This window comes from Notamacropus eugenii, chromosome 4 (genome assembly GCF_028372415.1).
Source record: "Notamacropus eugenii isolate mMacEug1 chromosome 4, mMacEug1.pri_v2, whole genome shotgun sequence".
Taxonomy (NCBI): Eukaryota; Metazoa; Chordata; class Mammalia; order Diprotodontia; family Macropodidae; genus Notamacropus; species Notamacropus eugenii.
The window spans coordinates 271,028,939-271,101,027 of record NC_092875.1 but is presented as its reverse complement, the minus strand read 5'-3'; the positions used below and the strand labels follow the sequence as shown (position 1 = coordinate 271,101,027).

Genomic DNA, 72,089 nt, shown 5'->3' with positions numbered 1-72,089 from the left:
ACCAAGATGGTGGAGTAAAAGCAGGGACTTATTAAAACTTTTCCTCCAAATCCAGCTAAATTCCTATAAAAATGACTCTAAACAAATTCTGGAGTTGCAGAACTCACAGAATGATGGAGTGAAACAAATCTCCCACCCAAGACAGACTGGAAGGCCAACCAGAAGCATCTATTATCTATTGCTCTGGGATGGGAGCAGAGCGCAGTCTAGTGTGGTTCATGCTGGCACAGATGGAACCTAAGCAGGCCTCAGAGGGACTGGCACCTGTGGTGGGTTCCAGAGTTCACCACCCCAAAATGACAAAGACAAATTGGAAGGTCAGTGGAAAAAAAAACATGTAGGACCTGTGTGAGAGAGTAGAGTGGTCTGGTCCCAGCAGAAGAGCCCTTGGCAGCCATAGCAGCCACAGCAGCAGTAGCAGCAGCAGGGGCAGGGGCAGTGGCAGCAGCTATTTCTGGAGCTCTTGGTCCACAGATTGTGGGGTGATCTAGCAACTGATAGTATACCCCCTTAAGCCCCAGTGGAAGAAGAGAACTACCTTGACAAGGAGCTCAAAAGTCAAGAAAATGGCAGGGGAAATGAGCAAAAACCAGAAAAAGTATCAGACTACAGAATCTTACTTCAATGACAAGGAAGACCAAAACATACAACCAGGAGAAAATAACAAAGTCAAAAGTCCTACATTGAAAGCCCCCCCAAAAGTATTAATTAATCTCAGGTCATGGAAGAGCTCAAAAAGGATTTTGAAAATAAAGTAAGAGAGGTAGAAGAAAAATTGGGAAGATAAATGAAAATGATGCAAGAAAATCATGAAAAACAAGTGAACTCCTTGCTAAAGGGGACCCAAAATGAGAAAATAACATCTTAAAAAATAGACTAACCCAAATGGCAAAAGAGATCCAAACAGCCAATGAGGAGAAGAATGCTTTAAAAAGGAAAATTGGACAAATGGAAAAGTTCCAAAAGCTCACTGAAGAAAATAATTCCTTAAAGATTAAAATATAGTAGAAGTTATTCCCCAATTGATAAATGGTCAAAGGATATGAACTGGCAGTTTTCAGAGAAGAAATTAAAGATATCTATAGCTATATGAAAAAATGCTCCAAATCACTATTGATTAGAGAAATGTAAATCAAAACAAATCTGAGGTACTACATCACACCTATCAGATTGGCTAACATGACAGAACAGGAAGGTCATAAATGTTGGAGAAGATGTGGGAGAGTTGGAACACTAATTCATTGTTGGTGGAGCTGTGAGCTGATCCAAGCATTCTGGAGAGAAATTTGGAACTATGTCCACAGGGCTACAAAAATATGCATACCTTTTGACCCAGCAGTATTGTTTCTAGGACTGTATCCCCAAGAGATCATAAAAATGGGAAAGGGTCCCACATGTACAAAAGTGTTTATAGAAGCACTGAAGGCCAAAAACTGGAAATCAAGGGGATGCCCATCAGTTGGGGAATGACTGAATAAATTATGGTATATGAATGAAATGGAACGCTATTGTGCTATAGGAAATGATGAACAGGAAGACTTCAGAGAGGCCCGGAAAGACTTATATGAACTGATGCTGAGTGAAAGGAGCAGAACCAGGAGAACTTCATCCACAACAACAACCACAGTGTGTGAGAGTTTTTTCTGGTAGACTTGGAACGTCATTGCAATGCAAGGACTTAAAAAATTCCCAGTGGTCTTTTAAGGCAAAATGCCTTCCACATTCAGAGAAAGAACTATGGAATTCAATCACAGAATGTAGCAGATCATTTTCTTTTGTATTACATTTTGGTTTGTTATATTATTTCTCCCATTCATTTCAATTCTTCTGCACAGCATGACTATAGTGCAAATGTATTTAATAGGAATGTATGTGTAGAACCTATATAAAATTGTATGCCATTTCAGCAAGGGAGGGGGAAGTAGGGAGAAAGGAAAGGAAAAAAATCTAAGTTTTATGGTAGTGATTGTAGAACACTGAAAATAAATAAAATTAATTTTAAAAAGATTAGAATGTAGCAAATGGAAACTGACTTTATGAAAAATCAAGAAATTATAAAGCAAAATTTAAAAATGAAAAAGATAGAATATGACAATATGAAATATCACATTGGAAAAACAACTGGCCTGGAAAATACATCCAGGAGAAACAATTTTAAAATTATTGAACTACCTGAAAGCCATTATCTAAAGAAAGAGCCTAGACATCATCTTTCAAGAAATTATCAAGGAAAACTGCCCTGCTATTCTAGAACCAGAGGGTAGAATAGATATTGAAAGAATTCACCAATCACCTCCTCAGACACTAAAAGGAAAACTAGCAATATTGTAGCCAAATTCCAGAGCTCCAAGGTCAGGAAGAAAATATTGCAAGCATCCAGAAAGAAAGAATTTGAGTATTGTGGAAACACAATCAGGATAAAACAAGATCTAACAGCTTCTATGTTAAGGCATCACAGACCTTGGAATATGATATTCCAGATGTCAAAGGACCTAGGGTTAAAAGCAAGAATCACCTATCCAGTAAAACAATATAATACTTCAGGGGAAAAAATGGTCATTCAATGAAATAGAGTGCTTTCAAGCATTCTTGATGAAAAGACCAGAACTGATTAGAAAATATGACTTTCAAACACAAGAATCAAGGGAAGCATGAAAAGGTAAACAGGAAAGAGAAATCATAAGGGACTTACTAAAGTTGAACTGTTTACATTCCAACATAACAAAATAACATATGTAATTCTTGAGACTTTTCTCAAAGTAATTGGAGGGAGTTTATATATGTACATACATATATACATGCATGTATACATATATGTAGCCAGAGGGCATAAAGTGAGTTGAATAGGAAGGCATGATATGTAAAAAAATAAAATTATGGGGTGAGAGAGGGATATATTAGGAGGAGAAAGACAAAATAGAATGGAGCAAATTATCTCACATGAAAGAGGCAACAAAAAGCTTTTTCAATGGAGGGGAAGGGGAGAAGTATGAGGGAAACAGTGAACCTTACTCTCATCATATTTGGTTTAAGGAGGAAATAGCACGCACATTCAATTTGGTATGAAAATCTGTCTTACACTACAGGAAAGTAGGGGGAAAGAGGATAAGTGAGGGGTGGGGGATGATAGAGGGGAGTTCAGATGGGAGGAGGGGATAATTAGAAGTAAACATTTTTGAGGAGGGATGAGGTCAAATGAGAGAATAGAATAAATGGGGGGCAGAATAGGATGGAGGTAAATATAGCTAGCCTTTCACAATATAACTTTTATGGAAGTGTTTTGCATGACTACACAAGTATAACCTATATCAAATTGCTTGCCTTTTCAATTGCGGTGTCTGGGGAGGGAGGAAGGAAGAGAAGTTGGAACTCGAAATTTTAAAAATGAATGTTAAAATTGTTTTTACATACAACTAGGAAATAAGACATACCTGTAATGGGGATAGAATTGTATCTGGCCCTACAAGAAAATAGAGGGGAAGGTATAAGAGAAGGGAGGGGTGTGAGAGAAGGGAGGGCAAATTGGGGTTCGCTGTCTTGGGGTGGGCAGAGTGGAGAGATGGAGAGGAAATTTGGAACTTGGAAATCTTGTGGACGTGAATGTTGAAAAGTAAAAACAAATTAATTAATTTTTAAAAAGTGCATTAGGTTTTTCTCCTTGTAGAGATTCTTTGAACCACATATATCCTTAAGAAAGAATAAGATCAACTATAAAGATGATATTAATAAGTGAGTACTACATTCAAGCTATCTACATGGTAAGAATACAAAAACACTAATCCATCTGAACTCAAGTAGCTCATCTTTTATTCTAAGGTGTGGAAACACTCTCTTACTGATGCAGATTTCTTAATATCTCCTAACTTAGAGAGTCACCTAGCACTTAGAAGTTAAATGACATGCTCATGGTCACAAGGTATATGTCAGAGGCGCCATTTAAACCCAGGTCTTCCTGGCTTTGAGTTAAATTCTTTATTTATTGTTTCAAGGCTGCCTTTGCAATTAAATATAAATAAAGTTAAAGACAAAATAAATATGAAGTAATTACAGCATGGCAGGAGTGACTGTCATGTAAGTGAAAAGAATGAGAAGATAGAAGAGATTTTATGAAAGTAGACATCCCAATTGATCTGATGTGTAGGATGAGTGAGAATGAAAAGTTGTAGATAGTTTTTTAGGTAGTAAACCTGGGTGTCTGAATGAAAGACAATGTCCTTGGTAACAATAGAGAAGTTAGTAGGAATGGTGAATTTAAGCAGAATAACTCATCTGTACAACCCTAATATCATAAGGGAAATAGGAAGAATAGGGGGATGATAGGAAAAAAATTAAAGGAAGACCTGTAGCCATTTCCTAGAGGCAGTAAAGGAACAGCAGAAGTAGAAAGGTAACAAGACAGGTACCCAAGAAAGGGGAAGTAATGAGAGGAAAAGAGAAAAGGACAATGGCGGATTTAATAGTTACTTATGCTGGTTTTATATTTTGTCAAATGAATTAGCCTAAAAACTGGCAAGTTGCAATAGTTAAGTAGTGAACTATTAGTCACTTATTTTTAAGTAAACATCTTGAAATTATTTAGTTCAATAAAAACATTAATAAAATAGTGGTGACCTTTTTCAGTCACTCATCTTTCATGACTTCACTAAGTTAAAGAGCCACAAGAGTAAACATATGCTTTGGTTGAGAAAATTATGGTATACTTTAGCTACAAGGGCCTTAGAAATCATGTGTTTCAACAAAATCATTTAGAGATGGAGAAACTGAGGATCTGAAGGTCAAGGTGTTTATGAAGATCACCTGTTGCTGGCCAAACTTTAAAAAATGTGAGTCATAATTCCATTCTAAAGCCTTTCTTTGACTTAGCTTTTCCTTCATGTCTTTTGTTCTATGGATTTTTTTTTGACAAATGGTGAACCACCAAAAGTTAATAGAATGGGAAATGTTTGTATTTAAGACAACTGATGGGTTTATTCTAAGACTTGATAAAAGGTTTAAGGGGAAGTAGGAAGTGTTCAGATGAAGTTCAAATAATTTTATATTTATGGTGAAACTTGAAACTGGTAAAATTTACATAAAACCCAGTTCAATGAATTACTATTACTGGTTGGCTCGCATTTACATAGACATAGGTCATTTAAATATATATAAACACATACATACATACATATATGTAAATATATATACACACATACACACACACACATATATACACACACATATATCACACACACATTTCATATATATGTGTGTGTGTGTGTGTGTGTGTGTGTGTGTGTGTGTGTGTGTGTAGGTGTAGGTTGTGTTTAGGAAGACTAGTACCTCTGGTGGGAAGGCTGCTGAGCCCTTTCAGGGCTGCTTTCCAACTTTCCATCTTTGATTTCCACCTGATCCACCTCACTCTACCTGTGGCTCTAAGATGCTATAGTATGCACAACTGTTTTAGCAGATGAGCTAACCCAGGTTAAGGAATCTTAAACCCCAGGGAGGAGCCAAGATGGTGGAGTAGAAAGATACACATATACTAGCTCCCAACCCACAGCCCATAAAATACCTATAAAGAAGAACTCCCAACAAATTCGGGAGCAGCAGAAGCCACAGAACAACAGAGCAGAGTAGATTTCTGTTCCAGAGAGACCTGAAAAACTGACCTGAAAGGTCTGTGGCGCACTGGACCAGAGTGGAGCCCAGCCCTGCCTTGGCCCCATGGCACCAAGAGGAGCAGATCTGAGCAGACTTCAGGGACAGAATCTCCAGCTGCCGTGCAGGTCCCTCCACCCATAGGTGCCAAAGGTCAGTGAGAGGGGCTTTTCAGTTCGCTGAGAGGGGAGTGGGGTGCCCCTATAACTCAGGCCCCCTCGGGAGGCAGCAGTGGAGGCAGCAGTGGACAGGGGCTCCCAGAGCAGGCAGGAGCTCGGAACCATTGTTGAAGGTCTCTGCATAAACCCCCTGAGGGAACTGAGCCCCGTGTGGTAACCTGCCCCCACCCAAGCAGCTGAACTTAATCTCACATGAATAGCAGCCCCGCCCCCACCAAAGCCCTAAGTCTGGGAAGCAGCATTTGAATCTCAGATCCCAAGCGCTGGCTGGGCGGATCTGGAGGTGAGGTGGGGGTGGAAAGGAAACTAAGAAGTCAAGTAACTGGCTGGGAAAATGCCCAGAAAAGGGAAAAAAAATAAGACCATAGAAGGTTACTTTCTTGGTGAACATATATCTCCTCCCTTCCTTTCTGATGAGGAAGAACAAAGCTTACCATCAGGGAAAGAACTTAGAAATCAAGGCTTCTATATCCCAAACATCCAAAATAAATATTCATTGGGCTCAGACCATGAAAGAGCTCAAAAAGGATTTTGAAAATCAAGTTAGAGAGGTGGAGGAAAAACTGGGAAGAGAAATGAGAGTGAAGCAAGAAAATCATGAAAAGCAGGTCAACACCTTGCTAAAGGAGACCCCCAAAAATGCTGAAGAAAATAACACTTTGAAAAATAGGCTAACTCAATTGTCAAAAGAGGTTCAAAAAACCAATGAGGAGAAGAATGCTTTAAAAAGCAGAATTAGCCAAAGGAATCTTAAACCCACTGGTGAGTTATGGGGGTGTCTACCTCAGGCATGTGAAGACTTCCCCTGGAGGAATGGACAGATGAGAATAATTTGTTCCAAAGGCCAGTAAGGTGGTTGAAGCAGGCACTGTGGAGCACTGAGAGCTTGATCAGATAGTGAAGACACCAAGGTCATCCACTGCATCTTGAGTCATCACTAGTTGTCTTGATTCTGTCTTGCCACTGGACTCTGTGACCCTGGAAGAGAGAGTGAGGCTGCAGACTTCATACAACTTTACCTCACTTAAATCTAATTTATGCATGAATCAAAAGCCATCACCCATATCACTTTGCTATTTTTACCTATTTTGAAGTCCTATAGTGACAGGCAAGTGTTGAAGCAGCAGGTGTAGCTACAGTGGGAGCTGTAGTCACAGCCCTGAACGTAGGCAGCGCATCATAGGGTCATCATCTCATCAGAAGTAGAAGTAGGATTTGACTGTCCCCTGGGTGTCTAAGCAACCTTTTAAAGATCATACAGTTTATGCCTGGTGTGAGGAAGGGGCTGGAAAATGTGCCCTAAAAATTGTCTGCCTATCCAACTTTGGCATGAATCCCACCCTGTGGTCAAAACACAAAAAATGTACAAAAACTTTTGCAAAGCTAATTCCACTCCCCATCAGTACATAAAATGTGTGCACACTCACAGACAACACAAAATCCAGTAGATCTGAAAGACTCTCTTGTTGCAAGAGAACTCAGCATCCAAATAGCAGCTCTGAGTGAAACAAAGCTGGCAAATGAAGACCAGATTCCTGAAGTTGAATATCTGGTTGCATGAAATGGGAGACACTGGCACAGGACTGCCCCACATGGTGTCCCCTCATCAAAGAAGGTGCTGTGTGCTATGAGCAGAGCAGAATTGAAGTGGCTCAAAAGTTATGTAAGTTGCACAAATGTAGTGCCATTGTGATATTCACAGTGCCTACAGCAGCTATGAATATACTAGTTCTGAATTGCAAAATGTAACAGGCTTTCCACATGGAAGACAGAACCAAAACATTTATTCAAACACCAGAAAGCCAAATCCATCATAGTAACAAAGAAATCTATCATATTAACCAAGAAGTCTGTGCATATGGCCTTCCCACAAACAGGCTCCCCTAAGCACAATTCCCTTCTCTTGTTCACAGCCACTTGGCTGCTTTCTCTGGCCTTCCCAGCTCTGATTACTCTGAGCAACTTCCTCTCAGCTCTGCTCCAGCACCACCTCTTCCCATTCCATCTGATCAGCAAGCTCCTCCCACCACAGGCTTCATGTGACTTAGGCTTCTATGTGACTTAAGCAGGTCACATAGGCCTATTTATGGATGGGAAAGGTCTTTCCATTCCATTGTATTGTTAATACAATGCAAATACAAATTTAGAGAACCCACCCCAAATGTTCACATGGACTATTTGTGTCCAACCTGTGATAGAGCATTCTGAGCTCATACTGGTCAGATCAGCAACAGTCAGACACATTGCAACTTAACTCTAACATAGCAATGCCATTTTGGTCCTTTTCAAGAATGAGGGACAACAACCAACCAACAACCCTGTATATACATTTATGTATGTATATACAGCTATTGCATCAGGGGCTAGGGTAATGAAATGTTACAAAAAGAAGACTTTTCCTTAGAAATTGGTTGATTCATCCTTTTTCAGGACCATGGAGGTCTATTATATATCCAGGGAAGGCCCAAACAACATGAGTAGAATACTGAAAAAGTCTCCTCTGAATGTTCCTACGTTAATCACACTTGGGGTTCAAACATTAAAGTCTTCTTTCAATAGAAATAAGTTTGAAAAATAATTGACTGAGTCATTATTTCTCATTAACAGCTTATTGTAAAGGAGATGATCAAATTAGATATATTGTAACTTAATAAAACCTAGAAACTTGATTTTGGTGCCTCTCCAATACCTTTTCCTCCAAGTTCTCATGACACTACTCCATCCTTGTTCTCTCACCTTTCTGACTGCTACTTCTTAGTCTCCATTGCTGGATCTTAATCTGGGTCATACCTCATAACTTGGGCAGCTAGGTGGTATAGTAGATAGAGCACCAGTGCAGGAGTCAGGAGGACCTGAGTTCAAATCTCAACTCAAGGTACTTGACACTCACTAGCTGTGTGACCTTGGGCAAGTCACTTAACCCCAATTGCCTCATCCTGGGTCATCTCCAGTCATCTTGATGAACATCTGGTCACTGGATTCAGATGACTCTGGAGGAGAAGTGAGGCTGGTGACCTGCACAGCTCTCCCTCACTCAAAACAAAATCAAGTGCAAGTCATGTTATCATTTCTCTGATGGTATGGTCTTCTTTGGCAATGAAGGATGAACACACCTGATAACCTTAAGTATCCCACAAGTCTCTGTCTTGCATCCTCAACTGCCTACTAAACATCTCATATTAGAAATCTTGTATGTTGTGTCATAGAAACCGTAAACTCAACATGTCCAAAACTTAACTCACCTTTCTCTCTGTCATAATTTCCCTTCTTCTGAACTTCCTTATTACTGTCAAAGTCACAACTATTCTCCCAGATGATTTGTTTCATCTTTGAGTCTTCAGTCTCTCAACTCTCTGCCCCATCCAATCTGTTGCTAAGGCCTATCAATCTTATCTTTATAATTTCTCTCTCATAAGTCCTCTTCTCTCTTCTGATACTGCCACCCTGGCAGAAGCTCATTATCTAACACCTGCATTATTGCAACAACCACTTAGTTGGTCTCTCTGACAAAAATCTCTCTCTACTCCAGTCCATCTTCCATTCAGTTGTCAAAGGGATCCTCCTAAAGTTCAGGACTGATCATTTCACTCCCCTCTTCTTCCTTACCTTAGTAAACCCCAGTGGCTTCCTATCACATCCAGGATCAAATACAAAATCCTCTTTGATGTTCAAAGTTCTACATAACTTGCTCACCTACCTTTTCAGTTTTCTTAGACCTTACACTACCACCCCCATAATTGGTGATTCTTGGTCTCTTTGTTTTACCTCACTGGGTCTGCCCTATACTTGGAATGCTTCTCATTTCTGCCTGCTGGCTTTCTTCAAGTCCTAGCTAAAAAATCTCACCTTCCATAGGAAACCTTTCCTAATCTCCCTTAATTCTAGAGCTTCCTTTTGTTTTTCATCTCCAGATTATTTTGCGTGTAACATTTTTTACATGGTTATTTGCATATTGTCTTCCCCATTATACTGTGATCTCTTTGAGAGTAAGGTCTGTTTTTCCTTTCTTTGTATCCCCAACCATTAGCATTGTGCCTGACACATCATAGATGCTTAATAATTGTTTGTTGATAGGGTGATTTCCCATTTTCACCTCCCCCTCTCTTGCTAGGACCTACCCTAGAGCCATTACCCTGAGATTTCTCCTCTTTCTCTCCCAAACTAATCCTTTCTAAGATGTTAACAAGTAAAGATTTAAGGAGTTACTACTCCTATAGGTATCTGCAAGTCAATAAGGGACCAAGGAGAACTAACAAAACAAAAACAAATCAAAATCCAAATCTATCTCACCCAAAGGAAAGTTGAATGAATGGTATTTTTCCATCACCATGGTCATCCAGTGAAGAAGGGCATTCAGACCTTTCTGGTATCCTTCAAATCACTCCTCAAAAGCCTGTCTACTTTCTCTGCACTTAAGATCATTTATGCTAGAAAGAAGGATCAAAGAACAGGTAATTTCTGAGAAGAGGAAGAGAAAAAGAGGCCCAAGGAGGCTACTCTTCTGGTATCTTTGGGCCACACCAAAGCATGAAGTCATTAAAAGGGCATTCAAAGAGAGAAAGGACGTAAAGAAAGGTGGAGAATTGGCTAGGGAAGGTGGATATGAAAAACAAACTTTAAAATTTGTTAGACCCCCTATAGTATATATATTTTTATTCTGTAAAAATGATAATAGAGGAGGATAGGGAGAACAAAGAAAGGTGATGTGTTCCCAAAAAAGTTTCATACATAGTTTTTTCTAAGTGTGTCTTACACACCCATAGCAGACACTCAGTAGTAGTTTCAGGCATCAAACTCAGCTACTCTATTTGAAAAGCATTCATTCCTATTCTTTGAAATATGTCAAATATACTTTGCATGGAATATAAAAATTCCACAGAAATAACATAGACATTGTCATGAGTCATATTATATGGTATTGTCCATGTGTTTGTATATAAAGTGAAATGGAAGGTGATATTAGTAACATGATTATTTGAGATGTCTCCAGTTGAGAAAACATGTGTTTTGTTGATTGTCTATGCTGGTCAAAATTCTGTTTAGTTCATGTTTAGCTCTCTGCTGCATCTTTGTGGGGCACACATAAATCTAGTGACCTTGCCATTTCCCTTAGGATTGTTACATTGAATTCATCTCATTAAAAAAAGGAATTTACAGTCAATGATATAAAAGCAATTAACTCCTTACATAGGCAAAGGATGATAAATTTCCCAAATGAAAGAATATTTCAGGGATCAGCACTAACCCTGGTTTTATGAACGTCTCTTTCAATCATTAGTCATCTTGAAGAAGTGGTATGGTGACTGCTAATTGGTATAAAATGATACCAAATTGGCAAATGAAATAATAGTAATGAGAACAGGTCCAAGAGATAGTAGAAATATGGAGAGGGAATAAAAGTACTTCATCTGAGACAAGTACAAGCTAATAAATCCAGTAGGCAAATTGGGAATAATAGTTGTGTTTTTAAGTAACAGACCTGTCAAATAAAAAGCAATGAATATGACACTGGAGTTTGGAATATGAAAGCATATCAAGAGGCATAAATTCTATAAAATGGAAAATCAGAAATCTGTCATACCCCAAACTAAATACGTCAATGGCCCAGTGATCTCTTCAGTGTATATACTCTCCATTATAGACCACATATTCATATTTCTGTCCTTTGTGGTTCTCATCCATGTCCTTCTGTAAAGTCTCAGGAAAAACTCCACTCAACACGTTGAGGGTTTTCTTTTCGCTCAGCTCAAGCAACATTTATGAAGCACCTACTTTTTCTAAGATACTATTCAGAGATTGGCTTAGAATATTTGGAAATTAAATGTTGAACTGTCAAGAATCCTGCCAAACAAATGAAGAGATGAGGAGAATATCGTGATCATTCCTTGTGCTGGCTATATCCTCTTGATGAAACTGAATTCCAGTGATTATTTCATGTTTTTTTTAGAGTTTTTGCCTGGAACTGATTCTATGCAGGGAAAACTATTTTCAGGTGAAATTAATAAAACTAAAAAAATCTGAATTGCTGAGAAACAGACACTGAAATGACTTAAATGTCAGTGATTGTGGCCCATGGGTTTCAAGTAAAAGTCAGTGGTGTTAGGACAGTGTCAATAATATTGACCTATAGAAATTAAAGCTTATTTTTGAGAAGAGGAAATTGAAGACTGTGAAAGGAAAGTGACTTTCTCAAGGTAAAACAACAGGTAAATGATGGAGACTGCACTAAAACTCAGGTCTTCTGACTCCCAGATGTTTTTCTTCCCATTGTGTCAGCTATTATACTGTCAAAGCACACAAAGTGACTCTGGGCCCATGGCCTCCAGGTAACATCTCTTCTCAGGGGAAGTTTGCAATTATACAACAATGGACGCATCAGAGACTTCATTCAGTGGAAAGCTCTGAAGGTAATAATTAGAGGGAAAATATAACTTGAAACATAATGTAATTTCTGAAGTTGAACACTGGTGTGAGTAATCAAATTTTAGACTTCTCTTGGAGAAAGAACCACAGTTAAATGCCAAATCAAAGTCCTGCATAAAATGGGTTGTCATTATTATAGAAATGAAAAATGAATAGTGGTTGACCTGGTTTCCATCATGGCATTTTTGCAACTGATCTTTCTGAGTACAAATTCCTATGAGAAAATACTCCAGATTTTATGAGTTAGGCATTTTAACAAATATCACCTATCCCAGGCTGAACAGAGCTTGGAGTGTGGTACGGTGGCAACATAATTAGATTCAGAGCTAGAGGACTTGGATTCAAATCTTGACCTGGTTATATATTTCCTGGGTGTTCTGAGATAAGTCACTTAAGCTCCTGGGGCTCCTGTTTCTCCATTTATAAAATGAAGGGGGAGGAGAGGTTGGTGCTAGCAAAGAGGTAGAAGACTGCTTGTTTGACATTGTAAAACAAGGTCTATTCAGCTGAATGTTAATGTAAAGTATTCTTTATTGTGCTTAGTTCACATGAATATCAATTAAAACTCCAAATTTGTAAATACCATGGTCATTAAGGTAGCTTCCAAAGCTAAAAGTGTTCTTTGAGGACTTATAGTTCTATCAATTTCCTCTTTTTACAGATGAAATTGAGGACAAGAAATGTGAAATAACTTCCTTATATGTGTAAACTAGGATTCAAACCCAGGTTTCCAAACTCCAGAGACAAAGTCTTGTCCTCTACATCATAACCCTACTTACCAAATTTTGCTATTGATTTTATTCAAGACTGGGGACTTCATTGACACAGGGAAACGCAGATGAAGAAACTCTTTCCACCTTTGTAGATTAGCCATTGTTCTGTCGTGTAGCCTCTGAGAATCTCCTGGAGGCATTGAAGGGCTAAGTGATTTAAATTTAGGTCATCCTGACTCCACCATCTACCTTGAGTTATCTCCATTTTGTTCAGCTAGGTTGTACAATAGCTAACATATTAGACTTAGGGTCAGGAAGTGCTGATTTCAATTGCTGCCTAAAATGTTTATTAGCTCTAACCTTGGTGAGTCACTTAACTTTTGCCAGCTTTAATTTCTTCATCTGTAAAATAGGGATGATAATAGCACCTACCTCACAGGATTATGGTGAGGATTAAATGAGATAATGAATATAAAACACCTTAAAACAACATCTAAATTCTAACTATTATTGTCTACTAACATTTTACGTAAGACTGAGCTTCATTGTGAGGTTTTGGAAACATTTGTTCATTCAACTACAAACAAATCATGTGAATCAAAAGTTTAATTCCCATCCAATTTGTCTGGGATATTAAAAAAGCTTGACTAAGAAGGGCAACAGTGCACAAAAGATTAGGTAATGGAGATTTTGTATCCTGGGAAGAACAACTGAGGAGGCTTATAGTATAAGAGAAGAGAATTGGGTATTGAATGAATAAAATTTCATTAAAATGTAGGATCCAGAGCTGGAAGACACCTCTGAGATACCTCTATTCTGATCATTTCTTAAATGATGAGGAGAAAACTAAAGCCCTGAAAGGTATAATGAGGCACAGACTTCATGTTAGAGTGGAAAGCTCTTTGGCTCTCAAGGCAGAGGACCTAGTTCAGACTTCACCTCTGATACTTCCTATCTATAGGACCATAGATAAGTAACTTACTCCTTCTGGGCCTCAGTTTCCTTCTTTGTAAAATGAGAGGGTGCCACTAGATGAACTCTAGTATTCCTTATATTTTTCATTCTATGATCTTATAATCTATGATTTGTCCAGGGCCTCGTGAAAACAGAGCAGTGATTATAATCTAGTATTTTTGGCTCCAGAATAATTGTTTTGCCTATTATTCTATATTGCCTCTGGATAGTTTCTTGGTGCCTGCTTCAAGTCATTGCCTCAATTATTTCCAGCTGTACTTGGGTAGTGGCTATCATAACTATGCTTTATCAATTATCTTAACAACCTTAATGCCTGTGTCCATAATTTTCTAACTTGTTAGGTAGGAAGAATGACAATCAAAAATTATATCCTTGTTTTCCATGAAAACTGCTGATTAAGCATTCAGATACAGTATCACAAGACCACTAAAATGACCATTTTAGCAATTTTGACTAAATCACTACTTAAGTTTTTAGTCAAATGACTAGTTTAATTGATTTTTAAAAACAGAATTGTCTAGTTGTTTGGCAGACACTTAGGGGTTGAAGGAATATGATTGTTGTGTTTAAGTATTTGAAGGACTGTAGCTACTAGGACAAAGGATTTGATATGCTCTATTTGGTACTAGAAGGCAAAACTAGTAGCAACAGGTGGAGTTGAAAAAAAAGACAAATTTTGGCTTGATGTCAGGAGAAACTATGTAACAGTGATGATCAAGAGTGGAATGGGCACCTTCCGGGTGCAATGGATTCCTTCTCGCTGGAGGTCTTCAAGGTTGAATGACCACTCATTGTATATGTTGTAGAGGGAATTATTCTTTTGGATATGGGTTGGACTAGTTGGTTATTGAAGTCCCTTTGAACTTTTGATATTTTGGGCTTTCAATTTTGTAAAATGACTCATTTTCGTGTTGGGTAGACATAGCTTCAGAACTTAATTATTGTCATTTAACTTTTGATTGTCTAGCAACAAGGAATAGCTTGAATTACAGTTAATTAACATTCAGCATAGTTCCCAGTACAGTGCAGTGACATGACATTGTGTCATTAAGCCTCAACACTAAATGAATAATGAATGCCTCACTGCTTTCTAGTTGTCTCTACCTTTTCCCAATTAATTTTGTTTCCATATTTGATATTAATCCTAATAACATGGAGTTTGTAGTTTTATTTTATTTCCATATCCATTAACACTAGAGTCAATAGCTTCATGTTTACTATTTCTTTTTCTTCATATTTATAAACCAGAACTGGCATTGAGACCAAAGTGATGATGAAGGTAACTAGGACGTCTCCTTTTAGTATATATTGTTGCCATCTGTGATTTGTATGCTATACAACTAAACCACTAGAGTTTGAACAACTGAGCGAGTTTGTCTCTATCCCTAGAAATGCTAGATTAGACTGTTGCAAGTACATGTGTGTACATATGTGTGTGTGGGTATAGAATCCATATATTTGTATATACACACATGCACACTCACATATATGGTATGCATGTGCCCACACTCACACAGTACATGCTCTCTATGTGCAAATATATGTTTATACATATACATACATATATAGCAAGAGAATGTGAGTGTGTGTACGTATGCACATATATTTTTCTCCTATATTTTATGAAACTAATGATGACCTCCCATCTACAATCTATTTTTCAGGAAAGAGAATTCTGCTAGTTTCACATTTATCATCTGGATTGGGATTTCTACAGTTATAATACACAACACCCATTGTCCTGACCCATTGCTTAAGTGTTTTCTGTGACTTTATTTACATAGCTAATTTCTGCTTAATATGCACACTGGAAGCATTCAGAAATTCAACATACCATCTTCTTTGAAGTGATTTGGAAAACTGATTGCTTTCTTATTTTCTTCTCACTTCATTGATCTAGATAAATGTCTGTCATAGGTCAAATTTACATTTGTGCAAAATATTCCTGTAGTTTTTCATTATCATCTCCGTAATTATTATTAATCTCAATATCAATCTATTAATTTGTTCTTACATAGCAAGATGGTGCCAGTGCATATTTAATAAAATCAAAGATTTATAAGTAGAAAGAACCCTTGTGGCCACCTAGCTTGATCTCTCATTTTACAGATAGAAAAACTGAGGTCTAGAATTTTAAGAAACTAATCCAAAGTCAAACAGAGAGTGAGAGAAGAACTTGTATTAGAATCCAGGTCCTCTGAAGATAAATGCTTTTTTCTTTCTACTGTTGTATTTATGCAGTGAACTTGCTGCACTTCTGTTTGTCTTATGATTCACATTTGTCTTACTTCCCTATAATTTACCTGTACAATGTGGTAAATAAAAGGATCATTGAATTGAGAATCAAATTGCCTGGGTTCTAGTCTTAGCTAAGCCACTTAGTAGATTTTCCTTCCTGAGTCAGTCACTTTGAATCTCAGTTTACTCACTTGTAAAATCAGGATAACACTGTCAAGTGTCCATCTCAAAGAATTGTGAGGGCCTAGTGAAATAAAAACAATATGGAAAGTGCTTACATAAGCTTTAAAGCCTTGTATAAAATATTGGCTAATGTTATTAACTTTTCTGAGTCCCATGTTCTTCTTCCATGAAATGGAGATAAGAATATATGTTCTAGCTCTCTCATAGGACTGTTATGAAGTTTAAATGAGATACTCTTGCATGGGAAAGCATCTTTATAATTATAAATTTAATACCCTATTAATGGAAGATATTGCCCTTATCTCCAAAACATTGTTGGTCAATAGTATAGAACAGATCTTGTGCTTACCAAAACAAGCCAAATTCAAAATTATCTGCACCATTATGTAACATGCATACGCCAGTCCTGTCCTTGTTTATTTTTTATCATCTCTCCAAAAGCAATATTTTATCACACTTACTCCCTCTACTGTTCATATCCCCTGATTCTCATATTTTATTGAATTTGTGAACATTAAAGAAAAGGGAAACCAAAATCTATCTCTGTAACACTCAATCCTAAAAATACGCTTGCAACTCTCTCAATTTGGCTTAATATCTCTTTCCTGAGAGCGTACTATGTGGAAAGTACTCTGAATGTTGCAAAATGCTCTTATTGGTCTAGCTCCTGCTTAAGGTAGATCATTTAAGCATTTCATCCTCTTTTCTGTATTTTCCAGAAGTAAATTTTAATCTTGTTCTAGGACCACCAAAGCCTGGCTGTAGCCACTGGCTACAAGCTAAGTGTAACTGGAGTTTGAAGCAGATCGTTGTCATAAGAAAGGGGAATCAGGCAGAGCTTATATGATTATCTACTGTCAGCTATTGTGGCTGCCTTGCTTTGTGAGGAACTTGGTTTTTAGATTCTGAGAGCTATCTAAATAACTGTTTGCTTTCTAGCACCAGGAGCATGTTCAACAAACAGTGTCATCAGGGGAAGGCTTGCAAAGCTTTAAACTGTTTACTGTTATTTTTACAGTTTTATGTCACCTTCTGTTTGCCTTCGTCTCTGATGCATAGAATGTTATTAGCATACCGTTATGGCAAAACAAGTCTCCCAACTGGTAGATTTTGTTTGTGTTTTTAGTTTATTCTCAAGTATATTCTTTGCTCTTCTTTTTATTTTTCAAGTCTCTTCAACAAACATACTTATATACAAGGGAATGGAAAGGGAGTACAGTTAGTAAGTTGACCTGTTATTACTGACCCAAATTTTCATACTGTGCAAAACATTTCATCAGTTTTCCCTTCCATGCCCCCATACTGGTCTTTGAGTGGTATCAGAGAAACAAAACAAAACAAAAAACCAGAAAATAGACATCATTCTTTACTCCCTTCAGATCCACAAAAGGCAGTATAACGCAGTCGATAAAGAGTCAGTCTTGGCATGGGTTCAAGGGCTAACTCTGAAAAATACTGATTATAACTCTGAGTTGTTACTTAACCCCTCAGTGCCTTCAACATCTGTTTTAGGAAAAAGTACTAACCTTCATTGGTCAAGGAGGTTTTAAAATGAAGAATGTTCCTATACCAGTGAAATAACAGTTGCAATCTTTATCCTTACCACTATGTCTACTTTGAGTGAGTGGATCAATAAATAGCTTTTTAGAATATGAGCTACATTTCTTTTAAGCTTGTGTTATATAGGTAAAGGTGAAGGCGAAGGTGAAGGTAGAGTCATTCTACCTGGCACCTAGCTGCCAAGTTATTGGCTAACTTGTTAGCAAATGGAACCACTTAGAAAGTCTATTTGCTTTCTATGATAATAGCAAATTAGATATGAAGGTTGCACCTATTCAAGACTAGTAAATTGACTGTTTTAGTTATTTTGAGCAGGTCAACAGTTAGTCAAATAACTGGTTTGACTAATTTCTTTCCCTCTTCATTGATTTGTCTACTTGTTTGGTATACACTTGGGGTGGGGAAGGACATGATGGCTCTCTTCAACTATGTAAAGAGCTATTACAGGATATAGGTACAAATATGGGGAGGAATTTCTCCCTGGTTGGTTGGCTGTTGTCCTTCATTCTTGAAGTGGACCAAAATGGCATCACTCTGCTAACATCAAGTTTCAGTGTGTCTGACTGTGGCTGATCAGACCAAGACGAGCTCAGAATGCTCTACCACAGGTCAGGCACAAATAGTTCATGTGAACGTATGGGGTAGATACTCTAAATTTGCACAACCTACTTTTCCTTTGAGCTGTTTCAATTCTGCTTTGCTCACAGAGCACAGCACCTTCTCTGATGTGGGCGTGCTGTGCTGAGTGGTCCTCTGCTAGTGTCTCCCATGTCACAATCAAATCCAAAGTTCTTAAGAGAGATCTTGAGAGTGTCCTTGTATCGCTTCTTCTGATCACCATATGAGCACTTGCCCTGTGTGAGTTCTCCATAAAAAAGTCTTTTTGGCAAGCACACATTTTGCATCGAACAACATGGCCTGTCCATTGGAGTTGCACTCTCTGTAACAGAGTTTGCATAATTTGAAGTTTAGTTTGAGTAAGGACCTCAGTATCTGGTACCTTAAACTGCCAGGTGATCTTCAGAATCTTCCTAAGGCATTTCAAATGGAAGTGATTCAGTTTCCTGGCATGGTACTGGTAGACTGTCCATGTTTCACAGGCATACGACAATGAGGCCAGCATAACGGCTCTGTAGACCTTCAGTTTGGTAGTCAGTCTAATACCTGTTCTCTCCCATATGTTCCTTCAGAGCCTCCAAACACTGAGATAGCTCTGGCAATGAATGTGTCAACCTCATTCTCAGTCTGCACATCCCTGGAAAGTACATTACCAAGATAAGTGAACTTATCTACAGCATTCAAAACTTTTCCATTTGCTGTAACTGATTACAGGATATAGGAACCAATATACGAAAGAATTTCTTCCTACTCAATAAAGGAATGGAGGAATCCCAGACAAGCCTGCTTTATGAGATTTGACTGTGTGGGTTTAGGGTTGGGCTGGTAGTGTTTCCATCTGGCTTTTTTCTGGACACATTGAACTATTACACCACTCCCAGTGATGGTGCCACTTTTCAAGTGAAGTTGGAAAAGGCTTTATGGGTGGCCTGAGAAGTTCACTGGCCACAGAGGAGCACTTTATAAGTACAAATTCTCATTTTACTTTGATTTTGTAGACACGATCTAGAAGTCCTGTCTTGTTGCACTATATTCTCAGATACTATGGTTATCTGTAAAACAAAAAACATTCAGATGTTGGCTTTCTTCCTTAAAACTAATAGCTACCACAAAACAAAATGGAAAATTAGAACACTATAATACAGTGACCTAAGTGGTCTGGTGGTTTGAGATGGCTTTTTAAAACACTTTTAAAATTTCAGTCTTGATGAATTCAGAATTGGATTGCCTACATCTAGGACACCTTCCCACTTGTGACCCTTTCCAGTTAAATTTCATGTTTCCCCCTTCATGTTCTTGATATTTCCAGTAATTACTAGTTGCTTCTCAAAGTTGGTATGACATTTCTAGCCTCTAAATATTTGTACAAGGTCTCCCTCATGCCTAGAACATTTCTTCCTCCCTGAATTTTCCTGTTACTTCAAGTTTCTTCTCAGGTGTATCCTTTTCCATGAAACCTGAGGATCATAGCTGAAAGGGTTCTATTCCTCCTCAAGTTTTAGTACCTTGCTTGGATCCCTTCTTTGCATCCATTTTACCCCTCCTTGTATGATATTTGTCTGCGTTCATATGATAAACCCCCTAATAGAATCTCAGCTCATTAGGGAAATGAACTATGCCATTGCTTTTACCTTTGTTTTCTCTGTGCCTAAGACAGTGCCTTGCATGTTGTCTGAATTTAATGTTTGCTACATTTAATTTAACCTCAAGGAATCTTATTTGTATTGCTGATGAGTAGTCACAGAAAGAGAGCCCAGCTTTGTGCACCAGTGAAGGACAACCATATAAAACTATTTCTCATGCTACCAGAATTTCACATCCACCATCTCATGATAACCATGGAAGAAACAGCTGCTGCATTGGCTTGTGATTTTTGACTGCTAAGCATCACAACATCATGAATTTCCTGTTATTGGGGACTGCATTCAGTGATAAAAGAAATACATTAGTACTGTTGTGAAGAAAATTAGTTTGAGTCAACTCTGAAAGATGAAGAGCACAAGGCATGGATCCCAGCAGTTCTTTAGGTGAGCAGTGAAAGATGATACTGATTGGGACAATCACTAGATTGGGAAAATGATCCCACTTGTCAACATCTGTCCTCTCTCCCCTCAACCAAACATGGGCCAATCTGATGGCAAAGAGAATTATAGGGCTTAGATCTACAAGGGACTTTAGAGATACAGTGGCATTTCATCAGTTCATAGGCGAGGAAATCTGAGTTGGAGGATCATGAATGGCCAAGCACTTTGGAGATCACAAGGAGCATTAATTTGATGTTTTGACTTAGGAAATCAATATCAAGTGACCTAATGCACAAAACAGTGTCAGTTGCAAAGGGTTTGCGTAAAGCTTTTATTTCTGAAATATATATCCTAGCCAGAAGGGGATATATTTGCTCAAGCACAATGTGTCTGGCAAAAGACAACCTTGGTCCATGGGCTTTTCAAGGAAATTAGAAAAGGAACAAGGAGAGTTAAGGACATCAAAGCAACCCCCTCTTCCCCCATCTTATTTGCCTTTGAAGGGACTCTGAAAGCAAGAAACAGCTAACTCCCTGGGGAAAAACCTAATAGACTTTGTTCTAGGAGTAAAGAAATAAAAGTAATGGGAGGTCAACATAAAAAGAGGGAATTGGGACCTGAAACAACCGGTGTCTTGCTTGCTTAATAGCTGTAAAAAGGTGAAGCATTTCAGATTTCCTTCCAATTTCTAAGGCATCTGTGAGTTCAACACATGCATCCAGCTTGAATTCTGCTAAGTGCCAGGGTAATTATGCAGATATTGGTCTCTGTTTTACTACAACCCACGGCTTGGCCCAGGGAACAGCATAGCTGGCACTCACTGGGGTATTATACAATCATAGATATAGATCCAGAAGAGACTTTGAGGCCTTAGAGTCCAACTCTCTCATTTTACGAATAAGGAAACCAAAACACATAAATGTTAAGGCAGCCTAAGGCAGCAAAGTGACTGGAGTACTGGACTGGGAATCAGGAAGTCTCAAATTTAAATCCAGCCTAAGATGCATACTTAGCTGTTTGATGCTGCTTGAAAAGTTATTTAACTTCTGCCTACCTCAGTTTCTTCATATGTGAAATGAAGATAATATCACCTTCCTCTCAAGATTATTGTGAGGATAAAATTTGTGAGATAATATTTGTAAAGCACTTTATAAACATTAAGCTCTATATAAATCCTAGCTATTATTATCATTAATAATGTGACTTAATTGAGCTCACATAGATAATCTGATGTGGATTTTGAACTGAGTTCTTTCTAATTCTAAGTCTGGTACCCTCTCTCATCACAATGCCTGTCAGCATGACATGGACTTCAACTTGACTTTTGGAGGGATTAGATCCAGGGAACAATTGGGGTTTATAATCCATGTCTATGTTACATGTGAAAAATACTTCTGCTTTTATTACATTTGGTCTACTCTTAATAAATGCTTAACAATTAACTAAATAAATGAGAAACACAACCAGGGACATAATAGTGGGAGTTGCTAAGCAGGTGGAAAGAGGGGCAACTAACTGAATAAAATGATTAGAAGGAAATATATGCAACCCTGGATGGATGAAAGATGACAGATACCTAGGAAGTACCCAAACAGGGGCAGAGCAAAGACTGATTACCAGCTTCTTCTCTGAGATCTTGATGGGAGGTAGTCAAGCTGTCTATACTGGTTACAAATATTATATATATATATATATATATATATATATATATATATATATATATATATATACATACATATATATACACATATATATATACATATATATATGTGTATATATATGTATGTATATATATATGTATGTATGTATACACACACACACATATATATACATATATAACTTTTGAAGTTATGCTATTTTTAGAAATTATATATAGTATTCTTTTTCCTTAATTTTAAAAATTTCACATACTATAGGCATAGCCCATCTATCATAATACATTCAGTTGTGATTTCATTTTTTTTCTCAATGAAAAAAATTTGAATTTAGAATCAGAATAGAGTTTGAGCTAGTGTTTTTCATTGCTACGAAATAACCATGCTGATTTGCACTAACAGCTGTGGTGTCAAAGCGATATTCAAACAGTGCCTACAATGGCCATGACTATCCCAGCACAAAATACAACACTTTCTCCACATGGAAGACAGAACCAAACCATTAATCCAGACACCAGAAAGCCAAATCCATCATTCTCTAAAGAAACAAGCCCTTTCACTCAGGCTAGACAGTCCCCTGCATCCTTCCTAGCTCTGACTGCTCTCATGACTAACTTCCTCTCAGCTCTGGTCTAGCTCTACCTCTTCCTGTTCCACCCTTCCTGCTCCATCTGTTCAGCAAACTCCTCCCACTATAGGCTCCATGTGACTTAGACTTCCATGTGACCCAGGCAGGTCACATGGGCCTGTTAATGAATGGAAAGATCTCATTTAAATTTCCCTTGCAATGACCTATTTCTAAAAGGCAACTGAACTTCATTAATTTCCAAGACAATGTGCCCTACTACTTTAGATAAAGGCAATGCATTGAAATACATTTTTAAAAAAATCAAATTAGCACAAATGTTCAGAGAAAGAGAACAGGTTGAATCCAAAGTCTCAGTGTTGGAGATGAGTTTAATGATCATATACAAATAACCTTCTATCATTCATTATTAGATTATATGTGCCTGTCTTTGCAAAGAAAACCCTCAACTGGGATCATGAAGAGTCAGACAAGACTGAAATGACTAAACAACCACACAAAGAGAGTCACTCCCACTCTAGTGTTGCTCAGAAGCTCACTCTTTGAAGCAGGAACATTTGTTAAGGGGCAGGGATAACACATAGGAGCTTAAGGAAATAGTCCTGGAGATGCTCCTAATTCCTTGGGAAAGATGTGTTTTCAACCTAGATGTCATAGTTCTTCAGGGAATGTAACTGTGGCTTTGACACAGGGCAATAAAGCTTACCCTGTAGTTCTCCATTGGTAAGGTTCCTTTCTACCCAAATCAAGTGGGTATATTACACTTCCTTCCTTCACATATTTGTGGTGCCTGATGAGGAAATGACTTTGTCCAAGCTGGGTAATGAAGTTATCTTCTTCCAGCTTCCTTATTGTCAACATTCCTTTTCCCTCTGTTGTTTAGTTATTTCAGTCATCTTTGACTCTTCATGATCCCAATTGAGATTTTCTTGGTAGAGATACTGGAGTTGTTTGCCATTTCCTTCTGCAGCTTATTTTACAGATGAGGAAATGAGGCAAACAGGGGTAAGTGACTTGCCCATGGTCATAGAGCTGGGATATGTGTCTATGGTCAGGTTTGAACCCAGGTCTTCCTGACTTCAGACCTTATGCTGTATACACTTTGATACCTTACTGCCCTTCCTTGTCCCTTAGCATAAAACATAGCCATGTCCAAAGTTCTGTGGCAAGTTTACTTCCATGTGGAAGAGGTCAATGACCTAAAACCAGCTTTGTGAATTGGACACAAATTGTAATTATCTGTTTCAATTCTATTGATTAATAAACGTTAATGTGATAGTAGTTTATTACAAGTGTCCTGAGGACGCAGAATGTGACATATATCTGTATATGTCTCCCAATAAATCTTTATTAAATAATTAAGTGAAGGCTATCTTATATTTGTATCATGCTTTTGGCTTTTTCAAAATCCCCTTTCGTTGACTTAGAGCTGGAAGAAAACTTAAACATCATCTAGTCCTATTCCTTTAACTTAAAAATGAAGAAAGTGAAGGACCAAAGGGCAAAATTACTTTCCCAAGGTCAGACGGTAGTAGCAGAATCAGTATTTGAACTCAGCTGGATTTCTCATCTAGTGTTCTTTTCTCTACTGTACCATTTAAGGAAGACAGTCTGGAATTAATTTTATGTTAGTATGTCACCCAGGGTGAAAAAATATATTTGTGTGTATGTATACACACACATACACACAGACAGGCATGTGATTGTGTGAGTGCATATAGATGTGTGTATTTATATATACATACATAACTGTATTTCTATATACATATATACACATGTACACACATGTAACACGTGTATATACCTGCCCTAAATACTTATGCAGTACATAACATTTTAAAGGATTATTTGTCTCCATAAGCTTATCCAGTCCTGTGATTAAATCTTACATGCTTGAGAGCCAGACTCCACAGAAGCATCCGATCTGAGTGTGTACAGAGAGACACTCTAGTTTCCCTTAGCAACAAGATCCACCTGAAGGCTTGTAATGCTCTTCCCATTTAAGGTTTCATTTTATTCTAATCACTCATTTGGCAGAGTATAGACAGACAGATAGATAAATGTTTACATATGTGTATCTATACATTCACATGTATATGCATGCACATATTTATATGTATATATGCGCGTGCATATATGTGCATATAGACATATATAATATTTATATACAGGTTGTTCCAAAACTGTTCATGAACTTTGAGACACTCTATATCTCTCTTTGCATAAATTTATACTCATCAACAATATATAGATGTATAGACACTCTATGTCTGTATATATACATATATAGTAGAAATATGTGTGCATACATAACTAAAGCAAACAGTTTATCTTAACTATTATTTGCACATCTAGAAAACTAAGCCAAGTGTCACAAAACTAGTGATGGAGAGGGTGAGTGTATGTGGAGTGAACAAAGCTATTGTTACAGTCAGGATAAGGGAATGGAAAGGAATTGAATAAGCAGAAGAATTCTATTTAAATCTTAAATCAGATTTTGTGATCTGTTCTCATTACAACTGAATCTTTTTCACCTACCTCTTCCTCAGCTACCTTAGGAAAGGTAAACCAGCTCTAACTTTTCTTCTGACCCAAAGAAATTATTTCCTACAAGTTGTCCCTACACAGATACAATATCACAGATTTAGAACTGGCAGGGACCTCAAAGGTCTTTCAGTCTCAAGCCTTCATTTTACAGATGAACATAATGAGGTCAAGATAGGCTAAGTGCCTTGTGCAGTGTCACTAGGTAGTAAACACCAAAACAAGAATTTGAACCCAGAACATCTCAGTCCACATTCATGGCTCTTTCCTTATGCATTTCAAGATATGCCATGCAAAGTATCTCCCAACACTTTTCTCCCAGTAGCAACCTCCTTACTTGTATAAACACAGAAAGAATCTATCTACTAGTGATTTCCAAATTAAGGGAGATAGACACAGCCATCCCTAGATTCTGAGTTATGAGAACAAAACAGGAAAGCCATGTTGAAGCACATTCACCTTTCAAAAAAGTGTGTACTTTGGGGTGATTTTTATGAATTCAAGGGGGCATGCCTAGATAGGGCCAGTAAGGTGGGTGTTTCGCAGGCAGAGAACATTGACTGAATGTTGCTGTACCAACATCCTCAGCAGGGACTCTAACTAGCTTTGCCTTGAAGACCTGGCGATGGGGGCAGGAACTTTGCCAAGTGTGTAAAAATGTGTACAGTTTGCAGCAGGGTCGCCTTTTCTCCCTTGTCTACCTTACTTTTCAGTGTCTCTCTGCCTTGGAGTTGAGTTAGAAGTCATGTGAGCCTGACAGCCAGCGAGCTGCAGCGGAGACCGAGCTAAAGGAGAGTGTGTGCCCATTAGTCCAGAGCGCTGTTGGCTGGAGAGGCTGACAGAAAACTGGCGGAATCTACAGGAGTCAGAGCCAGGAGAACTACAGGGGGGAAAGGGAGAGTCGGCAGGTTGCTGCAGCTGGAGCTGCAGCGGCTAACACAGGAACAGCCAAACCCCGTTGCTTTGCTCCACTCGCGGTTCACCTCGTGGCGCAGATGCGCAAGCATATGCAGCGCTAAGACTGTCCAGCACAGAGTACCTGGGGACCTAAAGGAGCTTGGCCGGACTTTGGAGAAGCACTGAACAGGGGCGGTCCTGCAAGGCGACAGAGGTGAGCTTCGTGGGGCTACGGGGTGCTTTTGCACTTCGTTGTCCTTGGGGATGCTGAGTCCATCCTTCCCCGGCCCTCTTCCAGGGCTACACCGTTGTGGGAAGAATTCAGGGTCGGGGGAAGCTTGTAACTTAACACGGGAGAAAGGGTCCACTCCCCTGTGGCTTAATAGCATGCCACCCAATTCATCCACAGTCCGCCAGGGATAAAGAGAAAGCAACTCGTGTGTGTGTGTGTGTGTGTGTGTGTGTGTGTGTGTGTGTGTGTGTGTGTGTGCAAAGGTTTGGGTACTAGAGCTGTACTCTCACCTTCCTCATTTGGATCCTAAAGCTCTGTCTAGACACTTGGGGGAGAGGGGGTTGGGGTGGTGAGTTGATATTTCACCCTGGCTGTGGGGTGGAGCGTGTGGACCAGGATCAGTGTAAGAAGACTCCCTTTAAGGTAGCCCTGTGGTGCTCATAAGAGAGTTGTGGATTTGGGGTCAGAGTTTTCTTCCTGGTACTGCGACTTACAACACTTGGGTGCCCTTGAGCAATCATTTGCCCTCTCCGGGCTTCAATGAACTCGACTGTGCATCTGAGAAATAAAAGGTATGGATTAGATCTCTAAGGTCACTCCCAGCTCCAGATCTATAGTGCTGTGTTCCGTTATGCTTCATGAAACTTGAGATTTGCTCAAGAAAAAAGTTTGCCTCGCATTTTGCTCAACACCCATAAACACTCTTTCTCTTCTCCCTCCTTTAGGCTTCGTAGCATCTCCTGGCTTTCGTCCTCCTTGTCCCCTTCATTCTGCTCCAGCCTGCCTGTCAATGGAGTCCCCCGTGCAGATCTTCCGCGGGGATCTGGGCCCGACCTGCCCCCCAGGCTCCTGCCTGCTGCCCAATAGCAGCAACTGGTTTCCAGGATGGGCCGAACAGGATAATAACGAAAGTGACAGCTATGAGGACCAGCAGCTGAACCATACGCGCATCTCCCCTGCCATCCCCATTATCATCACAGCTGTCTACTCCGTGGTGTTTGTGGTCGGCCTGGTGGGCAACTCATTGGTCATGTTTGTGATCATCAGGTAAGGAGAATGAGAGAAGACAGGTGGAAAGGAAGGGAAATGGACGCCCTGTCTACTTTTTAGAGAAATCAGAAAACTGGGAAAGGGATGGAGGGTCCACTCAGGCTAAGTGATCTGGAGCGCCACCCGGAGACATAAAACTCTTAATATAATAGTCAGAGAAAGAACAGATCCTGCCTCTTGGGGAGAGGGGGAGGGGAGTCAATCCCGGTTAGGTAGGTGTCGCAGGAGTGGGGCTTTTGATTTTTCTCTTATGGAAAACGCAGAAATAAATTTTCAAAATTCTCTGGCAAACATGCACACGCAATTCAGAGTTTTCTATGCGTCCTCAAATTAGTGGTGTCCATTGTAGAGTTAAAATCCAGCATTCTATTAAAGTCTTACGATATCCACATAAACCTTCCTAATAACTTAAATTCCACTTCATAAATTACAGGAGAGAGGGGACAAAATTGTTCTGTTGCAATATTAATAGCTTCAGTTAGTAAGACTTTCTTAATTATATATTTTGAGGGAGGGAATTATGGATTTGTGAGATTTTATAATATTACTTTGAGGTCTTCAGCCATAAAAAAAATCATCATTCTTTTGCTGTATTTTGATGAGCATTATTCTAGGTTTAGAAATGCCCCTGGGTGGCATATGAGTATGCTGGCATTCTAACTGCTGAGATCATTAAGCAAAGCTTTGCGTACATTTAAAAAAGCTGCACTTGTGTCCTGATACTGAATCTTGATAACTTAGACATACATTTCTAAGACCAAATGAATGGCAAAATAAGTGATAAAGATGTGGCTTATCCAATTTAGGGAAAAGGAGGAAATGGCAAACACTGATTTCTCTTTTAATCACTAATTGAATTTAAACACAGGGTATTTATTTATCCTGTTCCTTAAGAAGAACAGTAATCACAATAAGAAAGATACTTGATCAGTGAATTTTATTTTTGCTTCCAGGTATTAGGTTGAATTTTTCAAATACATATATGATCAAGTTTTTAAAAAGCACAATCTGTCAGTTAATCTTCCAAGGGCATCTCTTAAAACTTATTTTACTCACTACTGGGATTCGTTAAATGACCTCAGTAAATATGTTTCTTGTAGTTTATTTCATGTTACAGGAATTCAATCAGTGTTACGAAAGGGGATAAAACAACAGGGAACCTAGTATAAGAATAATATGTATCTGTCTTTTAAAATTTTACTGTTATTTTTCATGAAAAACATTATGTGACAAAGAGAGATAAGAATGAAATTTTTGATTTTAAATGAAATTACTTCTACAATTTTGGTAAAAGATGTTTTAAAAGTTTTGAAATGCACCAAAGTTATTAATAGTAAATCAATATATATTTCTACTTCATAAGATATGAATGTGTTTGTTGAGAAATAGACAACACTATTATAGTTTTACTAAGTGATTTAATGAAATCTTTAGTTTGGAACAAGCTTCCCTATCCTTTGTGTAGTGGTTATAGGGTGAGTGTCATCTTCAATCTTGGCTGATAGGTATGAAAGAATCCTAGGAGATATGAAAAAATAACTTCAGTGGTGGTATTCCAGAATACATGTCACTTGAGAATTCTAAATGTCAGAAGCAAGCAAAAAATACTATGCAAAAATTGTTCCTGAGTCACTTAAAGTTTGAACGGTAAATATGCATTTAAAATCCAAGGCAGTCAAAAAATAAAATATACTAGTTACAGATATCTTTAGCTTCAAGATTGGCTAAGTGAGATTCTTGGCAAAAGAAGAATTTTTCTTAAGATCCTTGGGGATTAAATTCAATAATAAATAGAGAGAGGGAGTTTGTTCTTTGAATATATTCTGAACTTTATAGCTTAAAAGTATGTGGGAATGCTAAAAATGGATCTGAGTGATCAACAATCAAAGGGTTAGAAAATATAACCTTTGTGCAAAGGTTAAAGAACCAGGAATATTTAGCTTAGAAAAAAATATACTGAAGAGTTGGAAGGAAACTAAAATAATAGATCTTATAAGGTCAGTTGTTTTCCATCTTCTTGGACAAAGGAACTAGAGTACTTTCTATTATATTTATACATACATATATATTACACATATGTGCATTATTTCATGTTTGTGTATATGTATATGCAAATATATATATGCAGAAATAGATGTGTGTGTATATATGTATACGTTATTGCTGTGTACATGTATGTATGAATGTGTGTATTTATATCTATATACACCAACAATTACTCAGTTTGCTATATGGGAGTAGTGACATTAAATTTGGTAAATAGTAGAATGTTTTCCTAGAGAAAAGTAATCTTTTTCTGTGAAAAGTTCAGATTCTCCCTACCCCCTACAAAAAGCCCCAAATCTCAAAACCAAACAAACAAGTAAAAAAATCCAACCCTAAATCTACATATAAAATTCCGTGGAAACTTGACCATCTAACATATCTTACTTCAGTCTAGTATATAATAAGTCATCCCAAATATGCCACCCAAAGCCACCTGACTTGAGAATCAGAAAAATCTGGGTTTAAATTCTGCTTCTTGGCAAGTCATTTAATCCCTCAGTGCCCCAGGGAATTCTCTAAGACGATTAGCTGCCAATCTTTTCTTTAGAAGAAGTTTCCTACATCAATGAACTCACACTCCTGGACATGTGTGTGTGCATAAATCTATACCCAGCAACAATTACTCAGTTTGATATACGGGAGTAGTGACATTAAATCTGGCAAATAGTAGAATGTTTTCCTAGAGAAAAAAACCTGTGAAAGGTTCAGATTCTCCCTACCCCACAAAAACTCACACATAAAAGTTTATATTACTTAGTTATTTATGTATTTTTATATAAGAATTTATAAAATGGTGTGTGTATATGTATATATGAGCAGCTAGGTGGCACAGTGGATACAGTAGTAGCCCTGGAGTCTGGAAGTCCTGAATTTAGATCTAACTGAAGATACTTGCTAGTTATGTGACTCCAGGCAAGTCACTAAACCCTATTTGCCTCAGTTTCCTCATCTGTAAAATGAACTGAAGAAGGGGAAATGGCAAACCACTTCAATATCTCTGTCAAGAAAACCCCAAATAGGGTCGTGACAAGTTGGACATGACTGAAATAACTGAACAACTGTATGTGTATCATACATATCAATTGACGTATCAATCGATAAACATATTTTTAATACCCACTATGTGTCAGGCACTGTGCCAAAACCTGGAGCTACCTAAGATATGTGATAAATATAGATCATATATCTGTGCATATATCTATCTCTGTGTGTGTGTATATATATATATGTATATATATATACACATACTATATATATATATATATATATATATACATATATACCTATGCACATGCATGTCCCCCCAAATTATATATGTATACATACATTTCCAATGCATACATATATTTGTGTCTATATACATATACTTTTCAAATTTCTTCCATCTTGAATATCTACACATATTTATGAGTTAAAAAATTGCTTTGCCTGCAATCCAGCTGATGAATTATAAAATTTAAGGGACAGAGGCAGGCTAGGGCCTCCATGGGTGACTGTTAATTTTTGGACTGTCTAAGAACTGCACCATGTCTACTTTGCTGAGACTCTTAAGTGCAAGGCACTAGAGGAACACACTAGTAAAAGAGAATATTTGAGCATCCCCAAATTACTACAAGGCTATCTAAAATTAGAACTATCTACAAACATACCCAAAGCAACCAAGTTCATTTGCTAAGGAAATCAAATGTTTAACTTGGGGTACAGTTTAGTGCAGGGTGAGGAGGATTTAATCAAGAGTTATGATGTTCCTTAGGCAAGATGGATGAAACAAGAAAGTGCCAACCATGACTCCTTTACAAGATATGAAAAAGTTCATCATTCAAGCTTGATTTAATTAGAAGGAAATAAAACATTAACTGACCAAATGATTAGTTGCTCTTCTTCCCGCCTTTTAAAAAACCAGGAACACTTTGAAAATGTAGGTTGAAGCAGGACTCAGAGGCACGTGGGGTCTGTGTACCAGCCAGCCGTGGATTTTGAGAGCTGAACTGTGAGGGAAATAGGCCCAAAGGGTCCAGTTTATTTCTTCTCAGAAGACATACTGCACACAAGAGGAACAGTATGAGAATACTACAAGGAGGGAGAGAGATTTGAAGCCATGAAGTGCTGGTTGTGTGTGTTACCTCACTCTTGTTTGTTCCCTTTATGTGTGCCTCTCTACTATTGTGTTCTCTGTGGATGCCCACTCTTCCCACTTATGGTGTGTGTAGTTGGGGTGCCAGTACAAGCCAGGTTTATGAGACTAATCTTCTATTACATTTTGTTTATGGGTACCTTGCATCGATCTAATTGTGCCTATTAGCTGACTACTAAAGGTAAACATAACAGTGGCACTTGATAGGAATCTTGAAGGAAACAAGGGACTTCCAGAGGTGGAGGTAATGAGGGACAGTATTCAAGATTCAGGGGATGGCTGGTACGAAGTTGTAAAGATGGCAGATGGAGTAGCATGTGTGTAGGATAGCAAATAGACCAGTGTGGTGGGACCATAGAAAGCATGGAAAGGGGTAACGTAATTAGGCAAAAAAGATAGAAGTTAACTTGATGAATGCATATTATAAAAATATGCTTTCATGCCATAATTATCCAGATCAACTGTTTTTGATTATTTTGTAACCTCAAAGGTCAAGTCTGCATTTTTAAACACTTGATTGACTAGGCTATCTTTCTTGTTTCTTCTCTTAGGTACCTTTTTCCTGAAATTACAGTATATTGCCACTAGAGGATAGTGATTCCTTGGTCATGGGTTCATGGCTTGACTCATAAGGGGTATCACATAAGATTATAGTTTTAAAGGTATAAAAGGACCTCATAAATTATCTAATCCAATCTCATCATTTTGTAGGTGAGAAACCTGAGATGTAGAGATGGGAAGTGACTTTCCCAGGGTCACATAGGTTACTACAGAGCCAAAATTAAACCCAAGGTCCTGGTCCCAAATCTGTTTTTTTATTTTTATTTTTGTGGGGTCTATTGCAACATGTTGTTCCCAGTTGTACAACTGAACTTAATATTACTAAAGTAGATTTAGTATATTTAGAGAAAAGTTTGTTGAAAATAATCCAAAGATATGATCTAATATCTTTTTCATTAATCATTTATTGGTTAATCTATAACATGTCCCTCTAACTGTGTCTTCCCCAAAGTTCTCACAAGGGCCATCCTTTAAAGGGGCCTTCCCTTGACTCCCTTCTTAAAGATGCCTATTCACTGAATGAGCATTACCTCACTCTGACTGAGAACCTTAAAAGGCCTTAGCCTCAAAGGTTCAGGGTCTCCCATTGCATCCTGGGCCATCTCCAGTCATCCTGATGAATAGTGGGCCACTGGACTCAGATGGTTCTGGAGGAGAAAGTGAGGCTGTTGACCTTGCATAGCTCTCCCTCACTCAAATCAAAGTCAACTGCAAGTTATGTCATCATTTCCCTGATGTCATGTCCTCTTCAAAAATGAAGGACAAACACAACCTGAAGAACCCACTTTTCTTCCTATTCTATACACTGTCTCTTGATAACTTCATCATCTCCCATGGGTTTAATATCATCTCTAGTCATATGATTCCCAGATCTATAAAACCAGCCCCATTCTACCTCCTGAATTTCAGTCCCATCACCAATTGCTTATTGGACATTTCAAACTGTATATCCTAGAGACATCTTGAACTCAACATATCTAAAATGGAATTCATCATCTTTTCCCCTAAACTCTACTTTTGCCTACCAAACTTCTTTATTTCTATTGAAATAAATTCTGCTCATCCTCCCTAAATTCCAAATTCATAATCTCAGCATCATCCTGGACTCCTTACCCTACCTCACATATCCACATATCCACATATCCAATCAATTGTATAATCTTGTCATTTATTCCTTCACAAGGTCTCTTGCATTTGACCCTTTTTCTCTACCCAAACCACCTTAATCAAGGCCCTCATTAATTTTTGCCTAGATCAATTCAGTAGCCTCATAATTTGTCTCCTTAATACTCTAGTACACTCTACAAACCAAAATATAGCACAAAATCTACATACCGCCAAAGTAATTTTCCTTAAGACTAAATCTGACTATGTGACTCCTCTACTCAACCAATTTCAAGGGACTTCTCTTGTCTCTAGTACAAGAGATAATCTCATATTTAGCTTTTATAGCCCTATACAACTTGGTCCCAACCTATCTTTCTTGAATCAACAGGTGTCACTCTTTCATACTCTGTGATCCAGCCAAACTGACTTTCTCCCTGTTCGTCATACATGACATATATTTTTTCTCTTCATGAGATTGGTGGCACAGTGGATAACTGGACTTAGAGTCAAGAAGACTTGAGTCCAAATCTGACCTCATACTTCCTAGTGAAGTGACCCTAAGCAAGTCAATTAACCTCTGGTTGTCTCAGTTTCTTCAACTCTACAATGAGAACAATACTAAGCTCTTATTTCCCAGGGTTACTGTGAGGATCAGAGGTGACATTATTTGTATAAGTGATTACTTGACATTACTTGATACATATTAGGCATTATAAAAATACTTGTTCTCCTCCTCCTAGTACTTTTCCCTTTCCATGCCTCATGCCTGGAATGCACTCAAACTTTACTTCCACTCTCAAAGAGGCCTTTCTTGATCCCTCCAATAATTAATGACCACTCTCCCAAATTCCCTTGCATCATTTAATCAATATTATTTAAATATAAATATACATGTAGCATAAATATATTTACTTTATGTTTATGCCACATATATTATATGCTTACACTTTTTCTCATTAAACTCTAAACTCATTACAAGTTTCTTACAGAAGAGTACTATTCCATCACATTCATGTATTGTAATTTGTTTATCCATTCCCCAACTGATGTATATCTACTTTCTTTACAATACTTTGCTGTTAGAAAAATGTTGTTACAAATGTTTTCATGTATGTGGGGGCTTCCTTCTTGTCTGTGACCTCTTTAGTATATGTAGTGGAATCTCTAGTCAAAGGGTATGGGTATTCCAGTCATTTAATTTCACTAATTCCAAATTGCTTTCCCAAACATTTGTTCTAATTTCCAGATGCACCAACAATACACTAGTGAGCCTATCTTTGCGCAACTTCTCCAACATTGTCTTCTGTGACAAATTGCAGAATGTGAAGTGAAACCTAAGGGTTACTTTGATATTCATTTGTCTTATTATTAGTGATTTTGAGCCTTCTTTCACATAGTAAATTGTTCGAAATTCTCTTGAGAACCTTTTGTTTATATCCTTTGACCCCTTATTTATTGGAGAATGGATTTTGGTCTTTATATCTAGATTCAGGTATTAGGAAATATACATACATATCTAAATATAAATGGATGGAGATAGAGACAGATATCTCTTAGTTGTTTACCTAACTTGAATACAAAAACCTTATCTGAGAAAGTCATTTCTTCTTTTGTCCTTAGCACAGTTCCTGACACATGGTAAGAGTTTATTGGTTGATTGATTGATTCATCCTTCTCCCTGGTAATTTTCCCATATTGTTTTAAAAGTAATTTATCAGAACCTCTCATGAATGCTATCTTATAAGTAAACAGTAAAGTCTTCCCTTAGCTTTGACAGATACATCATCAGGTTTAAATTGGCTGTCTTATTTCCTTCTATTCCCCCACTGAAGAAGTTGTGCACCAAAAGGGCCATTTTCTCTTCCTTAGGAGTGTGTTAAGAGAGCGTTTATAAACAAACAAAAAATAATCACAAAGTTTTTGAATGGAGGCTTGGTTTCATTGGAGCTGTCTACATCGATTAGTTAACCAGTTTAATATACTTCCCTTTAAAATACATAATCATATCTGAAATTGAAAAAGAAGTTTAAATTACCAAATTGGTGACCAGCAGCTCAATGGTTGTCAAGCTGGGAGTTTGATAATCAAGCCATGAATTCTACTTCATAAATACCTTGGAGAGCATGCTAACATTTCAATTTTTCCCCCCATGGTTCACGATTGATTTTCCATAGGAATTTATTTCCAACTGAGAATATTGTCCTTCAAATCAATCATTCTACTTCCTTTCTTGAACAATAATAAACTAGTGCAGACTCTGTGGCTGTCATTTCCTACATTATTTGTTTTTTCCTACATGATTTTCCTACATGATTTGATTTTTGGATGCACTTAGTATCTTGCCTCAGGAGGCTACCTCCTTAGCTTCATGGTGTTCCTTATCTAGTTTCTTCTGTGATTTGACTTACAAGTCAAATCAGTGGTACAGATAATTCTACAGGCTTGACTAGATCATCACCAAAAGTTGGCTTCACAGTGACAGAGACTTATTCCTCAAGGGGATAGCAGTTTTTGGTTGGAGGTGGTGGTGGTTGTTTAATGTGTTTAATGAGAAAAGAATCAGTTGGATTATATGGAATAATTTGAACATAGATATTTATCTACAATAGAGGTAATAATAAAAAATAGTTTAATCATCATAAAAATCCAGGAGTCTAAATGATTTTTAAAAATTTGCTTGACCCTCAGAGGAAACTCATACTTGAGTCAGATTTAGAATAATAAAATATTAGGTTTAGAAGAGACCTTCATAATCATCTAGTCTAGGGTAACCTTGCACTCAATTTAGGATTCTTACTGGGGACAAACTATGAAGAAAGAAGTGAGTTGCCTGATACACTAGAATAAGGATACACACTGGTTTTTGTAGAATTGTGATTATACCATAATATGCTACCATCTCTATGAAACCTGAAGAATTTCATAAAACATATTTGCATATTCAAAACAATCCAGATGTTCAACATTTTGTAGATAAAAAAAATCAAGTTGTTTGCAACTTTCAGTTTTCTACTGGATTTTGGGTATTACAAAAACAAACTGTGGATGTAGTAGAACCATGAATTGCAACATAGTTGAGCTGAAGACAGATTCATGAATAATAATACCAGTGGCAACTATGATGCCCATTCCTAATCTTTTTCTCTTTGTCTCTTCTTTTTCTCTCTCTCCTCTCTCTCTGTCCCTCTGTCTCTCTTTCTATCTCTCCTCTCTCTGTCTCTCTGTTTCTCTCTCTCTTTGTCTCTCCATCTCTCTCTGTCTCTGTTATTTGGGATTGCATAGTCACAGATGGAGTTATGCTCCTACTGGTCAGAAAACATATTAAAACCCTAATTTTGGCAAATGTGGTAACAGCAATATCTGTCTGCCATAATATTCAGGATAAATGTTTCACCACCTTCCTGATTGCAGCCTGGCCCCCCTTATCTTCTATTTTTGCACACACGGAGTTAATAAAGGTAAGAAAGAAAAGATTTGGAAGGTATATGAGCCTGGCCATTTTATAATAAATTAGCAATAAGAGTAAGGTAATTGGAAATAATTGGACATAATTTATGCAGTTTGACTAACTCAGTTGCACATTACGTTACTACTTTTGCACATGGGCATTATCAGTTTTCATTTGCTCAATTTTGTTGAAGCCAAATCAAGATTTTTTAAAATGTCAAATTACTTTCCCTTAATAAAGAAACAAATTGCAGTGACAAAGCATTTAAGTGGACATTTAACAAATTTCACTGAGATTCTTTGAAAGTGTTTGAAGAATTTAGTGAATTGAATTCTGATTATGTTTTCAAATTAGTTACTCTGGCAACTCAGATGTAGCATCCATTAATTCTGATTATTTTAGATATTTTTGAGCATAAAACCATGGATACTACATAGCTGAAAGACAGGGCTAAGGGAAAGGAATGTGTGCTGATAAATCAGTGCTCCAAATTTTGCCTAACATGGTATGTCTATTCCTCTGAAAAATATAGGGTTATATTCTCCCTAATGGTTGTCATTCTTTTGAAATAATTAGGTACTAGGATAATTATGCTAACCTTTCAAATCCCAGGGTACTACTTAGTGGTTTATTGATTGATTAGTGCTACTTTAAAATATGACATTATATTCTGGATTATTAAATTGTTCCTAAAATCAGCTGAACCCTTTGGGAGCCTATAAAGCAAAAGTCTAATTTTTTTGGCATTTTTTTCACCCCAGGAGTATCTTTCTTCACTCCTCTAAGCAGAAACATGGTAAATGAAAAAAAGAAAAAAGAAAGAAAAGTTTTGGCCTTGGCATCAGAGGAGCTGAATTTGATTAATTATTATTTGATTAATTATGCTTTTTCCTTGTCCCACCATTCTTAAGGCTCTACATTGCCTTAACTTTAAGTTGATCTTTAAGTAATAGTCTACCCATCCAGCCATCTCTTCAGGATGTGCTAGCAAGTCTTTTACAAGTGACTCTCTGAAAAAAAATGTAACCAAGACACTTTTAAATTTACTCTGCATTGTCAACACATTCTCTATCACTTTCTTAATTAAAAAAAGAACCCAACAAAAAGAATCCAACTAATCAAGACCTAATTTGGAATATTTGCTGCTTTCAGAGGTGAAAATGCTCATTGAAAATTTAACAGTTGGTTCTCTCCATCCAGTATACCCCTGTTTACTTTCTATTTCCCTTCACAATTCCCATGTTCCATGATTTTTCATTGCCTCTAAGATCATTGGTAACTTCTAGTCTTTTGTGTGTGTGTGTGTGTGTGTGTGTGTGTGTGTGGCTCTTGCTACTTGGAATTCCTATTTTTCCTACTCCTTTAGTCCTTTAGGATCCAGTTGAAAGCCTACCTCCTCCACTTGACTTTCTTTAACAAGCTCACATTAATGAAATGATCATACTTACAGAAATAGTGTGATTTGGTAAAAATAAATCAGAGTCTTAGATTTAGGAGAGACCTCAGAGACCATTTCTTTTAACCTGAGCAAGAGTTCCATCTACAACATCTTCCCTTGAAGACCGTTAGTGTGGAGAAACTCATTATCTCTCATAGAAACTCACGCCACTCTTCACAGGATTGTAAAAGGGCACTTAAAGGTCATCAAATCTAAACCCTTTTTCCAGATGAAGAAGCTGAGACCTATTGAGATGGAATGACTTGACTAAGGTAACATGGAGTAAATGGCAAAATTTTGATTTGGATTAAGATTCTGTAACTCCACGTTAATGCTTCTTTCACTGTTCCATGATACCTTTGAGCTCTCTAGTTAGTCAACATTTTTTCCCTTAAATTGAGCTAAAATTCACCTCTGTGCAGCTTCCACCAGGCACACTCACACACACACACACACACATACACACACATATATAAACACATGTATATACATATTGAATACAATATATTTTGTATTTAGAGGCAGTTAGGCTATAGTTTCCTGAATGTTAGAGTCAGCCCTAGTGCTTTCCTGATTCCCAATACTGAGCAACACTAGACAGAAAAGGAAATAGCTGGGAGAATAGGACACTGTGTCATTTTAAGGACAGCCTCTACTTTCTGACCTTCCCCATCCTTATGCCTGTTTCTTAACTGGAGAGGGCTATGTTTTCACCAAAACCCTGTTTGAGGAGCTTCATTCTTGGCAAGTCCATGAATAAATCAGCTCCTTTTCCAATTTGCATAAAGTAATATAGCTATCTTCTTAGATAGCCCAACTTGTTAATTTTATCTGAAAAGAGTTATCTACTTTTGTTTTTAGGTTGCTATATGTTTAAATGGCCTTTAGCTAAATGCCATGGGAAATAATTTCCTATTCTCTGGGTTAAAGAAAGCAGGAATAAATGCCCTCTACTGCTTGAATCAGAGGTCAGGTGTAAAAAAACGACTGTCCTGCTGTTAACTGAAATCCTGAAGTGGAATGGTTAATTTCCCCTTTCTGTTTTAATGCTTCTCAATTTCCTCCCCCAGCATTCTCACATGGTGCATCCTATGGCAATTCCATAGCTTTTAATGTTGTCAAGTGTAACGGAGGACTTAGGTCACAGATTGCATTTTTTTAGGGCCATATGTTACTGTGGTGTGTGCAATGAACAAATGAAGCAACCTGACTATTGATCCACCTCCAGGCTTTCTACATGAGCCAAACATTCTCTCTGGGATGCCCACCAGTTTACTTGAAACAAAAATAGACCTACAAAAAAGCCCCATCTATGGAATAAAAAGCGTGTTTGGTTTGAATAACATGGAGAAGGGCAACCAGGGTGAATAAACTACTTACAGATTTTCCCCAGAAAAGCAACACTGTACGCATAAAGACCTAGTAAATCAGAGAGATGTTTGCTAGGCAAGTGTTCCCTGAGTACTCAACTACGTTCTAAGCTCCTCAAAGGCATGACCACTTTTATTTCTTGGCATCTCCCATAGCAGTTCACACTGGGTCTAGTGTAGTCTTACAATATTTACATTTTATGGCTTTTGGGCTACCACAGATCTTGTTTGTGCCAATATAGGCTGCCCCAGAGTACAGACTATGTCACATGGCACTAATATGGTGCTTTATGTATAATCATTTGCATATACCCATTTACATTTGTTCACATACTCATTTTAATATAACACAATATATGTGTGCATATATACATGAACATGCATATGCATACATATACACAAACACACACATATACATGCCTATACCTGTACATATCCATGTACACATACACATTCACATACACCTAAAAAACAATGGCTGTCCTGCTGTTAATAGAAATCCAGAAGTGGAATGGCTAATCTTCCCTAATCTACTCCACTTTGGCCATCATTCCAACTTCCTTCTTACTAGAAAATTGTGCTCTAATTCTAGAAATGTCTTGGATGACGATAGAAGAGCTCTTGATTTAAATCGTACCAACCTGAGTTTCACCTTGCTTCCTGGCTGTTAGCTCTAAATCAGGCAACCTCACAGAGTGTAGTACCAGACTACTCTCTCTCTCCTCCACTCCTGACTGCCAAGGTCCCATTTTTCCACTTTCTTTATCCATTAGAATTTAAGCTTCTTGAGGACAGGACTTATTTTGCTTTCTTATTTTTGTATCCCCAATGCTTAGCATAGTGCCTGACATAGAGCAACTGCTTAGCAAATACTTTATCTCTGTACATCTATCACATGACTCTGGGGGATGGGCATTACTCCTATTACTCTCATTTTTACAGATTATAAAACTAGGGCTTCATATGTTCAGTGATTTGTCCAGGATCCTAGAGCTAGCGAGTGTTAGAGGCAGGATTGAAATCTACACTGATTTCAGATTCAATGACCGTTATACCCTCCTGTCCCTCTATCACCCACCTTATGGCAGCCTGTCCCTTTATCTTTTCCATCTTTGACTATATGGACTTAGAACTCCTTATATGATATTAATACCACCTTCTTCCCTGTAAAAAATGGGGGTCAGAGAAAGGAGTGATTTCTGAGAGGGCACAGAAAATTCTAATAAACAAGGAAAAGTAACATCAATTATAATCTCAATTCAGCATTTATATGAGACATATTTGGAAATAAAAGTATTATGTGTTCTCAAATTCAGTATTTTCTCAATTCTCCTCTTCTAGAGTTGCAAATATATAGTAATAGAAAGAGGAAGGGAGAATAATATTCTTCCATGTGCCTCTGATATTCTGAGGTGGCTGGACTTGGGATTGAATGACTATCAAATTAGCATGGAAAAATTATCACGATGCTGCCTCCACAAGAGACTCCAAAGTCTCTACTTGTTGTAGAAATAACTACAGATAACTCTGAAAGTTATATGCATGGAAGGAGGGTCTATCTAGCTGGAAAGTCTTTACATACGGGTCAAGAAAATTATACCAGACCAGATGTCTGAGGATCTGCTTAGTAAAGTACGGAGAGGCTCATTGTCAAAAGGTTGACCACCAGAGGATGATTTTTCTTTTAATGGTACAGGACATCAAAGTGAGCCTGGAAATGAAATTAATCTCATGAAATAAGTGAGAAGATAATGAGACTGAAGAAAGTTTAACAAAACAGCTAAGGCATATTGCTTTAATAACACTTACAGGTGACACTAAAAATAGTGCAGATAACAAATACATATATGCGAAATGGAATAGACCTACCAATTTTTAAAAGGAATTTATTTTTATCGATGATATAGGAACTCTCACGTTATGGACTATGTTACTTCCATACATGATATACTAGGCAAAGAAGTACCCAATGGTACTTAAGAAAACGAAGACAGGAGAGGGGCTGTGTCACTTAATATGTATACAAGAAGTCTTTAATTTTTTCAGGTACTATGGGACAGATTCTTAAGTTATCTCAAAGAAGTGAAGATTTGAAATAAAAGGTAGCATTTATATAGCACTTTAAGGCTTGCAAAATACTTTGCAAGTATCTCATTTGAACCTCACTACAACTCTGGGAGGTAAGTGCTACTATAATCCCCATTTTACAGATGAGAAAACTGAAGCAGATAAAGGTTAAATGACTTGCCTAGGGTCACAAAGCTAGTTAAAAGTCTGAGGCTATATTAGAACTCAAGGTCTTCCAGAGGCCAGATGCAGCACTCTATTTACTATTCACCTAACTGCCTATAATGGAAGAGATCACAGATGGTGCTTTTAGCCAAGAATAGATGATCAGGAAGATAGCAGCAATTACTTACCTATATGCCAATTTTCTTATTTCTATAAATTATTAATGGTCATCTTTGGTCTATGTAGGCCCGAGGGTATCCTTATTGAAGCCTCTCCATCTTGGGAAATACCTTGTGCTGCAAAGGAATAATTCCCTACTGATAGTAAAGTTATCCAAATATGCTGAACAGTAGGCAACTGAATCTCATAATTTATTGGTCAGTTGTTTCAGTCTTGCCTGACTCTTCATGACCTCATATGGAATTTTCTTGCCAGAAGTATTGAACTGGTTTGCCATTTCCTTCTTTAGCTCATTTTATGGATGAGGAAACTGAGGCAAACAGGGTTAAGTGATTTGTCCAGGGTCACACAGCTAGTAAGTGTCTGAGGCCTGGTTTGAACTCAGGAATGTGAGTTTTCCTGACTGCAGGGCTGGCAGTCTATCTACTGTGCCACCTAGCTGCCCTGAATCCTGTAATACTTGGCTTTGAATCTCATGCTGCATATCTTCTTTACTGAAATATATGGTAATGGATCAGACATCAATCTAATTATCTTTATTGGAGGACCTATCCTTTATTGAAAAAACAAAAAGTGGATAAAAACAAATATTGCTCAGACTATGTAATATAGGTAAATGTCTCTTCCACACTGGAGGAGAAGTGCAGCTTACCCTCAGGTGATTGTAAATGCCTTTTTGTCCCTGGGGGTTATAATAGCAGACATAGTGAAGGTAGGTCTTATCAGCCCTAAGGGAGCACTTGACACTCTTGGAATTGTTTTTTTCTATAATTGAATTTAATTGATGCACAAAAATCTCAGCCTTTGTCATTTAAGCTTATGAAATTTATTAGCATTGTAGTTGTTCCTTCTGTATTCCATCTTTTAGTGTCTTATTCTGATGACTGATCATTGATATAAAGAACTACAGAAGAATTTTGACCTTTTTTTTTTTTTTTTTACCATACCTATGATTTCATTGGTATAGGAAGCTTCCAAGTGAAGAAACCCTATCAAACGTATTACTTTGTTGTTGTTTAGTTCTTTGAGACTGAATATGGAGTTTTCTTGGCAAAGAAACTGGAGTGGTTTGCTATTTCCTTCTCCACTTCATTTTACAGAGTAGGAAACTGAGTCAAACAGGGTTGAGTGACTTGCCCAGACACACACAGCTAGTAAGTGTTTGAGGCCATTTTTGAACTTGGGTCTTCTTGATGCCAGGCCCAGAGCTCTATCCACTATGCTATCTAGCCACCCAAAGCATATTACAATAGTACCCACTCAGAAACTTATAGTCTTAGAGTTGATTGGGGGTATTGATAGCTTAAGTGATTGATCCTGAGTGACATCATCAACATGTGTCAGAAGCAAGATTAGAACTCAGATCTTCCTGATAACCATGCCACCTCACCATCTACTACTGCTAACATCCTCTTAGTCTTTTATGCAGTTTCATAAGTCTTTACTCTTTTCTATCAAGTTAAGTATATAGCATTTCATTCATAGCTAATCTTCATAGATGAAACTATAATCTCTTTTAGTTGGCATAACACTTGATTGTTATTCTAGTTTTCATTGTCTAATTCTAAACATTTTTTTTAACTGATATTTTTAGTGTGACGCATATCCAAGTATTACGAGAGTAATGGAAAAAATTCCATTGTATTTCCGGTTATATCCATTGATATTTTTATTTAAAGAGCCAAATGAATGGATCTACTTTTACACCTGTGTTACATATTTTACTCTGTTTTAATTTCATTAATTTTATTTCCTTACATTTCTCATATGCTACCATCAAATTTCTTGTGGTTTTAGCTTTGTTTTAGTTACATGAATACTTTTTCTTGATCTATGCCACCATCCTTGACCAAGATATTATTCATTTTTGAAGAAATATTAATAATGTGTACCTATAATCACATAGGAGATAGAATATTGGACTTGGAGTGAAGACCAGGAATCAAATTCCATCTGTTAGTGACCCTGGGCAAATCTCTCCAACTTCTCTGAGCCCTTGTTTCTTTATCCATAAAGGGAGGGTGTTTATTAAATGATGTCTAAGGTCCCTTCTACCTCTAAGGCAATGATCCCTGTTCAGTTGAAATGAAGACAGATGAGATTGATCATTTTCTTTTTTGGCCTTTCCTGGTAATTTGTACTTTTATTCACTGCCTATATTTGCTCTGCTTACTTTTATGTATGTCGATTTTCATCTTGTAGGTCCTTTCAGAGAACGTATTACATGTCATTTATCTGTCTATCTCCCTCAACACCTTTCAGAGTCCTTTGCAGATAGTAATGATGACCAGCCAGCAATTGTCATTGTGGAAGGTATTTTGGATTAGACAGAATGAGCGGATTTCACTCTCTCTAAGCATGCCTGTGTGACTTGTAAAAAATTTGAGAGACAGTTTCTGGATAATTAATCATTTTATTAATCATGCTGGCATATAATTAACAAAAAGGTCAGTGGCACTCTCAAATGCCAAAGATCATTTATGGAACCCATTCAATATTTATATGCCCTTGGAAGAGTGGGTGTTTCTGAGTGTGGCAATCAACTCTAATTGGTTAACAAGTGATGAGTTAATGAATATTATAATGCTAGGTGGGCTTACTCTAATGAGGGTCTGGGGGACTTGATTTTAAACACTCAGTCTTGCTCAAAGAGACTTACCTATACCCATATCACCCCCACCTATGGAAATATAGACAAAAGAGATAATCTACTTTTCCCCAGACCCATCTGAGTAAAACACAATGGACCAGAATCTATCAATCAAACCAATTTTTTTTTTTTTACCTTTTGAATAGATCTGAGTTTTCCTTCTCATTATTAGCCATGTACTTCAAAGGCTGCCTTGAATAACCTACAGGGGTTGATTTCTGAATGGGGAAATAGAAAAGGGGAAAAACACTTGGTCCTAATTCAATAATTGGTTATTAATATAAGAGAAAAATAATAATTTCTTTTACCTGACTCCAACATGTGGGCTGACTTCTTCAGAGTTCCCAGCACAGTTACTCATTCTCCGAGCTCTCTCTTGCCACTAGTGGGGAGGAGAAAACCCAAAGACCTCTAGGGCTGAATGATGGGCCTACTTGGAGGTGAGATAGGAGGTTTTGGTTTCATGTGGTTTTTTGTCTTTGACAATATAGATAGCTTAAAAAAACAGATAATAAATAAAATTCATACATAATCTGAATACTTTGGAAATCTATTGATTTACAAGCCATGTTAGTGGTCTCCTAGACAGCTGACTTTTAAATCAATTATCTGTAGGTCCTTCTTTCCCCTTCGACACCTCCTTGTCACAATATAGCAAAAAATCAACTCAGAAAGCACATAAAATTCTTTATCTAGAACATCATTTAAAATTCAAAAGACCTTAAAGCGCAATTTGAAATAACATATATATACTTAATAATGAATCTTGCCACTCATTGCTTGTGGCAATAAAACTGAAGGGAGACACAGAGAATGAAGTAAATTTGCCCTTGTTTCAGTGGTTTCTCTGAATTGGCATAGTTCGGTTCCTCCCTGTTGGATGCTGTTAATAAGCCTAGTGCTGATCCAGGGGAAGGGAAAGGCTCCAGCTGCTTAGAGTGAGTCTCCTGGAAAACATATTCCTTCTGCTGGTACTTTTATAGTTCCTCCTGCTGCTCACTGTGCATTCCTCTACGGAAAAATTTCAAAGCTGCCATTGTAGTGGAAAATTCTACTTTCCAGTCTTTATCTTGATGTCTCTAACTTCTTCCGATCCCAGGTTGGGAAGAAATACAGGATGTCCCCAAAAAACCTTAGTGCAGTCTTAAGCTTAAGCTTTACTTTTGGGACACTGTACATCACTTTAGCTACTTAGGTGCCTTTTGTAAGGCAGCCAGCCCAAGTCTTAATAGGATGACTATTGTAATCATTTCTTAAATGTTCTCACATGTTGAACTGAAGAGAGAGAGAGCTACAGAGCAGCTTGAGAGGGTGGGCGAAATAGAGGATGGAGAAGCTGAATATACTGACCATTCATTTTATAGAGACACACACACACACACATACAAAGATAGAGAGACATAGACACTGAGACAGAGAGACACAGACTGAGTGACATAGACAGAGGCAGACAGAGATGGAGACAGAGGCAGAGAAAGACAGAGAGAGAGATGGAGACAGAGAGACACAGAGATAGACACAGAGAGAGAGAGAGTGAGAGAGGGGAGACAGAGGGAGAGAGACAGAGACAAAGACATAGAGACAGGCATACAGAGAGAAGGCAGAGACAGATAGAGACAGAGAGAAACAATAAGGAGAGATATTTCTTCATCTTATAGGATCCTAATAGCATTCAGAAATCATTGCTTTGCATTTCCTCTGCTTCTCTTTAGGACCTTAAATCTATATCCAGCAAGAACCTCAGAGGCCATGTACCTCTCATTTCACAGATGAGGAAACAGAAGCTCGAGAGAGGCTGTGACTTGCTCCAAATCACCCAGAGGGATATAAACCCAGGTCCTTTGACTCCAGGGCCAGTTCTCTTTCCCTTGTTTCACACTCCCTTCCTATATTCTCTCTGTGTTACATTTTATTCTTCTCAATAGTATCACTGAGGCTTCATTCTACTCTTATAAAATGGATTTGTTAGAAGTTTTAAGGGAGATTTTTTTTTTACCTTCACCAGGAATCTCCTACCTCTTACATTCCTCTATTTATGTGATCAGTTATGTTTTAATAACACTATCTTAAAGAAGTATCTTACCAATACATCACAGCATTCCCATATCACCATTGTTTCATAGGATAAAAACTAGAGGTTTAATGAGGTAATAATAACGATAACAACAAATAGCATTTATACAGTACTTTAAGATCTGCAAAGTACTTTACAAACATTTCATTTCATCCTCACCATAATCTGGGGAGATGAGTGCTAGTCTTATACATATTTTACATATAAGGAAACTGAGGCAGGTAATGGTTAAGGGACTAACTCAGGACCACATTCTAGTGTCTGAGTTAGAATTTGAATTCAGATTTTTCTGACTGCAAGTCTAGTACTTGATCCACTGTTGACCAGGGAATCAGGAAACCTAGGAGTCAGAATAGAATTCTGCCTCTATCCCTCAGTAGCATGGTGTCTTACACATAGTAGGAACTCATTACTGACTCAGGACAAGTCATTTTTTCCTAGTTACAAAATGAAATAATTGGATTAGAATGAAGTAATTAGCTTCTTTCCAACTTCTATAATATTTCCTCCATTTCTCATGAACAGTTTGTCCAGTTTTATGTTTGTTGTCCCTTTCTATATCATAATTGGCTTTTGACTCATGTTCTAAGACTTAAGAACTCCTAAAACTATTAGTCATAGTTTCCTTATTACATCATTAAATGATAATCTTTGGTAGCTTCTCTTTGGAAGGAGATATTTATGAAACAGTCAAAAAAGATATGTTACTATTTTTGTAAAATATGCAACCTAAAATTTTATTTATTGGAGGAGCACTTGGAATACCTGCACACACACATATAGATGTATATGTGTGTATGTATGGAGCTATATCTATCTATCTAGTTATCTATATGTTACAGAGGAGAAAATTAAAATGTTCAAAGACTCAGGACTAGCTCAACTTCAGAATAAAGTTTTACATTAAATTTATCCCAGAATTTTTAGCTTCCACACTTCTAAGGAGTTCGTTTCTCTGGTCCCTTCTAGCTGTAAAATTCTATGGTTCTATGACTTAATACGTAACTCTGACATGTAGACTGAAAAATTGAATTTTCTTTTGTATTGCAGGTATACAAAGATGAAAACTGCAACCAACATTTACATATTTAATTTGGCTATGGCAGATGCGTTGGTTACTACAACTATACCTTTTCAAAGCACCGAATATCTGATGAATTCTTGGCCCTTTGGAGATGTTCTGTGTAAAATAGTGATTTCTATTGACTATTATAATATGTTTACCAGCATATTCACATTGACCATGATGAGTGTTGACCGTTACATTGCAGTGTGTCACCCTGTCAAGGCTTTGGACTTCCGCACTCCCTTGAAGGCAAAGATCATCAACATATGTATCTGGTTATTATCGTCCTCTGTTGGTATATCTGCTATAGTCCTAGGGGGCACCAAGGTCAGAGAAGGTAAGTGTGGTCAATGTTTAACTCTTTCAGTCTTACCCAAGCTTCCTTTCCTCCTCCCCCACCAATAGAAAATTCTGGTATTGGATATAATCAAAGACAATCAAGTGAGAGAACAAACTAGAATTCAGAGGGATCAGGAAAAGTTTCTTCTAGAAGGTGAAACTTTAGTCGGAATTTGATGGAAACCAAAATATAGTGATATAGAGGGAGAAAATTCCAGGCATGGGAGACAGTGATTTTCTTCTATTTCATTATTCATCCTAACCTGTAGTAAGGGGTACCATTTATTAGTTGGAACAACAAGGTGTTGTAGCAGTTAGAGAGCTGCATTTGTAGTCAGGAAGACTTGAATTTGAAATCTGCTTAGCTATGTGACCCTGGGCAAGTCACTTACTGTATTTCATCCTCAGTTTCCTTATTTGTAAAATTGGAATGTCAAGTACATTGCAAACCTTGGAGTGTTACTTAAATCTATGTCTGTTAATTAATATTAAACCAAAAATATTTAGTTTGGAGCTATTTAATTACTTCAAAATATCCATGATTCCTCAGTGTGGACATATGTACAATTGTTCAACTGGTTGCTGACATGAATTTCTCTGATAAAAAAACAAACAAACAGCAATAACAAAACATTATCCAGCGACCATCCTTTTTTTGCCAAACCCTTTTGAATTTAGCTAGACATGTCCTCTGATGGTAGATATCCATTCTGTTACCAACTTGATTTAGACTCAAAATCTCTTCTGCTTGGTAGGATCTGATAGACCTTACTCTCTTCTGATACAGCTCTTGAAAATCTAGGGTTAATTTCACTATGATTAGTTCCAATTTGTCCTGTATATAGCTTGTTTGTACATGGCTGTTTGCAAGTTTTCTCTGCCATTAGACTATAAACTTCTTGGGAACAGAGGCTGTCTTTTGCTTTTGTGTTCCCAGCACTTAGAACAGTCTGGCAGGCACATAAAATACTTTTAATGAATGTTAATTGACTGAATGAATGAGACCTCAGAATAACACTTATTTGCAGGTAGAAATGAAGTATTTTCCAGAAAAAGTAACTGAAATTTTTCTACAGCAATTTAAGGTTATGGCAGTTTACCTATATCATATCATTGTACCCTCATTGCACACCTGGAAAGTAAAAATATCCTATTTTACAAATGAGAAAAAAAAAAGCCTCAGAAAGGATTTTTTTTTTTACCCATTATCACATAACAGAGATGGACTTCGAATCCAGAAAAATCTTTTTTCTCAATCTAGTATTCTCCTTACTACAATATATTGCCTTAATAAAGGAGATAAAATATAGGATAACATACCACTGGCTGGAATAAAGGGTATTTGTGATTATACTTATTTACATGCCTTACTTTTAATTTCATACAATAGATTTGATCTGACAAGTTGTTTATAAACCAAATATAATATAAATTGAATAAAGTAATAATACTAAGAGCATTTTGATAACACGTTTAGGGTTTGCAAGCACTTTACAAATATTCATATTTTATCCTTACAGCAACCCTGAGAAATAGTTGCTATTATTATCACTATTTTTACAGATGAGGAAACTGAGTCAGAGGTTAAGTGTCTTGTTAATGGTCATATAGCTAATATTTGAGGCAAATACCTTTGGATACTACATATAAGGAGATATTGATGGAAAAGACTCGAGACAAAATAAGTTTTAAGCAATAATGATCAGTTTAGAATTTTTTTTAAAAGAACAGGTAATTCAGACAAGCAGTTTGCACTAAACTAATTCATGACCAGTCACTATTCTATTCAGTTTACATGAAAATTCACATAAAAATTCAGTTTACATTAAGCCATTTGGTCACAAGAAGAGAAAAAGAGAAAAGTGAATCCTTAGAATATTAATTTGGTGAGTACCAAATAGACCCAGCAAGAAAAAATCAACAATCACAATGGAAGATAGGAAGAAAAATAGTGCCTAAATCTGGAAAAATAGAAAATCACTTTTTTCCCTAGGGCTAAGAAGGATCATTCTTGTCCACACTGATTTTCTGCTCTGTACATAAAAGAAAAAAGGAAATGGGTTTGACAAACATACCAAAATTACTTGGACTGCCTACCCAAAGGCCATGCTGAATATATGGTGCCCCATGGAACAAGTCCAAATGCTAAATCCCTCCTAAGACAGATTGGGGCTTTTCCCTTCCCTCCTCAGTAAATAAGTCAGCACCTCTTCAGCAGCACCATTTATTTAACTTTATGCATGTAAGGGTCCAGTCCATTCAGAGTCATAGTAATAGAATCCCTGAAGTGAGAGATAGACAAACTTTCAGGTTTAGGTCATTAGCTCATGTCCCCAGACAAACTGGATCATTATTCTTTTCACTCTATTTCTAGGTTTTTGCATCTCTAGGGTAAAAGGTACAGTTATGAAAAGAACTCTGCTCTTAATAGAATTTCATTTTAGCTGGCAGAACAATCACTTTGAAAATTATAGGTGATGTTTCTCTCCCCAGCAATTGTGTAAGTGTTATAGTTCATGAATACCTGTGGGCACAGATAATTAACTACATATGGCTGTAAAATACTTTCAAGGTCATGACTCAGGTACATGTCCCGAAATGATAACATATCTTATATGGTAAAAGTAATTTAATAAAGCACATGATGTTTTTCTCTTATAAAACTGTGAACTGAGTTTCCGACATAGCCACAGAAAGTTATAATTGACAGCTATTTCAAGATACCCAAATAATCTCCCCTCCCCCCTGGCTCTTCCACCCCCCTCACTCTTTCTGTCTTTCTCTCCCTCCCTCCCATTTCTATCTCCTATCTATTCTCTCTTTCTGCACATGCCAGTTTGACCCTCCTTAGAAAGCCTGCTGGCCCCCTGCTCCTGGGAGCTCAACGTGTTGATGCTGGACATTAGTGAGAGCACCTGATAGACTCAACTCAAGCCACTACAGCTCAGATAGAAATCTCAAGCTTAAAAGGTCTGTCAGCTTCAGCCATTCCAGTAGCAGACATTACAGATGTGCACAACCACACTCAGCCCTAACTCTTTCTTAAAGAGAAGATATATTATAGGCTCAAACACATTTAGAATTTGTTTCTTATGTCCTCAGAGAAACAAACTCATAAGACTCTATTTTAAGTCTTAGGTCTTTGTGCATAATTAAAAGTCAGAGTCAAGGTAAGGAATCACAAATATAAATTTCCCATAGTATGTGAAGAAATGGGCTAAGTGATAGAAGGAGAAGAATATACTTTTACTGGACACCAAATCCGCACAGAAAAATTTATTGCTTTTATAGGGCAGTCCAGAGCATATTGGGCATAAAAAATTTTATAAGAATTTTCTAAGAAAAGAGTTTTTGTACAATGTATTGAGTATTTTGGAAATTGGCAGCATGATGAAGTAGAAAAAGTACTGGAAAAACAGAAAACTTGCATTTGAATACTGACTCATGCTTACTGTGTGTGTGTGAATCTAGGCAATTCATCAAACTAAAACTGGTAATGAACATTCAGATTGCATTTAGAGGTACAACTTCTAGGGTCTTGGAGTCAATAATTTCACTATCTTGATTATCCCATGTTCAGATTACAATTTTCTATTAAATTCTTGACAACACATTTTGAGAAAGTTGTGGATATGCTGAAGAGCAACCACAATGGTGAAAGCACCTCTTGCCAAATGAAAATGGATTCAAGAAGCTGTGGCTGTCTAGCTTGGAAAATAAATTACTCTTGAGACTTCATAGGTATCTTTCAGGTGCCTCAAGGACTGTCACATGCAAGAAGGATTATACAGCTTGGTTGAAGAGCAACTAGTGGATATTTCTGAGACAGATTGAGACTTGGTGGGAGGAAAAAAATCTTAACAATGAGAGTTTTTACAAAAGTGGCACAACCTGCTTTGGGTGGTGGAAGCTTTTCTCTCCCTGCAGGTTTTTAAATGAAGGCTAGATGACCACATGGGTCAGAGGTTGTATAGAAAGAGTGTTTGCTTAGATGTGCAGTAGACTCAGAGGCCTATGAGAACCTATGATTCTGGGTTTAAATTCTCTGAACTTCAGGTTCTTGTTCTGCAAAATTGTGGGGATAATAAGTTACTTGCTGTACTTACTTCTTCAGGATGTTGTTAGGAAAGGGCTTCAAAAATCATAAGGCATTATAACAAGTTATTATTACATATTTAAATTTATGTATTTCCAGAACTCATAGGCTTTCAACTATTAAACTTTTTAAAGTACCTTTTGTTACTATGACTGTCAGCTAGGTGGTGCAGTGGATGGGGCACTGGGCTTGGAGTCAAGAAGACTTAAATTCAAATCTGGCTTCAGACACTTATTAACCGTATGACCCTGGGCAAGTCACTTAACCCTGTTTGTCTTAGTTCTTCATCTGTAAAATAAGTTGGAGAAGGAAATGACAAACAATTCCAATATCTTTGCCAAGAAAACCCTAAATGGGGTCCCAAAGAGTCAGATATTGGACAAAAAAAATTATTATTACAAAGATAAGTATACTTGCACTTGAATCTTACAACTGTGACTTCTGGATACGATTATACCAAAGGTTATGATAGCAGGTCTTGAATTCAGTTCAACTGCTCAGTTGGTCTATCTTCAGGTGAGGGCTTTGTGATGAACTTATGTGTCTGCTATCTGAGTATTGACCTTGTTGTTATGTCTTGTTTGTTCTTGAAGAGGACCATGACATCAAGATGATGACATGACTTGCAATTGACTTTGATCTGAGTGAGGAAGGGCTTTGCATGGTCACCAACCTCACATTCTTCTCCTGAGCCTGAGTATTGAACTAGACAGGTTTGGAAGAGATCATTAATAAATAGTGGACAACAAGTAGTTAGTTTTCTTGGTTTCAGAAACTCAATAATCTCCTGAGGCATGGGAGAGGTTTAGTCATTCAAAAAGCATTTATTACCTAGCTAGGAGGTTAGAGGCATCTTGGTATAGTGGGTAGAGAACTAGCCTAGGAACCAGAAAGTCTTGGATTCAAGTACTATTTCTGACACACATTGACTGAGTCGCCCTGGGTAAATCACTTAAACTCTTGGTGTTCTAGACAACTTTGTTCTAAAGTTACAGAGAAGGTAGTAATATGCACTGGTAGAGGGAGTTCCCTAAATCAGTGAAATCCTAGGTTCAGTCCCTTTCCCAGACCCCTATAGGCATGAGATGTAGAAATACAAAAGTGAGGTAGCCTTTTCCTTTAAGGGGCTGCAGTTGGACAAAAAAAAGTTTACAGATAAATAAATATAGGAGATATACAAAACAGATAGAAAATGATTTCAGGGAGAACACTAGCAACTGGGGGTTTCAGAAAGGATCTTTTCAAAGAGGAGACATTTGAGCTGAACACTAGGGGTTCCAAGAAGTGAGGGTAAGCAGGAAGAGTATTTCAAGCATGGGGGCCAGCCTGTTGTATGTGGGGGAGATTTACTTCAACCTATAAAGGTAGGCTGGAGTCAGTTCTGAAGGGCTTTAATTGCCAAATAGAGGACTTTGTGTTTATCCAAGACTAGGGGTTCTTAATCTGGGGTTTGTGAATCTAAATAAAAAATTTGCTATCTGTATTTCATCATAATTGATTTCCTTTGTAATGCTATGCATTTATCCATTTAAAAATATTTTGAGGTGTCCCTAAATAATATCAATCAGACTTTCAAAGAGCTTCATGACACAAAATAACTTGTGAACCTGTCCTAGAAAAAGGGAGCTCCTTTAAGTGGGGAGTGATATAGTTAGACTCATGCTTTAGGAATACCACTTTGGCTGCTGTGTTCAGCCAAAGGACAACTAGGTGGCACAGTGGATAGGGCAACTGGCCCTGAAATTAGGAAGACCTGAAATCAAATCTGGCCTCAGACACTTATTAGCTGTGTGACTGAGCAAATCACTTAACCCTAATTGCCAAGAAAGAAAGAAAGATAATTGATTGACTACTGAAGAAAATTGGTGGAGGGAGTGCCAACAATGATGAATCTGAGAAGGACGGTTATAGAACTGACATATTATCTGTATAGTAACAAAGAACAGAGGCATCTTGGTGTAATAAGTAGACGACTGGCCTTGGAGACAAGAAAACTTAATTTAATGAGTGACCCTAAAGGAGCCTTTCAATCGCTCAACATTCAAGGCAGTTGTTAGGAGTTTTCACACAGTGTGTTCCTTACATAGATGGATTAGATTAAAACAAAAATCTAAGAACAGAATAAACAGTTAAATTTGACAAAAAAATAATTAGGAAAAAATTCATAGATATGAAGTTTAAAATTGTAAGACAAGGCAACAGATTATGAAGGAAGGATTTGAAGCTCTTTCTGGAGATTAAGAAAAAGTGTAGACGATCAAAACTAAAATGTAGACAATATCTGGCTAAAATATGTATGTTTAAATATTCAGACAAATGCATATTTTAACTTTAATTTTCATAGTAATGGTCTTAGTTTTATCTTCCTTTTCAAATTATTTGATACATGATTCATAATTTAATATGACACTTCAATATAACTAATTAAATTCTTTTACCTATTTACATCTAAAAGATTAATTTAATGTATAAAATATCATAACTTTTTGGTTACTTCACCAGTTTCCAACAGGATAATTTTTGTATTCATCATTTTTCCTATTATATGGTTAAAAATTAATGTGTATGTTTGTTCTAGTTTGATTTTTTTGCCTTGAATTATTTAATAAAAATTATTTCCATATTTCTTCATTTTCCTCATGCTTGTCTGTATTAGTTGGTTTATGGTTTTCTATTATATTAGTGAACTAAAATTTTATTTAATCACTCTTCCATTGTTGGAAATTTAGGTTGTTACCAGTTCTTTTATTAATATTATTATTATTATTCTAAATACAATTAATAGCACTATGAAAATCTTTGAGAAATCAGTTATTTTTTGTTATTGTCTCTGATTACACTTTCACTGTATATTTCTAGCTGAGGAATTATTGAGTCAAAGTCTTTCCTCTAAAGAGTTGCAATCCTACCAACAAACTGTGAGTCTACCTGTCTCTCTAGAACCTTACTTACATGGAAGCTTTTTTGTTTATATTCTTATTTGTATCTCTGAAATTAATAGAGATATTAAAGTTTTTCAAGTGGTTATGAAAAGTTTGCCTTCCCTCTTTTGAAAAAAAAAAACTCTTCATTTCCTTTGACCATTTATATATTATGGACTAATTACCCTTGTAAATTTTAATGGTTTTATGGATATTTGTGTTTGTCATGTTTGCTATAAATGTTTTTCCAAACTGCTTTTTTCATTTAATTATATTAACTTTTCATTCATATGTGTTAGAAATCATTTTTACACAATCAGGCAAATTGATCTTGTTCACAATAATAATTTCTTCTATTTAAGAGGGGAAAAAGCAATTATTTACGTTAAAGTATATTTGTTGTTATTCAGTTATGTCTGACTCTGTTATGTCATTTAGGGGTTTTCTTGGCAAAGATATTGGAGGGGTTTTTTGGAGCTAATTTTTTAGATGAGGAAAGGCAGAGTTAAGTGACTTGCATTTGGTCATCCATTTAGTAAATGTCTGAAGCTGGGTTTGAACTCAGGAAGATGAGTCTTCCATGCTCCAGTTCTGGCATTCTATTCACTGTGCCAAATCTCTTTAGAGGCTAAAAATGACCATTTACTCTATTTGCTTTTCATCTACTACTTTTTGACTTGTTTCTGAGTCAGCAAAAGGGATTGCTTCCAAAATATTTATCCTTATTAGTATTTTGTATTCACAATAATACCATGCTTTGTAGTTTATGGGATGACTAATATCATTCTGAACATAGTATGCTTGACTTTTTGTGAGTTATTTGTTGTGGAAGATATTTTGATGTTTTTAGGAAATGTTTTTATGCTTTTTAAGCAATAAAATTTTCTTATGTCAGAAGAGAAAAAAAATCATTCCATGGCATTATTGTTCATGATTCCTTTATCCATTAGTAAGATTTTGTTTTGAAACTGTAAAGAACTGTTTTCTCATACACCAAAGGAAGAGGAGTAAGCAGATAGGGCTGAGAAAGACAAGAGATAAGCAAACACCTTCTGAGTGTAATCTTAATAAGGGTAGGACTAGGTTTCTGCTTCCAATATTGAACCAAATCTATTTGACCAAAACGAAACAGGGAAATGGAAGCAGTTTCCTAGACTAAAAGAAGAAAATTCATTACAGCTTTCTTTTTACATACTGTAGTAAAAAAAGTAAAAATAAAATTTTGCCACTGTTATTCAGATAATTCCCTAAATTTTTAGTTAAGTCAAAATTATTTTGTTTGCATTTTAGGCAACAGCCCAAATATATCATATGGGATCCTAATTACTGAAAATTATCTAATAAAAATGTTAAGTCATAGATTAAAAGTTAGCTTCTTTTGGGAGTCCTTTTTTCCCCTTCAGGGGCCTCTTCCTGAAGAGAAGCTAGAATTGAATGTCTTCTCTCTCAAAGCAGGGCGCCAGAAAACCAGGATCTTTCTTCTCCTTCAAGTTCTCACCCACTTCTCTCCTCATTCAGATGAAGAACATTTATCTTCACCAATAAGGAGATTATCCTATAAGTGCACTTTGAGTCATAGGTTACTTTCATATTTATTTCATTACTGATTTCTTGGAGGCCAATCAGTTTCTATCACATTTGGGAATCTTTGCAAAGCTGCATGGCAGGGTTCAAAGTTCTATTATATAACACAAGTGGATGTTATCTTATATTGTCAGTGGTTTAAAAATAAAAAAATACCTTAAAAGAACTTAAAAAAGGCAATTATCCATTAGAAAAATATCACTTCAGTTCCATATGAAAATTAGCAAAGAAAAATCATTTTTGTAATTAGAAATTTTGTATATTCTGAGGAAATGAACAAGGCTTATTAATCTTATATATTGATTTACATTATAACTAAAGTACATTACGTGACCTGTGTATAATTGGCTCTTTGGTACTCTTGGTCTATGCTGAAGGGAATTGCCTCCATAGGGTGCAGCTTTTATTTGTACTTCCTTGGCCTACTTTGTGCAATAATATCTTAGCATAATTCATTTATGCAAATAGAGAGGCTACTGGGTACTTTTTAAATAATCACAACAGTGTATCTCTAATAATTTATGGGATGTTCTAACCTTCTTCTTATTTTTTCTGTTATTTCTTCCAGATATAGATGCCATCGAATGTTCTTTGCAGTTCCCAGATGTTGATTATTCCTGGTGGGATCTCTTCATGAAAATCTGTGTCTTTGTTTTTGCATTTGTGATTCCAGTTCTCATCATCATTGTTTGCTACACTTTGATGATTTTACGCTTAAAGAGTGTGAGGTTACTTTCAGGCTCTCGAGAGAAAGATCGCAACCTCCGCCGAATCACCAGACTTGTGCTGGTGGTGGTGGCAGTCTTTATCATCTGTTGGACCCCCATTCACATATTTGTACTTGTTGAGGCCCTGGGGAGCACCTCCCATAGCACTGCAGTGCTTTCTAGCTATTATTTCTGCATTGCTTTAGGGTACACCAATAGCAGCTTAAACCCCATTCTATATGCTTTCTTGGATGAAAACTTCAAGAGGTGTTTTAGGGACTTTTGTTTCCCATTTAAGGCCAGGATGGAGCGACAGAGTACTACTAGAGTCCAAAACACAGTTCAGGACACTCCCTACATGAGAGAGGTGGATGGGATAAATAAACCCGTATGACTAGTCGTGGAAATGTCGTCCTATAGTTCTCCAGGAAGAGAGGAATTCAATGATCTAGGACTAACTCAGATTACCACAGCAGTCTGAGTCTGGAAACAGAATTTTATTTTTGGAAAGACTTTTAGAAGTTCTTATGTTCTGGAGTCATGGCAAGGGCAAGCTGCTATGGCAGTCAAGCTCAGTTCTCACCAAAGTTTAAGACAGGGTTTAAGGACAAAAATAAAAGTCTAAGTAAGTAGGAAGGTACCAGGAGGTCAGACTATCTGCTCTTGTTCCTAGGGAAAAGGAAGTCAGATTTCTGTATTCTGAGGCTTAGACTATGCTCCCTCCTATTTGCTATGGCCTTATATGCAGAGATATTGTTCCTATAGTGTGTTTTTTTTTTAAAAAAAGAAAAAGCATTTGCTTCAGAATGAAAGTGAATATTGTAAGTCCAGATTCTTGCACAGTGGTAGCTTCAAAAATGATGGCCACTGTGAAGTCGCTTACGCTATTTCTCTTTACTCTTCATGTATAAACATTTCCTTTGCTTGTGTGGCAAAAATTTCAGCTTAAGCATGGTCTGACTTTATATCTAAAATGTGCATTGTTTCTATGTATCTTGAAAGTCTTTTAATATTGTAAAAAATAAATTCTTAGGATGCCAGGAATATAGTTTCTAACATATTTTAGTGTATTTGGTACCTACAGGTGATGCTTACTGCTTTTAGCTATGATTTTCTGGTATTTAAGCTGAGGAATGATTAGATATTAAATCATACCATGGAAACTGTTATGAAAATCTTCACTTGATCATTCATCTACAAGAAAAGAACTGTAGTCAGAAAGTTTTGTTAATTAAAATATACCAGATCTTCGTCTTGAAATATTTTGCATATGTAGATAGAGAATGGGCTGGCCCATCACTAGCTCTTCTTGACATGTGTGTCTAATTTGAAAATAAGCCAAGCAGCTAATTCATTCATTTGGAGTGATGACATTACTTGTAATCATTAGACCAGTTGAAACATTGCTTCAGTCATTAAGGTGTTTCCTGGAAATTAATCATGGGACTTTTGGAAGTAGTATAATCTCTTTCAGATAGCTAGAGCACAGTATACCCGCTTATTCCCAAAGAGTTAATTTTTATAGCTTCCTGAAAAGCTTAACTCATCCTCAGGGTTCAGCCCTATAAAGTACCTGGATTGATCCCATCATGAGTATAGACCAGCAATTCTCTACAGATAGAGCTCAGCTTCGCTCTTCTTGAGGTGAGACAGTCAATGAAATGTCATTCCTGGGCATAGTGTGGACATGACATGGTTTTGTTTTATTGTGCCTTAGCTTGAATTAGACACCACTTAAAGAAGTAATTGAAGTAGAGCCTTAGCAATTCATGCATTGTGATCTTGCCGTTTGGACTCAAAGCTCTAAAGCGAGGAAAATTTCAAAATAGTTTAGGTATAATGGGAGTTATACCTCATTTGTCCATTCTTTCATCTCAAAAAGCTAGGGTACTTTCCTCTCCTTTGTTCATTTCTTTGACAAATAACTGGGCCAAGAAGAAAATTTGGGACTAAGGCTTTTTATTTTCCAGGTGGGTACAAGATGAGCCCTAACTAGGGTTTAAAGGGACATGGACATATACACATCTGTGAAACTCTAAGGTATTTTAATTCTTATGGGAATATTCCTTCTTTCTCTGATAGTCTTGTGTCTGTTCTGTTGAATTTAAAACTTTGCATTTAAGGAGTTAAACAAATATTTTCAAGGTTAACCTCAACTATATCAACTTGTCTATATCTTAGATCTCCATAGTACCTAACACAGTGTTCCTAAATTCTTTGGACTGTGTGGCTGGATATATTTCTAACTGAAAATTAAGGAATTTTTATATCAAATTTCATTGAAATATTTAAGCGTATATGTGTTTTTATAGCCAGATATATATAGCCAATTTTAATATTTATTGATCATAGTGTGATATACTTAAATACCTCAGTCGTAGAACTAGATGGATATGTGTATACACACACAAACACATATACATATATGTATATACATAGTGGCTTGAGGAGCTAACACTAAGGGAGTGGTAAAGAGGTATGTTCCTTTCTTAAGCATATTATACATAATATTTATGAAAATCAAAATAATATCATTTATTTCCTGGAGCATTGTACTCATCTCTTCATACTCTAGGCTCACCATTGCTGTTTTTACCCTGGGGAGTAAATAAAAACATGAATAACAAGCATGGGATGAGATTCTATGAAGTGCATGGAGAAGCGTCCTCATGCTAATGCTTTGATTGGCGCTGGAGTTATGTGAACCTCATATGTGAATGTAGGGCATCTGCCCTTCCCTTGTGCCAGGGATGCTCAGAGAAATCTTATGACACTGATTAGGGCTATGGATGCCCCTTTGCTATTGCTGCTAATATTTTTCCCCAGACTTTTAGGGGATTTATGCAGTAAGAATGACAGTAGGAAGTAAGAAAATACATAAAAAGATGCAAAGTTTAGGGAAATAATCATAAAAGAAGGATGCAAGCATGAAAACGTCTTTGTAAAAAACATAGCCTGGATTTTTATGCTCTTCTCCCAGAAATATTTTTTGATAGTTGTGCTAAGTGCATACTCTCTGATAATGGTATCACCAAGGGTCCTCCTCTATTAATCCTCTTCATGTAATATTTTGATGCTCTACCCCTCTAATCTCAACAAGAAAGCATAACAAAATGCATGAGTATCTCTCTGAGGTCAGAACTAGATTGTCCAACATTAGGGACTGCTCCCCCATTTTTTTTCAATTTCAATTTCTCCACTTTCATAGTTTTCCCAGTCATCAGTTCTATCACATGGGTTTGTTGCAGAGGATTAGGATTTGGAGAGAGGTACAGTGAGATAAATCAATCAGTATAGATAGGAGGATGGATAGAAGAATGAATAGAAGGCTTCTTATGTGTCCAAGATCATTATTATGACCCTCTCAAGAACAGCCCTTCATAAATAGTGTTTTAAAAAATTGTAATTATTGAGATTGAGAGGCAACGATGGCATAATGGGTTACTGGAAAATCTAGTCTCAAGGCCTACTTCTGATGCATTCTATCCATGTGACTGAGCAAAAGACATCTTCTCAGTGTTCTAGACAACCCTTATACATTACAGACAAGGTGTCAACCTAAATTGACAAAGGAAATTTCTTCACCTGGGAATTTCCTATCCTAATGAAATCATAGGTATAATCCATAGCCTTCTAGTCTATTAATTTATAGTAATACCTACAAAGTAACTTCAGAAAATTTCAAAGGACAATTGTTTAATTCCTAAGAATCAAGTACTATCTGGGGTGATATCTCTGAACAAAACTTGACCCTCATTCTTGGCCCCTTTACAGTTTTATTTAGTATATATAATGTAGCATGACAGGATATAAAATTGGAATAAAAAGAATACACTTGGCTGGATTTCTATTAGCACTTCCTCAAGGAGAGAACTGTGACTGGGCTGTATGGTCCTTTCATGAGAATTGTTTGATTTAAGCAGAAACTTGAAAACAATATTTAAAAAAAGAAAGGTTTTTTTCCCTAATTAATTCTTCTAGTCTCCAAAACAAAAGTATTTTCTTGTTTCTTTTCTAAACTCTGATAGAAATATATGTATATATTATGTACACACTTGTATTCTAAAATGGTGATAAATTATGCTTTGTGTATATGGTTGTGCCTTGTGATTAAAAAATGTACTGAAAAAAGAAACAAAATCTCTCAACACTCATTTGTTATGTTGATTCATTTATTCTATTATGCTCTCTGTAGATTTGTATTAAAAAATAAAAGTACAGTGACTTCATAATATTGTAGAGGTGCTTTGGAACTATTCCTTTCCCATGAAGAGGATATAGAAACATTAAGGGACAAATAGAATCAAATTAGAATATCGTTATCTAATTACTTTGGAAATTGACATAATTCTGTGGTTTTTCTCCCCCAAAGAACACTGGATCTGAAGTAAGAAGAAAACCTAGATTCAAATTCTAGTTCTACTTCTTACTTGTATGACCTTGGGCAAATCTTTTCACTTCTAATTATGTCAGTTCAACACTTATAAAACGAAAGTTTTGGTAGATGAGTGATATAGTGATTTTCACCTCTAAATATTATGTTTCAATTCAGTTTAATTGTAAAGGCATGGATGTGCCCACTATGTGCAAAGCAGTGTGATAGGCTCTGGGAGTAAAAAGACAAAAAAATAACCCTAAAACTAAATAGCACTTGTCTTTAAGAAGCAAGGATCCTAAAATCATAACTCTAAAATTTAGGAGAAACAACACCCAAAGAATTGATTTAGAATAAATTGGTAATCGTCTTTGTTAAAGTGCTTAGTCATTGAAGAATTCCATATTATTGGAAGAAGACTTTTATTTAAGAAGACATATGGATAATTAAGAATCTATTCTAATTATCTTAGTGTAACACAGAGATACGCCAGATGTTAGCTAGGGATAGTGACTGATTCAGATTGTCCCCAGAAGGCCACTATTAAATTTGTTTTACTCAAAGGTTAGGTAGGTGTAACAGTAAGCACCCTGACTTACACAAGGGGGGCCTGCTATCACAGATTTTTAGAGCTGCATTTACAAAAGGAAACCAACTTTTGAGGGGTTAACAATCTCTTTTAATCAATCACACATATCATTCACTTAGTTCAGGAACTCAACAGACAATGTTTCCAAATTGTCTGAGATAAGCAATATATATATATATTTAAGATGTAGACCTAGTAAAGTAGTGCTATTGAAGGTTTAAGAAAACATTAAGACTTTTGGGACACCCTGTATATACAAAAAAATTTACAAATTTACAAAGAAATATACAAAGAATATATATATATATATATATCACAAATCAATAGACAGATCCAACTGTCTGACCATAGTTGCCAGAGAGGGAAGCACTCACATCTGGGTTTTCAAAGCTGGGAGGTGCTGCTTAGTGGCTTCCCAGAGTCTCATCTAGCACACAAAGCTTCTTCCAAAAACTAAGCCCCAAAGTGAAACCTCATCCTCAGAGTATTTATACTGTTTTTAGAGCCAGAGGGCATCCCAACCCTTGAGGACCAGTGTCTCATTAACAAAAACATTAACCAGGTCCATTAATGGGGTGGGGAACATCCTTCTCAATCACATTATTCAATCAGAGGTACTTAATGCTAAAACAAAAACAGCAAAAGATCCTACTTGCTTGCTGTCACACTAGAGCATAGACAGAGTTAGCATATCAAGTAGCTGGATTTCTGTCCCTCTATTTTCTGATGAGAATATAAAGTGGTATCTCTGTTTCCTTGCTACTGATCTTCCTTTTGGGTTTTCTCAGCATCTCAGTTGGATAGACCAGACTGAACCTACTCATGTTTTGTTCTTTGGGGCTTTACAACACATAGATCTTGTAGGGTTTCTCATCCCATACACATATATAACTTTTTATAGTAAAAGTAACTCAAAGCATTCTTGCTTTTGCAACACAATTTAAGGAAGAAGGGGATTATAATATACCTTATGACTAATTCTTTATGTGTCCTATATATACTCATGAAGTTGCATTCAGTATGTTGCCAAAATTCAAGGCTGGTCTAATTGTTGCTTAACTGGGCTTTAATTTGCCCTCCCCATGCAACCAGAGAGGGCAGATTCATTTGAAGTAGGTTTCTATAAGGTAACTAGCAAAGTATGTATTATGCCAAAGTGAAGCTTCTTTAAAGCTCCTTTAAATCTGAAACACACTGAAAAAAAGGCAAAATAGGCAAAAAACTACTTCTTTTTATCCTTCATCCCTCCAGTGTGAAGGATCTGTCCCAGAAAAGACCACTTCAATTCTCAACAAGTGGAGGAAAGATTTAAGCAAATGACACTACTCTGCCAACAAGTCCTCAGTCACCATTGCCACACACTTAGATTTGATACTCTCTGGAAAAGTCCTAAAGTTCTCAAAGGATGCATCTCTTATAGTGACTACTCAGACTATTTTAATGACTTTACAACCATAACATCTTCAAGTACAATTGAGTTTAATTCAATTTAAACTTTTTTCAAGTACCTACAGTGTGGAGAAATATTAGAAGGCCTAAAATGAAAGGAACTTGCATACATCAGATATCTTGATCCTCAGAAAACAAGAGGGAGGAGAAGGTATGCACCTGGCAAGATTCACATTCATCAGAGATAAACCTAAGTGGAGTTGACATTTGTGCTAGATCCTGAAGGATGAATAGTTTTTTTTTTAAAGAAGAAATAGGAAAAAGATTTTTTTAACATAAAATCAGACAATAAAAATTTATTTTAATAAGTCCTCCCCGCCTCCCCCAGAAAAGGTCCTTGTTTTTAAGGAGGTCACAGGCTAATGTGGGAGACAATAGCCAGACAGCTATGTTCAAACAGGAACAGTGAGGTGGCATAGTACATAACAGGCCAGGCCTGAGTTCAGATTTGGATTTAGGCACTTACTAAGTGGACAAGTCACTTACTCTGGGCAAGTCACTTTAACCCTATTTGCCTCAATTCCCTCTTCTGTAAAATGAGCTGAAGAAGGAAATGGCAAACCACTCCAGTAAACCTCAAATAAAGTCATGAAAAGTTGGATATGACTGAAACAAATGCATAACAACAAATGTTCAAATAAGATTGATCATAATGGTAATTAGTATTTATATAATACCTACTTTGCACCAGGTGTGAACTTTAGAAATTTACAGATAAACAAGATAAATATAGAAAATAAAATTATATCTAGAAGACAAACACAGGTTTTAGGAAGATCACTTTGATAACTGAGTAGAGAATGGACTAGATGGGGAGAGAAGATACAGGAAGATGAACCAGTAGGCCATTGTAAATGTGAGGTGATGAAGGCTTGTATCATGGTGGAAGCAGAGGCAGAGGATACAAGAGGGAATATACATATGTAGACATTATGAAGGTAAAATTGATAGGACTTGGCAACAGATTGGATATGAGGTGAGAAACAAAATGATTAGTTGAGGTTAACACTTAGGTTGCAAGCCTGGGTATCTAAGAAGATGCTAGTACCTTTGATAGTAATGGAGAAGTTAGAGAAAAAGGAGGGTTTGGTCGGAAAGATCAATTTTAGGATATGTTGAGTTTAAGGTGTCTGTAGGACAATCAGTTCAAGATGTCCAATAGGCTGTTGGAGATGAGGTTAGAAGTTAGTAGAAAAGTTAGGGTTGAATAAATAGATTTAAGAATAATCAGCAGAGGTTGAATACATGTGAGCTGATGAGATCACCAAGTGAAATAATCAAAAGGTAGAAGAAAATGGGGCTCAGGAAAGAGATCTTTAGGTGTATCACCAAGGCAATATTTTCAGCATTGAGGGTGACTATGAATATGCTGGTATAGTTCTGAATTGCAAAGTATAATGGACTTTTCATATGGAAGACAGAAGAAAAAACATTTATTCAGATACTAGAAAGTCAAATCCCAACACCAGAAAGTCAAATCTGTCATAGTAATCAAGAAGTTAAAACACATTAGCACTGCAGGGGACAAAGTAATTCCCAAGCCTCTCCCCTCTTTCCTTCCTTTACCCCTGCAGGGGTCTTCCCATAAACAAACAAACATTCCTGAAACTTGTCCTCTCTCCTCAGCCCCTAACCATTCTCACCAACTTCCTTTTAGTTCTTTACTGTTCCTGTTTCACCTGTTCAGCAAGCTCCTCCCACCACATGTGACTTAGGCTTCCACTTGACCAAGCAGGTCACATGGGCCTATTAATGGATGGGAAAGATCTTCCAATTTAAATTACCATTACACTAGGACACCAGGAAAACGATAGAAGGAACTAATTGTAGATTTCCTTCTTAAGGAGTTTAACTTCAAGAGAGGAGAAATAAAAGACAATAGCTAGTGAGGATGGATCGATTAAATGAGAGTTTTTTGAGGATGAGGGAGACATGGGCATGTTTGTAGGCATTAAGGAGGTAGCCAGGATTCAGAGATGGAGGGGGGGAGAATGAGAGAGAGAGAGAGAGACAGAGAGAGAGACAGAGACAGAGAGAGAGACAGAGAGAGAGACAGAGACAGAGAGAAAGAGACAGAGAGAGAGAGACAGAGACAGAGAGAAAGAGACAGAGAGAGAGAGACAGAGACAGAGAGAGACAGAGAGAGAAAGAGATAGAGAGAAAGGGAGAGAGGGAGAGACAGAGAGAGAGAGACAGAGAGAGAGAGACAGAGAGAGAGAAAGAGACAGAGAGAAAGAGACAGAGAGAGAAAAAGAGAGAGAGAGAGGGAGGGAGAGAGAGAGGAAGATTGAGAGGACAATTTTTTGGCAAGGTGGAATGAAACACAGTCACTTGTGCATGTAAAAGAATTATCTTCTTTTAACAAGGAGAAAGGACACTTCTTTATCTAAGATAGAGGTGAAGGCATAAATAGGGACAGAAGGCATTTGAATGATGTGAGATAAGTGGAAGGAGGAGAAGAAGCAACTCTCAGGGAATGGTTTCATTTTTCCCCCAGAGAAATACGATGCTTTTCAACTGAGGGAAGGAGAGGAAAGTTGTGGGAGACCCAAGAAGGGATGAAAAGGCTTGGAAAAGTCTTTGCAGTGAGTGGGATAGTGAGTTGATTATGGGATTGTAAAAAGATTGCCTTGATACAGTGAGGACTCAGTTCAGATTATATTACATAAATTTGCAATACATCTACTCAGCATGGTTTTGCCACACCTTTATTTAACATTATGTGAGTAAGAGTGAACACAGGGGATAGTGGAAGTGATCCAGGGCTAAGGCTTGTCAGGGAAATAGCTTAAATGGGATTGGGGAATGAGGGATTTAAGAGAAGAGAACCTTATAGAGTTGACCTGGTTTCCACTGGGTCAAGATGGGGAAGAGAAGAAAGTACAATTAATGAAGTGGAAATGGCCAGGGAAAGAACTAAGGAATTGGAAGTCATGGTGAAGATAAGGAACAGGATTTGGGATTGTGAGGCAAAGAGACAAGTGGATTGACAAGAGATTGTGATCAACAAAGGGAATTTCAGAGTGAATGGTGTTAAGATGGCAAAGTGAGAAGTAACATTTTTGCCTTAACTCCTCTACAATTTCCTTCATAACAATAGAAAGTACACTAGACTTGGGGAAATTTTGATGGGGAAAACCAATAAAAATTCTTAGAAAGATAGAGAGTTCTATGGACACTGGGGATGGGGGAGCCTGGTCAGGAGCACATCATGGCAGCAATGTGAGTGGCACCAGGATAGCAGCCGCAAACACAAGGGCAGGGAGCATCGTAGCGCCCAGAGAAAGTAAGGGAACTGGATACCAGAGAAGGACAGAAAGAGATCCCAGGGTACCTCTGTATAACCACAGGGAGGAGGAATGAGTGCCAGTTGTCAGTCCCATTACCGGGTCCCAGGTCACAGTTTCAAGACAAAAAGTTTGTTGCAAAAGTGCAGGGATGATCCAAGGATATATCCAATGAATCCAATGATTTCCATAACTGATTACATAAAACATCCTATGCTGCCCTTGGTAGTAAATAGAGGCCTCAGATTTGGGCAGCAGAAGCTTACATTTATATCTCCAGTGACGAGAAATAGTCTTCATAATTTGTGTCTTCTGATGTGTTCTTCATTCCAGGAACCACAGGACAAATAGCAAAATATTTAATTAAGATATAATAAAATAAAGAAGATAACTGTATTCATTCCACCATTATGCAAACAATGATTTGTAATTAGTGACAACTTGGGGAAATTAACTGGTGATGAGGATAAGAAAACTACTTCTCTTACGCATGTCTGGCTTTGCATGTCTGGCTTTTGTAAAGGCAAGAATCAATGTCCCTCCATCATCTCCCTCATCTCAGCCAGCACTGGCACTGAAGTTCTCTATTATTATCATCCTGACATGCTCCTATTATTCCCAGACAGTAACATAAATACCTTACTTCATTACTGTTTTGGCTCTGTGGCCTGAACTAGATTTACAGCAATCATTAGTATATAGAAAAGAAAGGTAGAGATGAAAATTTAGTAAAATTGGAAGCTGCTCAACAAGAAAAAGGGTTTACCACATTAAGCTTTATTATTCATTGTTTTTCCAATGCTTAGCACAATGCCTGGCATATCCTAGTATTTAAACATATAATAAATGTTTATTGGATTATTGGGTTAAGTTCTCTAATTGGTTTCATGAAGAATGAGGCACAGGTCATGTCCCTCCAGAGTTATGTCTGAATTAAGGAAAAAGAATTGAATTGCTTTGCCAAAGACAAGGAAGGTAGGCCACTACAATGAAATACTTCACCTCAAATAATTCCAATTATAAGAGTTTCCATATTGCATACAGCTTGATAATTGCAAGGGACATTTATAGCTTTTATTTATTTTACTCCTGCAGTAGACCTATACAAGCTGTCAGCCAGACCAAACAGACCTCTAACCTATGGGTGGCCGGAGCTAAACAGAGCTGGCTAGAGACAGGAGAATCAGGAATGAAACAGAACTTTAATTTCAAAGTGAAGGAAATGGCTTGAAAGCAAGGACACATGTGCCAGGGCCCTGCCCCTAGTGGTGGGACCCCAGGCAGTGTGAGGAGATCTCAATACTTATACCTATGGCTATTCAGTGAACTGTAGCTCTGACAATGAATGGTAAAGTAACAATGAGACAAGTTTGATTCGTAGCACAGCTTCATGACCAGAACATGGGTACTTGTCTAGTGTTTAGAATCAGGTAACACCTGGTTCTGGTCAAAACAAAATAATAATTATTTGATTTTTTCCAGAGGGTGAATGCAAAGGACTGTTGTTATGCCAAGTTTAGGGCATAGTTTGCTTATTGGGTCTTAGCTCTGGAAAACAGAGTGTCTCCTAATATCCTGACAAAGCCCACATTGAAAGTAAAAGAGAGATTTGACAAATTGTAATAGAAAGAGTAGTAAGGCTAGAATCAGAGGACCTGGGTTCTGATCCTGACCCTGGCATCCACTATCCATATGAATTTGGATTTATCACTTTACCTCTCTGTGTCTCAGCTTCTTCATGTGAAACATCAGGGCATTTACTAGCTAGAGTTTTATAGAGTTGATTATTTTACGTGTTTTATTGATAAGGAAACTGAAACTTAGGTAGTTGAAGTGACTTCCCCAGGGTCAAATCACTAGGGAGTGGCAAACCCTAAAATCAAAATCAAGTGCATGGTGCCTGACATGTGCCTATTATGATTTATATACATTTCCTAAGCCTCAGTGTTTAAGGATAAATACTACTATCTGGATGAGTCTTTGAAATGCAATTTGGTAAAATAGAATTGATTAATAGCAAGTGTTCATAGATTTGTTGTAATGTCTAGATCTGAGGCAAGGGTAGAAGAAAATATTTTTTTCTCAGATTTTCTAATTTCAAGTAAGAGTCATTTGTAGACTGTATGGCAAAGTACTCTAATGTGTACTAAAGTGATAAGTACTAAAATGATGGCTACGGTTGGTGTTCAAGTTATGGTTCCCAAGATAAAAGGAAATAAAAGCTATTGGCAAGGAGATAGCACTTTTCAAGGAGGTCATCTGGGTTCTCAGTAGCTACTCATCAAGGTTCTAAAAACTATTTTTATATTTTTCTTGCCCCAAAGGCTCTCAACTGAGTCTCTGATCTATTTGGGAACAATGTTAACTCAAAGAGCCCTTGGTCTGTACCACAACTTCTTTGCTTACAATAGTCTCAGCTGATGCTAAGTTATTGTAACAGGGTTACCTGAAGCTTCTCAAATTGTTACCACAACAGATGGGCACAACAAGGAGGCTATAAGAACCTAGATTGGCCTCCACTTTCTCAGTTGTTCTACTAACTACACTCAGCAAGGGTAACAATCCAAAAATGAAATCCCTCCATTGTAAGGAACCTGTATTAAGTTTCCTTGTGATGTCCTCAGATTGAGTCCTAACAGCCTCAATAACCAAAATGGAATCTCTTTTAGTATTCCATAATTATCCTTCACCGAGAACACAAGGATTGTGAATGATTGTACTAATATCAAGGGGGGTACCTATAGCCTCAAGGCCACATGTGACCTCATAGGTCAAGTGTATCCCTTTGACTGAATACAAACTTGACAGAACAAATTCCCTTAATAAAAGGATTTGGTCTATAAAACTTGGACTCAATCAGAAGACTGTACCCAAGGACCTAGAAGGTCACATTTGGTCTGGAGGCTGCAAGTTTTCCATGCTTATTAGATACTATAAAGGTCTGTCTTGTTTGGCTCCATTTTTTCCATGCATGTAGAAGAAGTGGACCAATATCAGATTTTGTAAGGTAAAACACTGCCTTTGAGCGGACTGTCTCACATCTGTAATATAGCCCATTTGCCCCTCCACCTTGAGAAATCCCTAGTTTACTTCAAAGCTCAATACAAATCATTCCTTCTAAGAATACAGAATCATATAGTTATGGAGCTGGAAGAACCCCCAAAACCATAGAGTTCAAATCCGTTATTTTAAAGATAAGACAACTGAGGCAATCTGAAGCAAATGAGGAAAAGGTATCCTTTGCCATGGGTAACTCAGCTAGTAAGTGTCTGAGGCAGGATTAAAACTAGGGTTTTCATGATGCACTATTTACTATATCAACTAACTGGAGATGAAACTTTTCCTAATTGCTCTAAGTACTAGTACACACAAATTATCTTGTATTTGTTTCAAATATACTTTTAGATGCCCAGGCTGCTTTCAGTTATGGAATCTGAATTCCTTGAGAGCAAGGCCTATTTAATTTTTCTTTTTGTATCCCTAGCAGCTGATACAATACCTTGCTTATAATGTATTGCTTATTATTCAATTCTATAAGCATTTATTAAGTACCTACTAAATACAGAAAATTGTGTTGGCTAATTGGGGATAAAGATAAGGATGAAAGAGAGTCCTTGTTCTCAAGGAACTTACATTTTTTGGGGGGTAACGCAACATGGACGTGAGATAAATGAAAAGTCTGAGAGATAGTTTCTGGGTAATTAATCATCAATTTATCAATTAGTCTAGCAAATAATCGATAAATTGATAGTGGTTTCTCTGGTAACCAAAGAAGAACCACTGGAATCATCAAATACCTTTGGAAAAGAAGGTAGTTCTGACAGGTGGAGATCAACTCTGATTAATAAACAATCAGTTAGGGTCTAGACATATTAATGAGCAGGTAGACCAAAAGTCTTCTCCTTCAGCTGAAAACTTGACTTGATCCTGAGGCTCAGCTGCCCCCAGTTATCTGGACAAAAGAATCCATCTCCACCCAGACTACTTAAATTGAGCTATGGTGAGTCTAATGCTTTTTAGGGCCTAATTCACCTAGATTAGATTGTCTTTACACTTTAATCAGAAGTAAACTGTCTCAGTTGAACAAATTCCCACCCAAAATAGAGAAAAATGTTCCCAGGGTTGGCCAATCTCAATATTATTGTCTGCCCTGTCTTCAGAGGCTGCCTTGACCTAGAAGGTCTGGGTTTTGAAAGAAGAAGCAAAAAAGAAACTCTGGATCCCAATATTAATAATTTGTTATTAATAATAATTTATTTCAGATGTATATATTTATACAAGACAACTTGAAGAGAGTACTGTGTTAAGTACTGGAGGAAAAAAGATACAAAAAAAGGCAAAAACACAAAAATAACTGTTGTCTTTAAGTATTTCATGCATTACTGGGAGAGACAACTAGGTAGATACATAAAAGATTCGTATGAAGGAAAAGAAGGTTAACCTTAGAAGAGAAGGCTCAAATGACTGAGGGTGGAGGATTTGAAAAGAAATCAGTGAAATTAAGGTATTCTAGACATGGAGGAAAACCCAGTATAAAGGCATGGAGTCAGGAAATGTGCAAAGAACAGTATTACTAGACCTTAGAGTATTTTAAGGTGTAAGAAGATTGCAATGATATAAAGGAGACAGTTTGTGAAAAGCCTTGAATGCCAAATAGAAGACTTTATATTTGATCCTGGTGGTAACAGCGAGCCATTGGAGCTTCCCAAACAAGAGCATGATATGGCTAGCCACACTTCAAGACAAATCACTTAAACATCTGTGTGGAAGATTGGTTAGAAAAGGAGAGATGAATAAGGAAGGTCAATTAAAAAGTTACAGCAATACTCCAGGTAAGAGGTGATGAGAACTTGAGGGTAGTATCTGTGTGAAAGGAGAGAACAGAATGTAGAAGATATATTATGAAAGTAGACAATATTTGG

At 37.1% G+C, this 72,089-nt stretch overlaps 1 protein-coding gene across 1 annotated transcript; it reads left to right on the top strand.

Moving 5' to 3' along the window:
- The first annotated feature begins 27,222 nt into the window (after positions 1-27,222).
- OPRK1 (opioid receptor kappa 1) lies at positions 27,223-61,634 on the top strand. Its single transcript, XM_072604585.1, has 3 exons — positions 27,223-27,511; positions 47,805-48,157; positions 57,329-61,634. Exons 1-3 carry the CDS (start codon positions 27,255-27,257, stop codon positions 57,859-57,861), a joined length of 1,143 nt encoding a protein of 380 aa, XP_072460686.1. The 5' UTR covers positions 27,223-27,254; the 3' UTR covers positions 57,862-61,634.
- The last annotated feature ends 10,455 nt before the right edge of the window (positions 61,635-72,089 follow it).

Excerpts from the sequence above, each read along its gene's own strand:
- OPRK1 (XM_072604585.1), top strand. The coding sequence starts at position 27,255 with ATGGAGTCCCCCGTGCAGATCTTCCGCGGGGATCTGGGCCCGACCTGC. Across the intron at positions 27,512-47,804 it reads GTCATGTTTGTGATCATCAG|GTATACAAAGATGAAAACTG; the intron begins GTAAGGAGAATG and ends TTTGTATTGCAG. Across the intron at positions 48,158-57,328 it reads GGGCACCAAGGTCAGAGAAG|ATATAGATGCCATCGAATGT; the intron begins GTAAGTGTGGTC and ends TATTTCTTCCAG.